This window comes from Erigeron canadensis, chromosome 6 (assembly GCF_010389155.1).
Source record: "Erigeron canadensis isolate Cc75 chromosome 6, C_canadensis_v1, whole genome shotgun sequence".
Lineage (NCBI taxonomy): Eukaryota > Viridiplantae > Streptophyta > Magnoliopsida > Asterales > Asteraceae > Erigeron > Erigeron canadensis.
The window spans coordinates 9,349,414-9,421,502 of record NC_057766.1 but is presented as its reverse complement, the minus strand read 5'-3'; the positions used below and the strand labels follow the sequence as shown (position 1 = coordinate 9,421,502).

Here is a 72,089-nt window from a genome sequence, read left to right as displayed (position 1 = left end):
TCATCGGGTGGAATTTGTGAATTTAATCGGTGCTCGGTGATCAGACCAACAAGCCATCTATCGCTTTGGTTATGGAGTCAAAACATGCCACGGCGATTGGTCAATGCAACTTATATAAGTTGAAAACTACACTCATCTGACAAAAGCTATAGGAAATAAGCTTTATCTATTGGTTCTATTTACCTATCTGAAAAGAAGTATAATAGAAGCTTTTGTTGTCGTGCTTTTGAACGAATTATTAAGGGGTTTTCTTCCTATTAGATATTTGGTGAGGAGGTTCTTCAGCATGAACCCGGTTAAGACAACGTTCCTTAGTTAAGACAACATATTGTAGTATTGTGATATTCGATCCGCACCTTAAAATAAAAAAAGCTTTTGTGTAGGATTCAATTACATAAAATAACTCATTCGTTGTAACACCCCAAAATTTTTAAGGTAAAGAAATTAACCTATTTTTATAGTTTTGACATTAAAATAAGTTGCTAGTATTTTATTTTTGGATATGGGGTTAATTTAGTTGAAACTTTAGCGGATAGCGGGTATTATACCCTCTAATTTTGGAAAAGGGGCGTGGCAACCCAAGGATGTGCCAGCCATCCTTTTCTTTTCAGTCATCTTCCACTCCTCACTTCTTTCTTTCTCTAATTCTTCTTCATAGCAACCTAACTCTAAAGACAATCCTTCATGCAATACAAACAATCTATTCAAGAATCATAATAATCATCTCCAATAATCTTTATCAAGCAAAATTTGAAAAGTTAGGGTTTGTGGTGTTAGTGGTGGTGGCCGAAAATCCAAGAGAAAAAGGGGGAAGAAGAAATTGTAACCTAAAGTCTTGAATTAGTTCTTTGAATTTTGAGGTATTGATTCCCTAACCTAGTTTTATCTTTTCTTTTGAAATTAAGGTTCTTGGAGTAACCCAAAATTGGGGATTTTGCTAGAAATTGAATTATGTATAATTTTTCCCAAAATTATTATATAACCTAGTTTGTCATTGACTTGTATGATAAGTTTGATTAAGAAACATATGTGTTAACTTGATAATGTTGATTTGTGAGAAAAGTTGATTTTATTAGTTGATGAATTGATGATGAAAATGGTAGATTGAACTACCTAGTGAAATTATAGAAAATGAAAGCAACTCAATGACAAATAGGATGAGTTTGGATTTAGAAAGGCTAGTGAACGATAAAAATGACTAAGTTGAGTTAGTCAAGTTTGTGAATGAAAGCTTATGCAAATTATGTTATAATTATAGGTTGAAGCTTGTATTTGTGCATTGACATATTATCGAGTTATTGTTCATGTCGCAAAGGAGGTGAGTATATTTGCATACTTTTGTGTATACGTTGGGTCGATTTCCATATGATGATGGACTTCATGTATGGAAATCGATTTGGCGTTAAAGCCTATGTGGGGGCATTGTGATAGTGAGGCCTAAGAACCTCCGGGACCTAAGAATCCCAATATGTGATTTAGTAGGGCCTAAGAACCCCTTGTGTATGATCCCTAAGAACCTCCAGGACCTAAGAATCCTGATAGTTGATATTGTTTGTGTTGATTAGCTAATATGGATCCATGTATAGCTTTAAAGTGCAAAGGTGAGCATGTAGGTATGGCACGACTGTGTCATAGGTTACATGTAATAGTCCCTTGTGCGTTGCCCTCCTTCGTGTTCATAAATGTATGCAAGTATATTCACTAAGCCTTTGCTTATAATTTTAGTTGTTTCATCTTTCTTATAGGCAGTTCTGGAAGAAGGAACTATGGTTGTTGTTTAAAGCTTGAAGTAGTCAAAGTTGCTTTTGAAAGTTTGAAGGCATTGCCATCAAGAATTGGGAAGTTGTAGATACCTAGTTATCCCACCTCTTTATGGCTCTGGACACACTTGGAATTTTGGTAATTTATTCTTCGTATATGTTTCAGCAAAGGTGAATATACGTGGGTCATTTGGAATGACAAAACTTGTATTTTGACTTAAAAAGTGTCAATATGGGTAAATGACCCAATTGATTGTGTTCATGAATGTAGATTAATGGATATTGTAATTATGTTTGAAAATATGTCAAATACTTGTTTGTAACTCAGAAATGTTGATTATGAAGTTTGGTTTTGAAGTTGGAAAGTTGTAGGTTTGATCAAGTGTTAAAATGAAGTATGGCTTTCTAATCTGTGTACCCACTGCGGCGCAATGGGGACTAATCCTCCCACTGCGGCACAGTGGGGAATGCAACCTCCCACTGTGGCGCAGTGGGGTATTTTAAAAAAAATTCTTAATTCTTTTAAATCGGGTCGTGTCGTTTCAAGTTGGTATCAGAGCCGAGGTTTAAGGGATAGACTTAAACCTTAGACATGACTTGATCTTAGGGTTCGAAATTTTATATGGGACCCGAAAGAGTGTTTGATGATGCTAGCTTATGAACTTGCTAGTATTAAAGCACAATAAAAAGCCGGCCTTATTGTGGTTGAAGTACTAACCTTTTTATAAACTAACCGCATCAAACTTTGGAACGGTCTAGTATAAAGTTATAGGTTATGGCTTATAGTTCGTAGAGTGGAGGTAGGTTATGGGTTTGAATCAGTTTATTTCTTATTATAGTATGGCTGAGCAACATAACGAAGAAGAAGAACCTATTTTTGCCGAGAATTGTATGGACATCTTGGATCAAACTGAGAGAGCATTAGAGAAATATACCCCCATTTTACTCAAAAGGTTGAACGCTACTATGGAAAGAGCTATGAACGACCATATAGCTCAAATGATTCGAGAAGAGGTGGAGGTAAATGTGTAAAGGGAATTCGAAAAGCGGGACGGCAAAGTTAAGGGTAAAAAGACCGATGACGAAAGAGAGGTGGAAGTGACAGGCGATAAGGTTTACAAAAAGAAGTTCACTTTTAGGGATTATCAAGTATGTCACCCACCCGAGTATCACGGTGATCGTGATCCCATAGTTTGCACAAGGTGGATATCGGAGATTGAGGGAGCCTTCCGTACTAGACAATGTCCTTCACATCTTAAGGTAGTATTTGCAATGGGCATGCTCCGTAACAGTGGGAAAAAGGTGGTGGGATGGTTTGTTGGCTATAAAGAAAGAAGCTTTGGATCACGTGGAGTGGCCCGAATTCAAAACCATGTTTTTCAAGGAGTTTAGGTCGGAGGCTGAAGTAACTAAATTGAGAAGTGAATTTCTCAATGATTATCAAGGTAATTTGAGCTCGAATGAATTTCACGCTCAATTCTTGGATAAAGCCCAATTTTGTCCGGAATTTCTCAAAAACGACCAATTGTTAAAAGAGCAATTCTATTTGAAGTTGAAGAAGAGCTTGAGGGAGAAGATTAGCCTACGTCAAATGGAGTCCTTCTCCATGTTGGCGGATGTGGCTAGAGATCATGAGATTCAACAATCAATAGTTGATGAAGGTGAACTAAAGAGGAAGCATGAGGACACTAATTCTCCGAATAAGCAGTTCAAACAAGTGGGTGGTTCCGGTAATAACTCCACTAGAAGGAACATCCCCTTTTGTCTTCAATGCAAGAGGAATCATTCTGGAGTGTGTAGGGCAACGAAGAAGGGTTCCTATAATTGCGAGAAACCGGGACACACGAGCCGGGAATGCGAGTCAAAACCCCATAAACCTGTCATATGCTTCAAGTGTTAGGAAGAGGGTCATATGAAGAGTTCCTCTCCTAAGTTGACCGAAGAGGAAAGACTTGAAGAAAGGAGGAGGGAAGCGGAAAGGAAAAATGTTCAAACTCAAGGGAACCAACGGGGAAGATATTTCCAACTCACGATGGAGTAGGCTAGGAATACAGATGTTGTTGTTACAGGTACATTTCTTGTGTATAATGTCCCTATGCGAATTCTTTTTGATTCAGGGGCAAATAGATCTTTTGTTGCAACTAGGATGATTCATGTTATTCCAATGTCTAAGTCGAGTTTAGATTATATATTACAAGTTGAAGTCGGAAATGGTAGAACGGAGTTAGTAAAAGATGTGTATAAAAATTGTGAAATCAAGATCACTATGGAACTCTTTCAAGCTAACTTAATTCCTTTCCCAATGGGAGAGTTTTATATAATCTTGGGGATGGATTGGTTGAGCTCTTGTAATGCTAAAATCACGTGTGATGAAAAGGCAATATACTTGAAGACTTCTAAGGGTGAAGATTTGGTGGTTTATGGTGATAGGAAAGAGCGTTCTACATCTATTTGTACTTTTGGTGCTAAACATTATTTGTCTCATGGATGTCCAGCCTATCTAGCTCACATCGTCGATATTGAGAAGAAACCTCTACCTATTGAAGACATTCCGATCGTTTGTGAATTTGCCGATGTCTTTCCCGAAGACTTGTCGGGTATTCCTCCCGAATGGCAAGTTGAGTTTTCTATTGATCTTATTCCGGGGGCTAACCCCATTGCTAAAGCTCCTTACCGTTTGGCTCCAACGGAAATGCAAGAAATGATGAAGCAACTCCAAGAATTGCTTGAAAAAGGGTTCATTCACCCTAGTAATTCTCCTTGGGGTGCACCGGCACTTTTTGTCAAGAAGAAGGATGGAAGCATGGGTATGTATATTGATTATCGTGAGCTCAACAAAGTGACCATAAAGAACAAGTACCCTTTACCTATAATTGATGATTTGTTTGATCAACTTCAAGGACATATTTTTCCAAGATAGATCTTGGTTCGGGTTATCATCAATTCAAAGTACGTGATGAAGAAATTCCTAAAACCGCTTTTCGTACTCGCTATGGTCATTTTGAATTTGTTATCATGCCTTTTGGTCTCACAAATGCTCTCGCGGCTTCCATGGACCTCATGAACCGTGTATGTCGTCCCATGCTTGATAAATCCGTGATCGTTTTCATTAACGATATTCTCATCTATTCTAAAAGCTCCTCCAATCATGAAGTTCATTTACGTGAAGTATTAGAGACGTTGCGCAAAGAGAAGCTTTATGCCAAATTTACGAAATGTGAATTTTGGCTAAGAGAAGTACAATTCCTTGGTCACGTTGTTAATAGTGAGGGAATTAAGGTAGACCCGACTAAGATAAGCGCGATGATGAAGTGGAAACAACCTAAGAATCCGTCGGAGATTAGAAGTTTCCTTGGTCTAGTGGGCTATTACCGTCGTTTTATCCAAGATTTCTCAAAAATAGCTTCCCCATTGACCAAGTTGACTAGAAAGAATATCAAGTTTGAATGGAAAGGCGAACAAGAATTGGCTTTTCAACAACTTCGAGAAAAATTAAGTCAAGCACCGGTCCTTGTTTTGCCTGACGGTTTAGAAGATATGGTGGTGTATTGCGATGCATCATCTAATGGTCTTGGTTGCGTTCTTATGCAACGAGGTAAGGTCATTGCTTATGCTTCAAGGCAATTGAAAGAGCATGAAAAACGGTATCCTACACATGATTTAGAGCTAGCGGCAGTGGTCTTTGCTTTAAAAATTTAGCGCCATTACCTTTATGGAGTCAAGTTTACCATTTATTCTGATCATAAAAGCCTCAAGTACTTCTTTGAGCAAAGAGATCTTAACAATCGCCAACAAAGATGGTTATATCTTTTGAAAGATTACGATTGTGAGATCTTGTACCATCCCAGGAAGGCTAATGTTGTAGCGGACGCCTTAAGTCGGAAGAGTTCTCATCATACCTTAGTCGTTTCTCCCCTATGGGTTTTGATCACTAATGATTTCCTTGATCAAATTAAAGAAGCTCAAGAAAAGGCCTTACAACGAGATCCTAAGAGAGAAAGAATTCAAGGTCAAATTCAATATTTTACCAAGGATTCTTGAGGCCTTACCTTACGTTTTGGGAGGATTTGGATTCCATTCTCTTGTGAGTTGAAGCAAGTTCTACTTGATGAGGCTCACAAATCCAAGTACTCCATTCACCCTGGCGCTACCAAGATGTATCATGACTTAAAGGTAGAATATTGGTGGCCCGGAATGAAGCGTGATGTAGTGAAGTAGAGAAATGTTTGACTTGTGCACAAGTGAAGGCGGAGCACTAAAAGCCATATGTTAAAATTAAAGCTTTGGAAATCCCCAAGTGGAAATGGGAGGATATCACCATGGATTTTGTCACCAAATTGCCCAAAACACCTAGAAATCAATTTGATACGATTTGGGTAATAGTTGATAGGTTGACTAAAAGTTCCTTCTTCCTTCCTATTCGTGAAGCATCTTCATCCGAGGTATTGGCGAAGATTTATGTAAAAGAGGTGGTGGCAAGACATGGAGTTCCCATCTCCATCGTTTCAGATAGAGACACTCGTTTTACTTCACATTTTTGGCAAAAATTCCATGATGAAATGGATACCAAACTCAACTTTAACACCGCTTATCATCCCCAAACGGATGGTCAAAGTTAGAGAACCATCCAAACACTCGAAGACATGCTACGGGCATGTATAATCGATTTTGGAGGCACTTGGGATATTCACTTACCTTTAGTAGAATTCTCTTACAACAATAGCTACCATTCGAGTATCCAAATGCCACAATATGAAATGTTGTATGGGAGGAAGTGTCGATCTCCTATTTGTTGGGGAGAATTGGGCCAACGTGAAATAGGAGGCACGGAAGTGGTGTTAAGAACCATCGAGAAAATTGATGTGATTAAAGAAAGACTTAAAGCGGCTCAAGATCGACAAAAGTCATATGCGGATAAACGGAGAAGGCCAATCGAATTCAATGCTGGTGATCGTGTCTTGTTGAAAGTCTCCCCATGGAAAGGTGTTTTACGATTTCGAAAACGTGGAAAGTTAAGTCCTCGTTTTATTAGTCTTTTTAAAATTTTAGCCAAGGTTGGCAAAGTTGCTTATCGTTTGGAGTTGCCCGATGAACTTTCTGGAATTCATCCTACTTTTCATGTGTCATACCTTAGAAAATGCCTTGCCGATAAATCTACTTATGTGCCCATGAACGAAATTGAGGTCAACAATAAGTTAAATTATGTTGAGGAGCCCGTTGCCATAGTAGAAGAAGAACTTAGGAGAGTTCAAAATAAAACGGTGAGGACTTATAAAATTTTGTGGAAACATGAAAGATTGTCCGATTGCAATCGGGAGTCTGAACATGACGTTCTTGTTTACTATCCGTCTTTACATATGGCTTGGATCACGAGGTCGTGATCCGTTCCAAGTGAGGGAGAGTTGTAACACCCCAAAGTTTTTAAGGTAAAGAAATTAACCCCTTTTTATAGTTTTGACATTAAAATAAGTTGCTAGTATTTTATTTTTGGATATGGGGTTAATTTAGTTGGAACTTTAGCGGATAGCGGGTATTATACCCTCTAATTTTGGAAAAGGGGCGTGGCAACCCAAGGATGTGCCAGCCATCCTTTTCTTTTGAGTCATCTTCCACTCCTCACTTCTTCCTTTCTCTAATTCTTCTTCATAGCAACCTAACTTTAAAGATAATCCATCATGCAATACAAACAGTGTATTCAAGAATCATAATAATCATCTCCAATAATCTTTATCAAGTAAAATTTGAAAAGTTAGGGTTTGTGGTGTTAGTGGTGGTGGCCGAAAATCCAAGAGAAAAAGGGGGAAGAAGAAATTGTAACCTAAAGTCTTGAATTAGTTCTTTGAATTTTGAGGTCTTGATTCTCTAACCTAGTTTTATCTTTTCTTTTGAAATTAAGGTTCTTGGAGTAATCCAAAATTGGGGATTTTGCTAAAATTGAATTATGTATAGTTTTCCCCAAAATTATTATATAACCTAGTTTGTCATTGACTTGTATGATAAGTTTGATTAAGAAACATATGTGTTAACTTGATAATGTTGATTTGTGAGAAAAGTTGATTTTATTAGTTGATGAATTGATGATGAAAATGGTAGATTGAACTACCTAGTGAAATTATTGAAAATGAAAGCAACTCAATGATAAATAGGAAGAGTTTGGATTTAGAAAGGCTAGTGAACGATAAAAATGACTAAGTTGAGTTAGTCAAGTTTGTGAATGAAAGCTTATGTATATTATGATATGATTATAGGTTGAAGCTTGTATTTGTGCATTGACATATTATCGAGTTTTGTTCAAGTCGCGGAGGAGGTGAGTATATTTGCATACTTTTGTGTATACGTTGGGTCGATTTCCATATGATGATGGACTTCATGTGTGGAAATTAATTTGGCATTAAAGCCCATGTGGGGCATTGTGATAGTGAGGCCTAAGAACCTCCGGGACCTAAGAATCCCAATATGTGATTTAATGGGGCCTAAGAACCCCTTGTGTTTGAGGCCTAAGAACCTTCGGGACCTAAGAATCCCGATAGTTGATATTGTTTGTGTTGATTAGCTAATATGGATCCATGCATAGCGTTAAAGTGCAAAGGTGAGCATGTAGGTATGGCACGACGGTGTCATAGGTTACATGTAATACTCCTTTGTGTGTTGCCCTCCTTCGTGTTCATAAATGTATGCAAGTATATCACTAAGCCTTTGCTTATAATTTTAGTTGTTTCATCTTTCTTATAGGCGGTTCCGGAAGAAGGAACTAAGGTTGTTGTTTAGAGCTTGAAGTAGTCAAAGTTGCTTTTGAAAGTTTGAAGGTATTGCCATCAAGAATTGGGAAGTTGTAGATGCCTAGTTATCCCACCTTTTTATGGCTCTTGACACACTTGGAATTTTGGTAATTTATTCTTGGTATATGTTTCAGCAAAAGTGAACATATGTGGGTCATTTGGAATGACAAAACTTGTATTTTGACTTAAAAAGTTTCAATATGGGTGAATGACCCAATTGATTGTGTTCATGAATGTAGATCAAATGGATGTTGTAATTATGTTTGAAAACGTGTCAAATACTTGTTTGTAACTCAGAATTGTTGATTATGAAATTTGGTTTTAAAGTTGGAAAGTTGTAGGTTTGATCAAGTGTTAAAATGAAGTATGGTTTCTGGATGCCCATTGCGGCGCAATGGGGACTAATCCTCCCATTGCGGCGCAGTGAGGATCCTCGAAAATGTTTAGTGTTTTGTTCCCACTGTGGCGCAGTGGGGAATGCAACCTTGCACTGCGGCGCAGTGGAGCATTTTTGAAAAAAAAATTTCTTAATTCTTTTAAATCGGGTCGTGTTGTTTCATTCATACTAATTGTATTTCACAAACACACATTAAATTTCTTTTTTTAGTCAATGTAAGACATTCACATGAAATTTGTTATTCCATGATCTAATGAGTGTAGAAGCCAATGTTTTCATGACCGGACCGACCGGTTGGACCGGTCGAGCCGGGAACCGGTAAAGATAACGGTCCGGTTATGATGTAAAAACGGTCCTGCGCTCGAACCAGTGGTCGAATTGGGAACCGCCGGTCGAACCAGAAAACTAGTCGAACCTGTCGTTGACTTGGAATTGTACAACGTTACTCGTAACCTTTGACGGAGATGGAACACGTTGCAGGTGATGTATTTATATTTATATATTATAATTTTTTATATGTAGTATAGCTTTATTACACTTAGAATGTTATCCGGTTCTCTAATCCGGTCCAACCAATCCGACCAGTGACCAGTAAGGAGACCGGTTCACATTCCGGTCCGATTCTAAAAACATTGGTAGAAGCTGTAATACAGAAGTACCTTTTTGAGCATAAATGTTAATACTATATGTTAACATTTCTTAATTTTGACTTAGGGCTAGCAATAGTAGCCCATAAGCCTTTTATTGGGCGATTTGGGTCCATTTTGCTTAAGTTTATGAATATGCACAATTTTGAGATAACAGAATTGACCTCTTGAATATGTTTCATTGGCTACTAATGTATAAGAGTATAAGAGTGTTATATTGCCAACGGGCTCGACCGTAATTTCATATTTCTTCTTGACTTTGATATATAGGAGCTAGCCCTGCAATGAAAATTCCCTTTACTCTATATAATTGCATCAAGGACGCACTTGCGGCTAGAAAGGTTTGGGAGACCAAGAGGGATCAGCATTCTGAATTAGAGTTGCAACGTGCTGAGAGAGTTGTTACCAGTATGACGTATTACTACACGCATACCGACCCCGTTTTTCCGCTTAACGGGAAATAGTGAGTTCTGTTCCATGCATTTAAACTTCATCTATGAAACGAAAGATTCTAGTGTAGAAGCTCTTGATTACTAAGAACCACCTTATTTTAACTTAATTTGTACTTATACCATTAAACGTATTTTGTGTTTTACATACCCCATTTTCTTGCAGCAACCCGGATACTGCAGGCACTCTTGAGCCAATTGATACTATTCATGTACTGTATTTTGTGGAGAAACCAGGGAAGAAGAAAACAAAAACAAAAAGTATGAAATTCTTTTGGCCTAATACAAATCTTTAGTTTAATATGAATGAATGCAAAGACATGGTACTAAAATATTATCAGAAGTTTGTTGCTAAAATCATCAGGGATAGTGTTTGTAAACAACACTGATGTTATGCTGGAGAATATTTTGTATGCAATATAGGGGATTTAGTAGTATTTGGTGTATATCCAAATTCTTAATTAACACATGGATGTTAACGCTAAGTTTTCCTTTTCAGGTTTTGAAGATGGTGATGATGATTCTGATTCTTCGTCTGATATTTCGTCTCATCATTCGTCTGATTGTGGTCCTGTTGTTTCACCCATATTATTACGTGAACTCATGGATGTTCCATTAAAAAAAGATGACTTTGAAAGTTGGCTCGAGTTTAAGAAATTTGATGAGGATTATGTGCGTATATGATACATCTCTCCTTTTAACATATGCATCTGCGTTTCCATGTACAAGTCTGTGGGACATGGTACTTATTACGTGACATATATTGCATATTTCCAAGTTAATCTTCAGCATCCATTTATTAATGTCATTGGTAACTTTGCGGTCAATTGCTTCAACAAAGCATATGTGGAGGTATAGTTTTTCCTTGTTCATTTGAGACTACTCTCTTTTATTTTACTTCATTTATCATTTACTGTTTTTTCTTACACACGCCAATCTATGTGGCTAGTTTGTTGACGAGGTTGAGCACAACCACATCCGTGATCCTGCATTTACGGATTGCATGTACTACAAATCGGACGTGTCATACTGGTTCGACATCAACATATTGGCCTACGAATTGAATATGGGTTCCGTGGCATCTACACGGCCAGAGTTGAATGCATCATCAATAGTGGCGAGAGCACATTGCACCGTTTTGTTCTTACAGATATAAAATGTGGCATGTGATTAGTTTGAGCACATTTGGTCCCAATGTGTGTACACTTATGATAACCTGATGCCTTGTTTTTCATGCAGGTAAGAAGGGACATCCGCGCAAATCAAAAAGCTCGAAAGGTTAGTCTTTCATGCATGCCCATGCCCTTAAGTGATCAGGCAATATTACTAGAATTTGAAGCAATCTATATGCAACTAACAAAATAAAAGAAAAATATTTTCGTACTTATTGACATATGAGAATCTGCACTTTTTGGAAATGATCCCTATATATATATATCTGAATATTATGATTTTCAATTTGGATACAAACGTGAAACACCTTACCTTTATGTTTATTTAATTTGCAAATACAAATCACATTTTATATATTTTTTTATGTGTATTTGTGCTTCTATTTTTAGGTCTCAACTAGATGACATATTTGGTTTAAATTGTCCATCACTAACGACTAGTCATTGGTTTAACCTAATAGCTTATCGTGAATTTAGTTTGTGGGTGATCACTGATCAATAGATCAGCTAATATGTCCAAAGTGTTACCAAAATTTGTAAAGCATATAACATACTAACGGCCGTTTTCTATCTTTATTACTATAATTTAAGGATTGTAAACAAGAAATTGCTAGTTAACCCAACGCTAACTAAAAATTACATGCTTTTAATTACTAGTATCGAACCCTTTGTATTTTCTATAATTCGTTTTGAGAGTCTATAATTGTAATTAAATTCTACATGTAGATGTATATATGCGGCCTCAGTATACTGGGATGTGGGTTAGGAAGAGCAGCGGCTATAGAAAGTGTCCAATCGATTATGGCTATGACTACCATAAACCAACTGAGTTTATAGACTTTATACGCCCTTGACAGGTTAGTTGTTTATATAATATGTTTATGTTTATTTGAATTTTGATGCAGTTTCTGTGCTATCACTTTTTAGAATCTGAAAACACATTGTTGTGGTGTGTTAGGTTAAGCGTTTGATAGGCAGGGGATGTTTGTAGTTCTTTATATTTGATGATTGGGCATGATATGATGATCCTATTATTTATGGTTTAAGAACTTAAAAGTCATCACATACTCATTGATCAATCATTCGGGCTGATCCTTTTTTTTTCCTTTTCGAATGGCATTCATGGTGATCAGTTGCCTACTAATTTCATCGCAATCGGTGTTTTGATTCATGGTAAAAGTATACATGCCTTCCAGAGTTCTAGTCATTCAATTATCTTAAGTGTGTGGTTTTATAACATATTCAAAGTATTTTATACGAGTAGTTGAGTATCAAATTTCAATCTAACACATTAAATATTTTAATTTGTTAAAAATGTAGAATTGTCAAAGATATAGTTGTTTTGTTGATGGGTCACAATGGAATATAAGATCAAAATGGGTAAAGGGTTCAATGGGCTGGTTTATTAGATTAACCCTTCAGACCCGAGCCATTATTCTACAGCTATATTATGATCATAAGAATGAAATTAAGCATAAACCTGTTAGCATTATGTCAACCATAGGGAATGCAAGTAAGCTGAACTTTTATTATATTTCTAGGTCCAAGTTTGGTCAAATTACTATTATAGGCAACCAACCTTTTTTAGCTCAGAGAGATTCTTCTAATAAATTTAAGTCAAGGTAATCCGACTTAGTTACCCCGGAAACATAATGAAGTGGTAGCTAACGTATCAATAAGTTTGACTTTGTTTTCCTTTTATCTTTTGTGGTACTCAGTCTAATGACATGAAACCTGAATACAAATTAACTCGGAAAATCACTTTCAATATTAACTTTTGAAACTTTTATGGTTTTTCTCGCGGTGAGAGTAACTTATAAATTGGGAACTATATATATTTGATAAAAGTTGGTTCCATTTTATGCATCCTTTCTAAGTACTAATAATGCAATTTATGTAATTGGAACTCTATTTTTCAATGTCCTGCAGCAGGGCTTTTGCAGAGTTAGTGCTCCGTTATGTGGATGAAAAATAGAGGTTAAAAGATAGAAATTTGCATCTTTTTGGATAGCTCTTTTACTTTCTTCACGTCTGCATTAATTAGTTTGGATTGTATTTTTTCTTCTTCTTATTATTACAGTCGTTACAAGTACTTTGTTACTCATTAATTTGGCAAAACAAACATATATGATATTTAATAAATAGTTCAACAAAATTGACGCAAAAAGGTACAAATCACTTAATATAAAGTATTTTGCTATGAATCAAATGTCTATTAAACATTGCCATTTTATTGTTAGCATTTGTTTTGCCGCTTTCGAGGAGGGAAAGATCATCACATTTTGCTACTATGTTGATCTATTATCACATTTTGCAACTATGTTGATCTATTATCACATTTTGCTACTATGTTGATCTATTATCACATTTTGCTACTATGTTGATCTATTATCACATTTTGCAACTATGTTGATCTATTATCACATTTTGCTACTATATTGATCTATTATCACATTTTGCAACTATTTTGGTCTTTTTTTTTTGGTGATAGCCTACGCTCACAATGTCACAATGGTTAAAGCTAGGTCCAAATTCATACATCATATGGTAGTTGTGGTTTTTCCGTACTACACATTTAACAACGATATTATTGCTAAACGGTAGGTGGTCATAAGTAATAAATTCTAGGATTAAAATGTCCGCTTGCCTATAATTTTTGTATCATTATTATTGGGCTTACATCTAAAGATACCAATATGATAAAGTTATAGATTATACTATTGATATTGTATTTTTAAAGTAATATAAAAGTAGCACCAATTATTTTAATTATTATTATGGTAGTACCATTTTTAATTTCTTATTTAATATAACTTCGAATATTATTATTTATATATATAAAAATTTTCACCGGAATATTTTCGCGAGTTACCAAAAACTTCCGACACTCTATTTTGTCGAGCAGTGCGTTTCTTATATTGCTTAAATGTCATATAGAATTTAAAAATACTTAGACGGATACCATGCGATGCGGCGACAAGAGTGGTGGCGGCGACGACGAGAGGTATAGGTTATTGTTGTAAAAGGGGATAATGCACTTATTATTAGAGTTAAAGAATAAATGTTGTAAGTTAATTAATTAAGATTATTTTTTATAGACCATGTGTTTTAGTTCCTAGACGGCTACCCGCGCGATGCGGCAATACCTTTGAAAAAGTGATGGTTAAATGTATCTTGGAGAGCTCGTAAGGAATGATGATTTGTGGTGGCGGTGGTGGTTTAGTTAAACAACGATGGAGAGATGAAACCAATCTTTTTGTAGGTTGATGGTGGTTGCCGTCGAGATGAAACTAATTTTCATATTAGGCTTCCGGCGAGAGCAGGAGAGGAGGGGATTAGGATTAGGAATAGACATTGGGAAATAGACGGAAGGATAGTACAGGAAAATCACTTAGGGGGTGTTTGGTTCAAGGAATTTGAAGGAATTCAATAGAATTGGAATGTTGAATTCCATTTATGAGCTTGTTTGGTTGGAGAAATAATGGAATTGTAATTTAAAACTTTCCTACAAATTCCTTAAAACAAAGAATTTGCAATTCCTTTACTAAACCCATGGAAAGTTTCCAATTACAATGGATATCAATCTATTTGACAAAAAAACCCACAAAATATACAAACCTATTTCTTCTTCAACCTCATAATTTTGACGACGTTAGCTTCCTTGCCGCCATGGCAGCCACCGCCACCAACCACAGCCGCAGATTAAAACCGGAATCTGACCATTATCTATGCTGGAGTAGACACACCACCCAACGTACTAACCATCACTGTTTATTGACTAAATAGTCGCCAGCGACCACCGTCGACCACTGTTACCAACCACCCAACCCGGTGCCGTTGTGTGTTTTTTTCTTTTCTCATTTTAATCTGATTGAAAGGACATGTTTCGTTTCATAAACATTAGATGATTTTGGATAATTAATTGGAAAATGATTCTAATTTGAGATTGAGGCAAAAAAAAAAAAAATAAGGAGAGAGGGAGATGCAAAAGAAAGAAGAAAAAAGAAGTCAGTGAAACAGACAGATGAGAGTGAAAGGTGATTTATTGCCATGAGTAGTTGGTAATCTTGTAAGGGTTATTTTGTCATTTAAACATGATATTTTTTAATTTATTTACATTCCATTTAATTCTATCAACCAAATACATCAGATATTTTAAAACTTTCCAATTACAATTCCTATAAATTCCAATTCCTATAACAGATTCCAATTCCTTCAAAAACATTATGTGAACCAAACGCGTCCTTAAAAGAGTGGAAGAGATAGTTGTTTGTAGGAGAGTATAATAAGTATTTCAAAGGTAGATTAGTTAAAAAAAAAATATGCAGTATGCTTTAATATGGAGTATAGATTAGATATATTGATATATAAAAGGCATTTTGGACATTTTATATACATATAAATTAACCTAGAACCCGCATGTTACAACTGGATTGTTAGGGGCAAGGGTGTTGTGCCAATTTTTGGCAAATTGGCAAGTTTTCGACCAATGAGAAGTTGACACGTGTCCTTTCCACAAACTACCCTAAACTTGCCAAATTAGATGGTGCAGCAAACAAAATTAGCCAAAACTTGTCAATTTACCAATGCCGAAAAACATATAAAAGGTACCCGGAAATTTGAAAAAGTTGTTGGAAAACATAAAAAGTGGCCTTTTTTTTTTTTTATAAAATAGAAGCTTGGGCTCAGAATTTGAGGGTCGGGAATTTCAGAAGTCGGAGACGCCATGGCTGCTAACCCAATGGTTTACCCACCCAAGATACGCCTCGGATCACCCGAGTCCCATTTTTACAAACATTTGTATCATCATCGCCCATTTAACGTGACATCGGCAACCTAACTGTTCAACGATACCATCATTAGCTAAAACTACTTTTTCCGACTACCTATTGATTTAATGGAACAAAATCCGGCAACGCTACCAAGGAAAAATCCGGCAAAGCTACCGCTAATTTAACACTACTAAGCTAATCATAAACATGCAATTAAAAAAAAGGTAATTGGATGGGAACCCCCTGATCGCATGTACCATTTGGTACCCACTAATCCTCTAGCCAAGCTAGTGTCCAGGTGAATTACAACCACTTAGTAATTCTCTGATCATCTCAAGTTTGCCTTTGGCAAGACTCGAACCCAGGTTCCCCCTGGAAAGTGGCGGCTGGTAGCCACTGGGCTATTACCCAATGGTTACAAACATGCAAGTAACGGCAATGTAAAAAGATAAATATACATACATATATATAAGCAGCAGCAGTTCACCGTAAACCCAAGAAAGGGCTCGCCCGAAAACCACATCCGCCGTAAGCAGCAGCAGTTAACCATAAACCCAAGAAAGGGCTCGCCGGAAAATCACAACCGCCGTAAGCAGCAGATGCAACAGCAGTTAACCGGAAAACCCAAGAAAGGGCTCGTTTAATGACGTGCGTACATTTCATGTGTTCCCGTTAGAAAGTGTGTGTGTTGTCGACGTAATTAATGGGCCCAACTAAAGTATTCAAAACCAAAATCACACGTTAAACCAATTTCAAAGTTTTAACAAAAAACCGAACCAAATACAAAGTAATCAAATCCAGAATAGCAGTAAACAAATGAATTGAATCGTCTATTCGGTTAATCCAATAATAATAAGGCTTCATTCTCAAGTTTTTTTTAAAGGAAAGAAAAAGAAAGGATAAGAAAACTCTTCTATTTTGCATTCTTGAGTTTTTTTTAAAAAAGAAAAGAAAGGGAAAGAAAAGGAAACTAAGGCTTTTTTTATGTGAAAACTTTCCTCCCATTTTTGGGAGGAATTGGATGGAAAGTTTATAACTTATGTGTACAATTACCAATTTAACCTTATCAACTAATAACAACGCTATAAAGAAAAGTATATAATTGTAAAGTTATAACTTTTTTTCCTTTCTTTTCTTTTCTATTTAACTCAATAACACTATTAACTTTGTATTTTCTTTTTTTCCATTAATTTTCCATTTAACTCGAGAATGCCTTTTTGATATATAACTTTTTTTTCTTTTTTTCCCATCCAATCTTCTCCTTTCTCCTTCTTTAAAAAAAAAATACAGTGTAACCCCTCACCAAAAAGGATAAAGCGGGGGATAAAGAGCAAATAAAGGTACAAATGATGCATGTACGTACACACCGACCGACCTATCGAGGAATAAGAGATTATTAATTAAGGTTTCACAGCAGACCAGAGCATCGCCATGGTTAATGATACAAAACGGTTACGTATTTTTTATCTTCATTGATCCTACAAAAGTCTCTTTTGTGTGTGTGTGCGCGTTTGATATTAAATTGTGATTGTGATTTTTATTTTTTTATTGAATAGTAAGGATGGTTTTGATCATTCCAACGATACTAATAGTTGTAAGAAGCACCAGAAGAATTATATTGTAAGAATCAATGACTTATTATTAATTTCATTAGTTGTTGGTTAATAATAATGTTGGTTAATAATAATAATACTAATCATTATTATTATTTGAAAATGTTATGATCTCATATTGGGCATGTATAAGATTGGTTAGTGGTTTATAAGTACAAGTGTCCACTCCTTTGAGATAACTTTTTGGAGTCAGTTTTACACCTAGCTTTATGACTTGTGAGCATATTGTGAAATAGGTTCGTATCAATTGGTATGTCTACGTTTCGAGATTCTAACACTCGGAGGGGTAGCCTATGGAGTGGTGGCTTCAACCCAAAAAAGGAGGGTGTCAACAGTAACCAACATAGCCATAACCAACAAGGACGTCGACTCTTTAAAGGGGTGGGGTACTGTTATGATCTCACATTAGCCAAGTATGTACTGGTAGCGGTTTATAAGTCTAGGTGTCCCCTCTTCCTTTGAGTTAACTTTTTGGAGTGAGTACATTTCACGCCTAGCTTATGGCTTGATGGGAGCATATTATGGGATGCGTTCATATCGGAAAATTGAATTGAATTAAATGGCCTTCTTATTATTATACATATGCTTCACGGCAACAGCCAAAGGATACTACTAAAAGAAGTTGTAACAATGACAACAAGAGTCCTCATGTAGACATCATCAATGTCTGATTATTATTATTATACTTAGCATACAGATAATATATGTGTTTTACTTGTCCTAGATACATAGCTTTGCTTAATTATTATTATTATTATAATTAATGTGTCTTATTGGGCTTAGTATGTGCTTAGTTTCTAAGCACCTTGAAGGGAATTCCCATTGCGAAGGATTCAATTCAGCCACAGGTTCCCAGACGGCTAATTATTATTATCATTATTATCATTTAAGCATTGAACTGAATCGAATGTACTTATTATTATTATATGCTTCATGGCAGCAGCTGAAAGACAATAGTAGCAGTCTACCTGGAAGCAGCAATAGCGACAAGGGTGAACCAGCTGCGGGTACATACTTCGCATGCTAAAATATGTACATTTATATATATACACATTCTATATCACCAAAACACAAAGAGGATCGGAATTACATATACCTTTACTTTGATATATAGGAACTAGCCCTGTAAAGAAAGTTCCCTTTCTTTTACATAAATGGATTAAGGCAGCACTTGTGGCAAGAAAGTTTTGGGAGGCCAAGAGGGATCAGCATTCTGAGTTTAAGTTGCAACATTATGAGAGTTTGGTTACCAGTACAACTTATTATTACACGCATATCTACCCTGTTTTGCCACCTAACTGGAAATAGTGAGTTCCATTCGATGCCTTTAAACTTCTATAAGAATTAAACGATTTTACTGCAGAAGTTGTTAATTACTGAGTACCGCACAATCTTGTCGTAATTTGTACTCCTACCGGCCAATATATATTGTATTTCACATACCCGTTTTTCTTGCAGCGACCTAGCTACTGCTGGCACTCTTGAGCCAATGGATAATGTGGTGACCTTGGAACCAGAGATAAAGATGAAAAATAAAAGTATGAACTTCTTTTGGCCTAATACAAATTTTTGCATCATTGTCTACATTTGTGTTATCATATATATTGTGTTATTCTGTAGAATATTGTGTTTATACAAGTCCTATTTATCTCTGTGCAAATTATCTCTTGCGGGTACTTTGCATAGTTAGTAACTGGATCTTCTTAGTTTGATTATTCCAAATCAACCAACAAAACGCTCGAATGTAGTTTTTTACCCATGTCCAGCCTTAATAATTTTTGCTTGAAGATACTGGACATGAAAGTCTTTGGGTTGCTAGATTTCGAGACCACGTTTTTGGGGATTCAATCTTTGGTGTAGATCCAAGTTATAGGCTAATATATGGATGCTAGCGCTAAGTTTTCTTTTTTCTGGTTTTGAAGATGGTGATGATGATTCTCGATCTGATTCCTCGTCTGATTCTGATTGTGGGTCCGATGTTCCATCCTTAATATCACGCAAACTCATAAATGTTCCACTAAAAGAAGATGACATTGAAAGTTGGCGGCAATTTAAGAAGCATGATGAGGGTTATGTGTGTATATGATACATATCTCTTTTTGTTTTAACATTCATCCCTGTTTCCATGTACAACTCTGAGACATGGTACTTATTTCATGACATATTTCATGTGTACAGCAGCCTACATCGGTACCAGCAGGTTTGCAACATCATGAAATGAAGTTTCCAGTTAATATTGAGCATCCATTTGTTAGTGCCATTGGTCACTTTGCCGTCAATTGCTTCAACGAAGTATTTGAGGTGGTATAGTTCCTTCCTGCTTTCTTTCTTCATTTGTGACTACTCTTTTATTTTACTTCATTTATCATTTACTGTTTTTTACTTACACGCACAAGTTTATGTGGTTAGTTTGTTGACTATGGCGAGCCCAACCAGCTCCATGATCCTGCATTTACGGAGCCCAATCACTTAGACTACCATAACCCAGCTGAGTTTGTATTCTTTATTTGACAGGTTAGTTGTTAATGATGATAAACACATGTGAAGTAGGGATGGTTTAATTGAATTTTGATGTATTTTCTGTGCTATAACTTTTCAGGATCTGGAGACATAGATTCTTGTTAATGATGATAAACCGATATATAGCACGTAGGCTAGCAGGTGGTCTTTTCTTTTTTGGTGCTTTATGACTTAATACCATGTATTTCCATGCAAATAAGTGTTAGAATATGAACACTTAAACAAACATAATCATGAGTATGTGTAACGGAAGAAATCGAAACATATATGCAATCAAATTAATTAACAAAGACTAAAATTTAGTCATGTACCTTATGCAAGCTCCAATAAAGATAATAATAATAAGATTATTATTAATGCTTAGGCTTTAAAGCAAAACCCCTCTACGATCGCACACTAGACACTCCGAATAACGTATGCTAGTACTCGATCACAAACCAAACAAACCTTTTGCTTGAACCTTAAACTTCAAAGTCGAAACCCCTCAAGGAGAAGGAATTTCGGCCACTTCAAAGAGAAAGGAAGAAAAAGGAGAGAATTGCTTATGTGAAAAAGTGTGTGAAAAACCAAGAATTAAGCCTTTACTAATAGGGCTTAATTAGGTTAATCTTAGCTTGGAAAATAAGCAACATAAAGGCTTAAACAAGCCTCTAAGTGGCCGTCCCCCATCATGGACTTTAGGTCCAAGTCCATTTTTCGATTTTCACATTTTAATCCTCATTTTTAATCAATTAAATATAACTAATCCTTTAATTATGTTTAATTAATCATTTCGTGATCAAACTAATCAATATATTACTTTAATATATCAATTAATATTATCGAGTTACCGTGTCATTTCGTGTAACCCCGTAGGCTTAAATTATTCCCAGACATGCGATTTGTATTAAAATGATCACACTCCAACAGCTCTCACTTGAGCATGTTATTATAAAGGCAATAACATTTGTTGGCGTCTAGCAACACTCCAATGCTCCCGGAAATATTTAAGAATAGATTCTTAAATTGCCAAGTTGAAATGATTTAGTCTTTAATATCCCTTTGCGCAGATACCCTTGTTAATTATGAATATGGATCAATGTCATTTCATAATTTAACGATTATGTTTCTCATTTCTACAATTAATTAAGATTACCAAATTAGTCAAGAAAACTTTTTGAGTTCATTTGGGTGTGGCCACACAAACATCTTCAATTAATTAATGAGGGCGCCAAATGGTATCATACTTCAGTTGCAAATTGAAGGAACAAATCCTGTATTGACTACAAGTGTCTGGCCATGTCGTTTCTTAACATTTCTGAAAATAGCCCTTTATTACTGCCTTGTTCAGGACAGTTAGGAACTATATCAAGAAATTCAATCCACACATGCATAACTCACTTGTGTCTCAAGTCAAAGGATAAATAAAGTAACCATTTCACGAATTTCATTTAATGACGCCAATCCATAAAATGATAATTCGTTCTGTAGGGAAAGTCCAATATTCACCTTTTGAATATCATGTGAGTTTGGTACGATCCATCATCTTCAAAATATTCCCTTAAATATTTTCATCAATCGTTCACAATTGTCTTACTTTAATTATATTCTCATATAATTAATCGACAATAGACATTTAGAATATTCAACTAATATTCATGGATTTAAACATGCAAATATAGGACACAATTATTATAAAAATGAAACCACTTATACTGCGTATAAAAATTCATTTATTGAAAATAACAATTGTTTAACATCCCATTATCCAAATATATGATATAACTTAGCAATATCTATGACCTAAGCCTTCTGCATGCTTGTTGAGCTTTCCCTTTAACAATGCCTTTGTAAAAGGATCCGTCAAGTTATAATCTGTGTGAACTTTGAGTAAATTGATTTCACGTGATTCGATTTGCTCTCGAACATAGTGATATCTCCTTTGGTAATGTCTGGCACCTTTTTGAACCCCAGGTTCATTGGCAATGACAATTGCTCCAGAATTGTCACAGTACAAATCCATGGGTGTGTTATTTGATGGCATCACATCAAGCCCAGAAATAAACTTTCTGATCCAGACAGCTTCCATTGCTGCATTCGAAGCAGCTATATATTTAGACTCTGTAGCAGACATAGCAACAGTAGATTGCTTCTTGCTCTTCCAATCTACTGCTCCTCCATTCAAAATGAAGACATACCCTGACTGAGACTTGGTATCATCCTTATCAGTCTGAAATCCAGCATCACAGTATCCAGTGACTTTAAGCTCTTGATCTGGATTTCCTCCATACACCAAAAACAATTCTTTAGTAGCACGCATGTACTTAAGAATGTTTTCATAGCAGTCCAATAATCCTCTCCGGGATTTTGCTGATATCGGCTTACTATATTTTGCGCGAACGCAACACCAGGTCTAGTGCATCTAACCGCATACATGATAGATCCCACCGTCGAAGCATAAGGGACTCTCTTCATACGCTCCACCTCTTCAGGTGTAGAAGCACCATTCTTGTTGGATAAATTAAGTCCTTCTTGCATAAGCAAATTCCCGCGCTTAGAATTTTCCATCTTGAATCTCTTCAAGATCTTATCTATATACGCACTTTGAATTAATCCGATCAACCGTTTACTTCTATCTCTATAGATTTTGATTCCAAGTATGAATGCTTCTTCACCCAAGTCTTTCATAGCGAAACACTTTCCATGATAAGATTTAACGTCTTTCAACATTGGAATGTGATTTCCTATCATCAATATGTCATCGACACCACAAGACAAAGAAACTAACATTACTCCCACTAGCTTTGCGATATACACATGGCTCATCAGGATTCTGAACAAAATCAAACTTTTTGATCTCTTCATCAAACCTTTTATTCCAACTCCTTGATACTTGCTTTAGCCCATAAATGGACCTTTGAAGTTTGCATACTTTGTTGGGATATTTAGGATCAACAAAACCTTCTGGTTGTACCATATAGACTTCCTCGTCTAAAAAACCATTCAAGAAAGCGGTTTTGACATCCATTTGCCATATCTCAAAGTCATAGTACGCTGCTATGGCTAAGATGATCCTAATAGCTCTAATGTCCGCACCGGAGAAAAGGTTTCCTCATAACAACTCCAAAGAGTTGAGTATAACCTTTCGCCACAAGACAAGCTTTATAGGTGTGTATATTTCCATCCATGTCGGTCTTCTTCTTGAAGATCCATTTGCACCCAACGGTTCTACCATTTGGTGGAAGATCAACCAAGCTCCAGACTTGATTGTCTTTCATGGATTTTATTTCCACATTCGCAGATTCAAGCCATTTGTCAGATTCCGAATCTGATAATGCAGCATTGAAATTAGGAGGTTCATTCAAATCTCCTACTACGTGTTCTTCAGACTCAATCATACGATTTAATCTATCACGAGCACGTATTGTCCTTGAGGACCTACGAAGTGGAATCGCTTTATCTTCAACTTGAAGTTCATCTTGAGATTCATCTCTTTGAACATCCCCCCCCCCCTAAGTTGAAGATTGCTAGTATCTTTAGAAGTTGACACATCTTCTTGATGCTCATCAAGTTCAACAATCCTCCCACTGTCTTTTTGAGATATGAGTTTCTCCTCAAAGAACTTAGCATATCGATGGACCTTGACAGTGTTTTCCATAGGAAAGTAGAAGTAGTAACCCATCGTTTCCTTTGGGTATCCTACAAAGATGCACTTTATAGATCTAGGTCCAAGCTTGTCAGGCGTATCTCATTTCACGAGTGCCTCACATCCCCAGACTTTTAAGTAAGACAAATGAGGAACACTTCCATGCCACAATTCATGCGGTGTCTTGTCAACTTTCTTAGTTGGAACCATATTGAGAATGCGAACAGCAGTCTCAAGGGCATAATCCCAAAACGAAAAAGGAAGAGTCGTATGATTCATCATTAATCGAACCATTTCCAACAAGGTTCGATTCCTCTTCTCCGAAACACCATTGTGTTGAGGAGTATATGGAGGAGTAAGCTGTTGAACTATTCCACAAGCTTTGAGATAATCTTTAAACTCTTGATTTAAGTATTCACCACCTTGATCCGAACGAAGGATCTTGATGGTTTTACCGAGTTGATTCTCCACTTCACTTTTAAATTTCTTGAATGTTACAAAGACTTCATGTTTATGCTTAATCAAGTAAACATAACCATAACGACTGAAATCATCCGTAAAAGTGACGAAATAGCTAGCACCTCTCCTTGACACATGTCTAAATGGGTCACATACATCTGAATGTATTAGTCCAAGTAGCTCTTTAGCCCTTTCCGGTTTATTTTGAAAAGGTCTCCTTGTCATTTTGCCAGAAACACAAGATACGCATTTTTCAAATGATTCATCATTTGTTTGCAAGACACCATCCCTTTGAAGTCTTTCAATGTGTTTCTTGCCAACATGAGCAAGTCGACAATGCCAAAGATAAGTCGAGTCCGAATTGGGCTTGACTCGTTTGCTAACATTATACATTGAATTATCCTTTGAATCACAACCACGCATATCAATTTCATAAATACCATCACAAGCAATAGCATCAAAATAATGAACATTATTCCGAGAAACTGAAATACCAATATCATTAAAGACATTAACGAATTCGTTGTTTTTCAACAAAGAAACTGAAATAACACCTCTAGTAATAGAAGGTGCATAATGACAATCGTTCAAAACAATTATTAAACCACTAGGTAAAACCAAATGATAATCTCCGATTTCTTCTACAGCTGCTGGTAGGCCATTTCCCACGAACAGTTGCAAAGATCCCGGTTTCAGTTTCTTTCCCCTTCTAAGCCGCTGTAATAAATTACAGATATGAGTACCAAACCCAGTGTCGTAAACCCATGAATTCCGCTTAGAAAATGAATATAATTCAATGGTGAAGAATATACCTGAAGTCCCGGACGTACCGGGCTGCTTCTTCTTCAACTCAGCAAGATACTTGGGACAATTCCGCTTCCAATGACCCACTTCATTACAATGGTAACAAGGTAGGTTCTTAGCGGGATGTTCGTTCTTCGCCGGAGGGGTCTTCTTAGGTTTAGGAGCAGCAGCAATTTGCTTTCCTTTACCTTCAGCCTTACCCTTTCCCTTCGGTTGTTTGCCTTTTTAGACCTTTCTCCCCTTGATCATGAGAACATTGGGAGTAGCAGTTTTCTTTGGCAACTTCTTTTCAAACTCATTAGCCATGGCAAGAAGTTCCATAACGGTTTTATCCATGCTATGCATAGTATAATTGCGTCCAAACTCTTCAAAATCCTTAGACAAGGACTTGAGAATCATACCAATTTGTACTGGCTTTGCATAAGCATAATTCAACCTATCCAACTGCTCAAAATATCCTTTCATCTTAAGGATATGAGCGCTCACCGGTGTTCCTTGTTCATGTCGCAAGTCATGAAGTACATCGATAAGATCGAATAACTCCACGCCAGCTTGCTTCTCGAACATAGACTTGAGTTCAGTAAGCATATCACGTGGAAATGAATGCTCAAATTGCTTTTGTAGGTCAGCATTCATGCTTCCCAACATCAGACAAGCGACCTAATTATGTCTATTATATGCAGCAGCATAATCTGCTAATGCTTCAATAGAAGCATTGGCAGCAGGAGCAACGGGTCTTGGCTCTTCAAGGACTTGGTATTTCCTCTCAGCTCTCAAAATGATCCTGAGCTAACAATACCAATCATTGAAATTCGGCCCAGAAAGCTTTTCCCTTTCCAACATCGACCTAAATGCCGATTGATGTATGTTTTGAGTGGTATTATTTGTTTTCATCTACAAAACAGACAAAAGTTCAATTATCAGTATTCCGATAATTATCCTTAAGAAATGTAATTCACCCTTGTTAAATTCATCTAACAAATTACTTTCACTAAGGCTAGGATCCAACTTGACATACAATCATTTCATCAGTTAATCTGCTAGAAATGACGGTATTCAAAATAGAAATGACGGTATTCAAAAGGTAATCGAGACTCGATAATTGCATTCATGCAACTCCTAGAATTATGGGACTTACAACAACACTGTAAAAGGGTATTAAGTGTTTTGTAAACATGTTTTGTCCCATCTTATGCCGCGAGTTAAGGTCTCACCTCTTAACTCGTTTTAAGTCTCTCAATTAAGAACATGTAGATAGTCCACCGCTGTCTCACAACGAGTGGTAATCCACCTTGAAGAGATACAATTCACCTACGTCTCACGTAGAGCAAAAAGCACTGGCAAGTGTTCTTAGCAAAGTGGGTGGCATTGACTTAACTTTAAATGGGTAATGCATTTGATGTGAATCAAAAGTTTATGTTTGAAGACTCATGCATAATCTTCGAAACATAATATTTAATAAAATCATTTATATAGTCTTACAGCACAAGAGAGCTTGGTAGCTCCATTTGAACGCACAAAGAAGCGCAAGGGCAAAGGTTTGCGATGAACGCAATTAAAAACCCGCCCTTTTAGAAGGCTAGCGCACTCCGACTTATACCTCTCTTAGAGTTTGTTCAAATGGGTGAGCCGATGTATCTCAAGGTTGCAAGACTCCAATTTTATTAATGAAATCTCTATTTCGATAGTTCTTAGTCAAGTTTATTTCAAAAACCAATTTTTGCATAACCTTTATACAACTTATAAACAATACAAAAATTAATAAACTTACTAATTTCCGAACTACTTAATCAAGTAACAAGTTAAGGTAGGCCACCTAAACATGGTCACTATGGTTCATGCATATGTTTGAACCCGGCTCCCCCCTTCCGGAAAAGAGGACCACATGCATCAAGTTACCTTGATTGCATAAGCCTTTGAACAAAATAACTAACAATTTAGCACATAAACACATAAAACATGCTGACTGGAAATTTCCAGTAGCTTCACGACCAGTTTGAGCCTGTTTCTGGTCAGATTCAGCTTTCGACAAGAACTACAAAGTTGTAGCCCTATGAGTCGACAATCTACAATCCGAATTTGGGCTTCTAACTCATTACCTATTAAAAGATATGAAGTTTTTAGTAAACTGTCGCAAACCAGAAAATTTACACGAAAAATTCACATTGTCACATAATTATCTAATAATCAACCCTAATTATTGGATCATCATGCTTTGCAAATATATCTCTATATATCCAGTAAAATCACAATAAATTTTGCATGAATTTCTTGTATTTTAATATTATTTAACAACTTTAAATAATCAAGATACACATAATCATGCAATTCATCACATAAATCATGTCAATTCATAATTCAAAACTTGCTTGAGGGTTTCAATCTCCATTGAATGAGGTTGAAAATTTAATTAAACAAAAACCCTAATTTTTATTTAATCAAGATCCGATTTAATTAATTAAAAATAAGAAAAACAACCTTTTAATTATTTAACAATTAATTAAAATCAACCAACCCTTAAACTCCCCTTCAAGTTTTGATCTTTGTAATTAATAGATCACATATGTGGCTCGTGATACCACTGTTAGAATATGAACACTTAAACAAACATAATCACGAGTATGCGCAACAGAAGAAATCGAAACATATATGCAATCAAATTAATTAACAAAGACTAAAATTTAGTCGTGTACCTTATGCAAGCTCCAATAAAGATAATAATAATAAGATTATTATTAATGCTTAGGGTTTAAAGCAAAACCCATCTACGATCGCACACTAGACACCCCGAATAACGTATGCTAGTACTCAATCACAAACCAAATAAACCTTTTGCTTGAACCTTAAACTTCAAATTCGAAACCCCTCAAGGAGAAGGAATTTCGGCCACTTCAAAGAGAAAGGAAGAAAAAGGAGAGAATTGCTTATGTTAAAAAGTGTGTGAAAAACCAAGAATTAAGCCTCTATTTATAGGGCTTAATTAGGTTAACCTTAGCTTGGAAAATAAGCAACATAAAGGCTTAAACAAGCCTCTAAGTGGCCGTCCCCCATCATGGACTTTAGGTCCAAGTCCATTTTTTGATTTTCACATTTTAATCCTCCTTTTTAATCAATTAAATATAACTAACCCTTTAATTATGTTTAATTAATCATTTCGTGATCAGACTAATCAATATATTACTTTAATATATCAATTAATATTATCGAGTTACCGTGTCATTTCATGTGACCTCGTAGGCTTAAATTATTCCCGAACATGCGATTTATAATAAAATGATCACACTCCAACAATAAGATGGGACATGCATCCAAATCAAAAAGCTCGAAAGGTTAGTCTGTCGTGTATAGTTTTGAAGGTTAATGGAAGATTTTTTATTCATCACATGCCTTAAATGATCTATAGTTGGTGTTTGTTGCTTGTTGCTTGTTGAAAGTAGGTTCTTGTTGAATTAGTCATTAACAAGGGGTTTTGTGAGCATGCTTGACCTGGTAATCCACTTTGAAGCGACACCAAACATATGAGACACGTACCCTTCCTCCCTCTTTGTGATGGTAGAAACATATAGCCAATAGAATTTAACAAATGATCTAAGATGTTCTTTTTTCTATATACATTCATTCTTTCGACAACTTTTAACTGAATTCACTTGCAAGTGTTTGTTAAATAGTTGGTGACCAACTTTATCATTCTTCATTAGCAATTCACTAAATAATCACTATCACTATTTGGGTTTTTATGGATCCTTGATTAGAATTAGGCAATATTACCAGAGACAGAGTTTAAAGCAATATATATGCAAATAACAAAATAGAAAGAAAACATTTGGACTTTTTTGACATCTGAGAATATGAGGGTGCATTTAGTTCAAGAAAACTCCTTTGTTTTCCATTTTCATTTTTCAAGAAAACATAGAAAACAGAAAACGCGTTCAAATTGTAATTTTTTAAAAGTTTTCCTAGAAAATGAAAATTCTCTTTTCCAACTTTTGCACTAAAATTAGAAAACTGTTTTTTTCAGTTTTTGTTTTCACTTTTCTATTTTCTAAACCTTTTATAAACCTAAAATTAGAAAACAAGTGAATTTAAACATGTTTTCTAGTTTTCTAAAATGAAAAAATGAAAACTCCATCTTTTATTTTGAATGCGTTTTCAAAATTTTTAAGGGTTTTTTAGAAATGAAAACCTTTTCATTTTCTAGAAAACTAAAAATGAAAAACTTAAAAACATTTTCTTCAACTAAACGCGCTCTGAACTTTTTGAAAAATGACATCCCTATATCCGAATATTCTGATTTCCAATTTGTGCTTCTATTTTTAGGCCTCAAGTAGGTGACACATTTGGTCTATATAGTCCATTTCTAACCTAATACCTTATCCTGAATTTAGTTTGTACGAAAAAATTGTCAACCATGTAAAGATTTTTGTCATGTCTAACGTAGATACTAACGGTTTTCTATTTTATTTTTATTTTTATAATTGACGGATCGAAAACAAGAACTTGCTAGTTAATACAATGCTAACTAAATATTACATGTTTCTACTTGTATCGACCACTTGTTTCTTCTATAATTTGCTTTCAGAGTCTATAATTGCCTAACTATACTGTGATGTGGCGTAGGAGTTGTAAGACCGGTATCAAATTTGGTTTTTATGGCTACGACTACCATAATCCAACTGAGTTTGTATTCTTTTGACATGTTAGTTTTTTATGATGGTAAATGTATGTGAAGTGGACATGGTTTATTTGAATTTTGATGTAGTTTCCGTGCTATTGATCACTTTTCAGGATGTGAAGACACAGGTTCTTGTGGTGTGATAAGTACGTCATGTGTGTAGTTCTTTATTTATGATAAATGGACATGATATGACGACCCTATTAATTATGCTGTACTATAAAAACTTAAAGCCATCCATCAAATATAGATCGATTATTCAGGGTGACTTGAATAGAGATGCAAATTAAGGTTAATGATTTTTGAGTTGGAGATTAGCTACCAAAATGGTGCTCTATTATTTATTCTGTGTCATCTAATTTTCGAAGTTTTTTCTATTTAACTTTGAGCGTAAATATTTTAAGTCTATAATATATATATGATAGTTAGATAAACTTTATATCATTGAAAATTATATTAAAAACAGAACCGTCCATATGTTTTATATCAACTCTTATATAACACAACTCAAAATAATTACGGTCAAAATAGGATAAAAAAAAAGTCAAACTATGATACTTAAATGAGACTTAGGGCCTATTTATTTTTTTAGTTATTAAGTGTTGAGTGTGTATTAAGTGGCTGAATGCATAAAGAATGTCTGTATATATTAAGTAAAATAAAGGTAATTGACGGTTATTTTTATTTATTAAGTCAAAAAAGAAACATAAAATTTGACTGAATGATTAAGTTCTTACCTATTAAGTTAATTAAGTAAAAAAGAAACATGACGTTAGACAATATATAATTTAGGCCCTATTTATATGTTGGATTATTTACACTGTTGGTCCTTATGGTTTGTATGTATTTCATTAAAGGTCTCTATCTTTTAAAGATCACATCGATATGACGATATTCCTCGTGGTTATTGTTAATTCCGAATACCTAAAAGATTCCCAAGTTTTGGATTAAGAAAATTAATTTCAATTGTAAATTTCGGAAAAGAAAACTTGTGGAAGTTTACCTGAGACTCAATTCGCTTTTGAAGACCCATTTTAACTGATTATGATCCAAGGAGGATGGAACTTTATGGTGCGGTTCAATTATATGTTGAAGACGTGACCACCTTTCTATTTTGGGATAAAGGCATGGGAATGTACCTAATTATGGCAAAAAGGCTATGTAATGTACCCAACTACTCGACTTGCTATTCAGTGTAACCAACTACGTTTTTTGGGTTATTCAACGCAGGCAACCTGCTACACAAGGTAATTCATCCGGTTATATATATTTTATTTATAAAAAAATGAAAAACACGCAGAAAAGGAAAAAAAAATAAACAACATATTTTCTATCACTTCTCTCTTCTAATTCAATCTTGTTCATCATCAATTCGACCTGGAAAATCATAAGGTTTAAATCGCGATCAAATTTTGATCATCTTCGTTCTTTCAGTTTTCCGATTAGTTGAGTTTGGTGACGGTTACATTTTCCGGTGACACTTTGAATTTTCCGGCAATCTCGTAACCAAAAGTTTGTTGGCTAGGGTTTGTGCGGAGTTGTTTTTAGAGTGTTTTGGTGTTGGTTTCGAGTCGTAACTCGAAGGAATAACAAAATAATCGTGTTTTTAAAGTTTTCCGGCGAGATTACCATTTTTCCGGCGAAGGTGTTTGAAAGTTTTCCTAGCAAAGATTTGTTCGGAATTTGATCAAGAGTTTTTTGGTGTTAATCTTAATTCAAAGTAATGAGCAAGATAGGGTTTATTCAAATCGTTTCCGTTTTCCGGCGAGATTACCATTTTTTCCGGCGAAGGTGTTTGAAAAGTTTTCCTGGCAAGGATTTGTTCAGAATTTGATTTAGAGTATTACGATGACGCCGTCAATCTTTCACCTCCCCCGCCACCGCCGCCGTCCTTATTGCCGGTGGACAAAACCCCTTCCCCGGCCACTCAAGTTGTAAGCTCTTCAAGTAATGGCGGTTTCTTGATACACTTTCTTGTTACTACATTCTTGTATCTTTTTAGTTTTGGAATTTACTGAATTTTTTTAATAAAAAAGAATAACTCAAAGTATAATTACATAGCAGGTTGCCTGCGTTTTTTTAATAAAAAATAAAAAATAAAAAAAGCAAGTGGTAACCGGCTACTTGTTGTGTAGCAGGTTTCCTGCGTTGAATAACCCAAAAAACGTAGTTGGTTACACTGAATAGCAAATTGAGTAGTAGAGTACATTACATAGCATTTTTGCCATAATTGGGTATATTCTCATGCCTTTGTCCCTTCTATTTTTATATCTTCTTCATGTAATTCGTTTTGTTTGTTTTGTTGTGCTTGATAGTTTGATAGCTTGACTCCCTGGTTAGTTTTGATGACACACACCCACCATGTTGGTGTGTGAATCAATGTAACACTCGGTAACATTACTAGCTGCTTTTTCATTTTTTAATTATGACAAATCTACTCGACTTGCATATTTCTATTCAAAAATGGTCCTCAAGAAAGTGTTTTCTAAAACCTTTTTCTCTCGGTTAAAATATGTCAATGTTGAGCAATTGTAATTTCTTTTTTCTTTGTTTTGAAAAAATGTACACACTATTGTAATAGGGGAATGATAAATCCTCCTAAAACATAAACTAATTATCTTTTTAAAAATTTGATTATGACATGTGAATAAATCAATGGATAAAATTAAGTGAAAGAATAAATGGATAACATATTTAAGGTTATTAGAGGGATTATTAGAATAATTTTTAAGAGGATTTATCATAATCCTTCTAATAGTACAATTCTTTCCTAGGTGTCCCATTTTCCTATAATGACAAACCTACCTTGAATACATCTTTTCATAAATGTTCCTCAAGAAAGTGTTTTTTAAATCGTTTTTCTTTCTCGATTATATAGTATACGGTTAAAATATATCAATGTTGAGGAATTAGTTTTAAAATGGTGGTGAATGCTAGTAGTTTAGGTAGTAACTCACAATATTTTTCAAAAGGATTTACTTCAGTAAAATTATGAAATTTAGAAAAGCATAATTTTTCTAAATTAACGTAACAAACTGCTTAAAATTAAATAATTATATCAATTTTAAGATGAAAAAGGCAATAAAAAAACTTGATACGTATCAACTTATAAGTGTGCTTTCAACCAATTGTTGTACTAAAGAAATGTAATTTATATAAGCTTTCAAAAAAAATTTCTCAAAAGTTTATTTCAAAAAAACATCTTATATACTCTTATACGTTTTCACAAAAGACCTTCTCACGACTTGACATTGAGTCGAGGTATCAAATAATCAACGGTTGGACAAGTGATTAATAATCTTGCTTATGAAAACAGAAATCAAAAGTTCTATCCTCATATTTTGCAAGCCTGAAAGTAATTTTAGTATACATTTTAACCTTTTTCATATATCATCAAGATATTACAACCTAAAACTTATAAAAGATGACATTAGATGCTTACTTATAATTTGACATTGGGAATGCTCTTAAAACAAGAGTGTTTTAGTATAGGGAAAATATAAAATGCTGTTAACATCATTCCTGCTACTTTCACAAACACTTCCCCTGAATTTCCCACATGATAAATAAATAATCATCCTCCCTGAATGTGAGGGCAACAACAGCCAACTAAATGCTGTTAACAGCATATTAGCTAACCCCTTTAGTATATTGAAAAAGACAACTTTGTTTAAAACTTATGGGAAACGATCATCACTTTAAAATTATAGATAGATCAGTCACTATGTGGTTGTAAGGATTACTATTCATGACTTTAACTTTTTAATTTTTTTTTTTAATATTTGGGATATGACATCAAGAAAACATCACCGTATAATGATGAAGTTTTACACGTACCCTAGACAACAAGATATTGACTATAGGCCGTTATAAGTATTCGGAGGAAAAAGAAAACATCACCGTATAATGATGAAGTTTTACACGTATCCTAGACAACAAGATATTGACTATAGGTCGTTATAAGTATTCGGAGGAAAAACTCCAAGACTTATCATCCGTAAAAATCGAACTCAAGACCTTGGATAAAACCTAAGAATACACCAGTTGAACTAACTTTTTAATAATTATGGATAAAGATAGTAAAGTTATTATCTTTAATCTTTTAAGAGTATCATTTTTCTGATTGATTAGTTACCAAGTATTTTTTTTTTTTTAACATAGTTACAAGTATTATTTACAACATAATAATCAACTACTTAGCCATTAAGTAATGAGATTATAGTTATCTACTGATTTAATTCAGGGACATATTCTGATAACTTCTACCCACAGAAACGGAATAACTGATGCCCACTTTCAATAATTCAACAAATAACAACAATAATAATTGAAGAAGAATACGTACGTTTTCGATTCTGACTTTATTTTAATTTTAATATAAAACAAAACCCTATATATATTTTGAAGATTTTTGTTATAGTTGTATAATACTGAAATATCTGCTTTCATAATAAGCTTTAGTTTTCATCAGGTAATAAAAAATGGGGAGTAAACTTGGGGGAATTAGTGAGTCTAAAGGAGTTGCCAACAGCCTTGAGTTGGACAGTCTTGCTCAGTTCGCTGTCGATGAGCATAACAAAAAACAGGTACTCCCTTATTTTATTTATTTATAAGTTTTTTTTAAGGTGAATAATAGTATGAACGTTTTAAAATAAAAACAGTTAGATCACTTAAATCTGATGCTTTTACATCTTAAATAAGCAGTAAGATATGAATAGATTGATGCAAATTTTCTTAATTTGTTCACAAAAATTGAAGATTAATGATGTATAAAACAAAAATGTGATTTTCTCCGTTTTGATGGATGAATGTGTTGTTAAACACGATATTTAAGTATAAACTATGGTAATATAATGGACTTATAATATGATATGATCTAACATCGGCCAAGTATGGGATTGATTGGCGGTTACTTAGCTTATGGCATGATGCGAGCCTATTATGGGATGGGTTCGTATCATAATACTTCAAAATGAAATTTTTGAAATATTCTCACATTTTTTTTATATTATAAGGATGGATGTATTTGATTGAAACTTTTTTATGTTTTATGTTGATTTTTCAATATATGTGCCTATCTGAGAATGGATATTTGGTTTGAACATTTGTAAACTATGATGTCTATTGGGTTATGTACTTTTGTATCTTTAATTTCAAATCGAAACTGGACCTTTTCACTTTGTGATTACTACACCGGGATCCCAGGCATAATTTTGACCACCAAGCTGTGGATTGAGCACGGGTAAGGATGATCTAACCAGTTTTGTGTAGAAGAAAAACCTTTTTAGATAACTAAAAAGAGCTGCTTTACGCCAGAAACTTGTCTAAGTAAAGCCAATGCGATTTCTTGTCTTCTTACGGTCCGTGACCACCTAGAAGTCGAAACAAATTATCGGCATAAACTCAGCTGTAATCTCAATTTCTCTATTGAAAGCGTGTGCATTATTTTTAAAGTATGGTGGATTGCCTATTCTTATCATATCCATGGTTGATGCTTTCTAAGAAGTTTTTTTTAAATGGAAAGAGAAAATGTATGGGGAACATAAGATGTAGACAGCCTTACCCCTACCCAAAGGTAGAGAGGCGGTTCCAAAAGGACCTCCGGCCTGCAGGGATGAGCATCAAACCCTTGACCTTTGTCTCTAGAGGCAAGGGTTTTCCACTTGATCCAACCCGGCTTGTTTAGAAGTTAATACATGTATATATATAGTGTTTTTTACATATATGAATTTTACAAAATTAAGATCCATGCATCATAACTCTTAATCAGAAATTAGGATTAGCCGGTTAGGATGATCAGAGGCATACTAAACTTACCCTTTCTTTATTGTGTTATGCAGAACTCACTTTTGCAGTTTGGAAAGGTAGTAAGTAGCAAGGAACAGGTGGTAGCAGGCACTGTGCACTACATCACGCTTGAAGCACTTGATGGCGGTCAGAAGAAAACCTATGAAGCCAAGGTGTGGGTTAAGCCATGGTTGAACTTCAAGGAGCTTCAGGCTTTTGAGGTTGTTGATGCTGCCGCTTCAGCTTAACTTTCCTCTGGTATATCCATTACCCTTCAATGTTTTGTACTTAATTTCTTAACAATAATGTTTCCTCGTGTTATGAAGCAAAGATAATTTTTCAAAATGTGTTCTAATTAAAAAAAATTTGACAGTTCGTCAATATCTTAAGTACTTTACACAAAAGATACGGTTGCATATCTAAGGCAAATATGTTATCATGTTTGTATTGATGAATACAAACTAGAAGATAATCTACGTTGATATAAAATACTTGGAAGCTCCTTGTGAATTTTGCTTTGATTAAAATTCGTTTTCTTAAATGCAGGTGAGTGCTGAAAGCTTGAATACATGCTGTCGTTATATTCAAGCAAACACTAATATTTCTATTGTGATTGTGAGTTTTTGTTACGTATGATATGTATGTTAGGACGTGGATGATGTTGGAAAATGATCTATTACCTATTATTTAACATGTATGTTTCTAAACTTTAAGTAGTCCGTTCTGAAAAATTGGTTCTTTATGTTCATATATGCAGTTTTTACTGTTTCTGTTTGGTATGTCATGTTAATTGGGTGAAGTATTTGTGTTTTTTGATGCTACAAAGGTCTATAGTACATGAGTAGATCCATGTTGTATCGATTATTAATGAGTTGTGTGGCTAAATTTAGAATTTGAACTAAGCACCACTGACAAAAATGTACGTCACATATGTTGACACATAAGTGATGATATACTGTCACATCTTCAGCTTCAGTGTGTTCAAAATTAGATGTGTACTTGAGTATGTCACACATAGGGTTTTTCGAGCTGAAACACTAAATCTGTCCACTGACCCATGAGTCATCCATAGACAACTAACCTGCTAAAATAGTAAATCATTGTGAACGATTTTTAGATGACAATTACAGATGTTGATTTGTACAATGCATTAACTGACGTACCTTGATAGTCTATATCACAAGGTTTGCAGTTTGGTTATAACCTGCCATGATACCCTCGAAAGAGCATTAAAGTCTGACAAAACACAACAAATTCCAAGACTCCGGCACGTTGCATCTCCCCTAATATATCTAAAACTCAAACTGATGACTGTCTTGATTAAAATTTGTAAGGCATTCATGTCATAAAAGGATAATGACATCAAATACACTATTCAACCCCAGCACTCCATTAATTTATAGGTGCAGTATCTGGACATTCGTATGACTGCATAGTGAAGCAAAAAAGAAGTGAAATATGCAAAAGGGTGAACATTGTATATACAAAGCAACAGAACAAACAAAATAGAATTTTCTAGGCAATATCTACACCTGCAATGCAAGGTACAACGTCAAGCATTACTTCATAAACAAAAGAAACGAGTCATTCTTTAACGTTATCCTACCGTCTACTTGGTTGGCTACACTAACTTAAGATCTACCCCATTTTGCTAATTAACTAACCAAAAAGTGTCCAACTAACCAACCTATATGATCATTCTTCTTCATCATAATCTTCTTCCTCTTCATCTACTACTGTGCTGTTTAAATGACCAAGCCTGATTGAACCAATTGCCATTTTCTCCATATCTGCCATAGACCACCCTGGATATTCTTCAGGTTTCATTTCAAAATTAGGCTTTGTTGATGAGCCACCAGGAGTTACAGGTGCTAATGATATTGGTGGGGTGTCTCCATTCTCATCCAAGTCTAGATTGAGGTCAAAGTTCCTGGCTGGAGCCGGGTCAACTGCAAGATGGGTTTCTTTATAATCAAGCCCTAGATTTTCTTGCATTATAATGTTATCATTGTCACGAGATACAACAGGATCAAGTTCATTTTTTTCAGAAGTAAATGCTGCCATCATTGCAGCCTCTTTATCTACTTTTCTTGGTCTGCCACGACCTCTGCCGGTACCCCTCCCTCTTCCTCTGCCACCACTCTCATTGATATGGACAGTCTGTGGCTGGAACTAAAGACAAAGAAAATCTTTAATCATGAAGATTGTTCGTTTCACATCATAAAATAAAATGTTTTTAGGGAAGCAAACAGTGTAGAGATGCAATATTGACAATGAAAATAGATAAAATGGGTCTAAAGTCAATCAAAGTCTTTTTTTTAAGCAATAAACCTTCTAAATTGTTCTTTCAAAAACAAAAGATATTTTCATTAATGTAATCTGCAGTTCTATAATGTACCCAAACTAATTATTATTCGAAGGAACAATAAAATAAAGAAAAAAGAAAAAGTCGACGGATAAATATATAATCAGCTCAACACATTCACTAGCACAATTTGTTTCGAAAGTCCAATGCTCAACTTGCCCCAATTTGCCACCACTATAGTAACTACATTACTCAAAAACTAACAGGATAGCACATTATACAAATTGAGATATAATACGGCATCCTAAAGCAATATGCAGGCGGGGTAAAGGTTTTTGGATTTGGGATTACAGAACAATGCAGAAAGCTTGCACAGCCAGTGAACCTCAATCTCACAACTCTAATAAAGTTCTTTAATCACACAAGTATATATGTATATCAATATTATCTATGATATCAAAATAAATATGATCGCTTACCGGCCTGCCTCTGTTTGCCTCGTCACTATCATGGTTGTCATCGTCAGCAACTTTCCTGGAACGCCAACGTATTAAATCAATATTAGCAAATGTTGAACCTCAAATCTATTTCCGTTACATTAAAGTGTGAATAAAAAACGTCAAAACCTTCTCTTAGTTGCAGATCTGTCTTCCCCTGGAGCATCAGAGCCACCTAGATTAGGGACCTTACCAACAATCTCTCTCAGAAAATCAAATACATTAAAACTCTGGACACACTCCTTTCTACAAAATGGATGCAAAATAAAAAGAAAACAAAAAATCAGCAAGGAAATTTATCGTGACTACTGAAGTAATGAACCACATAGTGAGATTTAAAATATAAAGAGTACAGGATTGAATGATAATTTACTTACAAGTGCATAGAATTTAAAGTCTTTGCACCCTTCTGAAGGGTTATCTCATATGTCCGGTCGCAGAGATCTTGCAGAAATAATTCTAACGCTTTAGCTGTGCATTTGTAAGGTAAAACTCATTTAGTTCAATTGTTAATTTTTCCTTCAAATGAGTAACTTGGTGGTTACCACCATTAGCACTTATATTTATACAACTTTGCTTTAAATGGTAACAAAAACATTAACGGTCTCTCTTCCACAGAGAAATAAACGTGGAAAGATAAAGAGGTTAATATATGAAGCAACAACAATACACTATATGACTCGGGTGCGGTGTATGAGTGAGGTATGATGCAGTCATATCCCTACCCAATGGAAGAGAGAGAGTTTCCAATACGACCTTGGGCTTATAAAAGTTTCCATATATTGTTCTAAGAGAAGCTATCCCCCAAATCAAATCCCCTTTTTTGAGTGACAAGTGGACCCAACATTTCACTTGTGGTTACAACTTCACAAGAATCATTCGTGAAACAGGATCCAGAAGATAGATACTACATACTCATTTTTATTTTTACATGTTTCTTATATAGATATGCCTAACTATTTGGAATCTAACATGACAAATACTGATTTGATAAGCTTTTCTCCCACTAACGATTTCTTATAGGCGTACTGCGTACAAAATGGAGTTATTCGCATAGTTTCCACAAGCAGAAATTTCGTTACCAAGCTATATAGAAAGGGAGGATCTTGTACTCTAAATAATATACCTAGTATACCAAATATCGTAAAGAATCTATATGGAAAGGGAGGAATCTTGTACACCACCTAATATACCTAGTATAGCAATAAGTACAGCTTACATAGGACATGGTATAATGCAAATAAAGAATATTTGGTAGTTTGCCAAGCAAATTTAGTGGTGTATAGATCATGGGTTTAGTGGTGCATAATATTTAATGCTCATCGCATAAAAGCTGTGTTCAAAATAAACATCACTCGCCTGGCATAGAAACAAGTGTGGTTTCCTTTAAATCAACCCAAAATGAATAGCCAAACACATGAAACAGCATTTTGGATTTCAATTTAGAAAACGATAAGGTACACACACCCAAACGCTCTCTTTAGTTACAAGAAAAATCAAAGTACCGAAAGCTATGAGCCATGAAAGTTACAACACGACATTCTTTGGTCATGCTACATTATTAAATTACGTAGGCGGCATTTCTAAAATCCAGGAAAGAAATACATCAATACAGTTCAAGTAACTCGGAATTATTCGTTACTTACAAACTAAAAGAGGAACAGCCAAAGCAATCTTGCCAACATCTTCATCAGCCTGCATTATCTTTTTTATTCGAGCCTGTTTAATCAAACCAAATAAATGATACACATGTTACCACATACAACTATTATCGAAAACAACCCATTGGCTGACCGGTCCCAAACGGACCGGTTAAGGGGGACATCAAAACATAAAACCGGACTCTCAAACCTCCGAATTTATGTTGTATGTCCCCCACCGCCATGGGGTCCACTAAAATACAGTTATTCAAATTTTGCATGTCTTCCGTATTATATAGAGTAGAGTAATTATCAGAAATTTAAAAAAATGGATACACAATTAAATTAAAAAATAATAAGAGTACGTAATGGATAAAAATAATAAAAATAGGGGAAATATATACTCTACTTACCGCTGGAAAACGAGAATCGAGTTTTTTCTTCATGGTGAATGAATCTCCAACACGATAGTATATAAAATAAATAAAAACTACAGAAATTATAATTGTTGTATGGAAAATGAAACCCTAAAAACTACACTAATTAAAGTTAAAATGATATTAGTACTGTATTTTTTTTATTATGAATTAGCAATCCTGGAAAAGGGAAGGGGAATAATGTAGAAGAAGAAGATGATGAATTGAAGAAATTTTGTATTTATATTTTATTTGGATATTTCCTTTTTTATTTATTAGGCTCTTTCTTCGGTTTTTAACTGAATTTTATTTTATTTTATTAATTTAACTAACTACTCTTTTCAGATCGGTCAAACTTCAAAATACATCATCTCTCATTTTATTTAGTTTGTTTTTAACTTTTAGAGACAAAAGGTGTAGTCGGCTTATTTTATCGGCAAATTGGTTTGATAAGCATTAGCTCTTTGACAACATTATAATATGTGTATTGGCAAACATTCATAAGGTGAATTAGCAAGATGGATCGACTATATTTGGCCAAATGTGGCAAGAATTGGCACCAACATTTATAACATTTGTTTTTTATTGTTTTTATTTTTGTAAGAATTAGCTTCTTTTGGCCATTACACCATCAAATTTGGCTTTTTTTCGGCAAAAGTTTGCAAATTTTTTCAATGCGACGTGGCGTGATTTTATTGGCTTAATTTCTTGCCAAAGTGTCAATTTATAACACTACACCTTTACCCCTTATGAGCTTAAATAATCTCATCCAATAATGGTTTTATTGCAAAAAAAAAACATATTTCCTTACGAAAAATTTCAAGTTCAACTTATTCCTTAAACATATTTGGAATAACCACAAATGTTTAACTTTCACTTATAACTAGTATTATACCCGGTTGTTGGCCGGGAATAACAATTGGACACAGACTTGAATGCGGTTCATTAGTTTTAATATGTCAACTGTTACCATTAGAAAAAAAAACATATCTTTAAATAATATGTAAATCTTAAAATACAAAACTTTGATGGCGAAATAAAAATTTGTAAATTATCTTGAAAGATAAAGATTAGAACGAATTGCATTTTTGGTTCCTGTGTTATCACACACTTTGCAAGTTTGATACAAAAATGTCAAAAGTCGTGAAACATATCCCTGTCATATCACACCTGTTACATTCTTGGTCAACAATAATGTGCCGTTTGAAATTAGCCGTTAATACACCCATGTGTGTCTCACGTGTGGGGTAGTTCAGTCATTTACACCCTCCTACCCATATATATACCAGAATTTTGTAACACCCCGACTAAGGCGGAAACACGAGATGCCACAGAACGACATGGTACAAAAGATTTAAATATAAAACATCAACACAAGTTTTCAAATGACATTCAAATCCAAAAGATTACAAGTTCAAGATGACGTCTAAATCCATTAGATAACCAAATTCATAATCAAAAGATCAAATGTTTGCGTTACTTGTCCAACCATATAACAAACACACAACATTCAAGAAGCGGTCCATGAAGCTAACTTACTGCTCTAAACCTGAAAAGCATGAAGAAAAAGTGTCAACTACGAGAGTTGAGTGAGTTTATAGGTTTTAACTAACAACACATATATATATACCAACCATATTCAAGGATAATGAGTCCTAAAATTTCCATGTATTCTTTCAAATAATCAATTCTAAAGCGTATGTTCAACTTATAATAACCAACATATTAATATCAATATCATTTAGCCACATGGGCATAATTCAAGTAAACTTTGATGAGTAAATGCTTGAGCCATTACTACTACCATTTTATCAAGTCCAATAATATATATAATTCATTTCATAGCACAAGCTGTCAATCAAGTGCCGTATTAATAATAATAGGGTCGTGCCATGGAGACGACCATTCAAATTTAAGGTAGCTAGAGCACCACTATGGTCGGACTGGAAATGAAGGTTGTCACGAAGGCAACCAACCTTCCACCGTTACACTTATGGGTGGGTGGACGAAACCTAGTTGCACAACTCTCTAACTACAGGCCTCCACTTTCGGAGTAAATAGTAGTGTACCGAAAGAAAACAGGTTGACAGAACTCAAGCTCATCATAAAACATTTATCACATTGAACATACTAAACCATTTCATCTCATAGTCATATTATCAAAAATCATTTTATATTTATATATATATAAAAGCAATTTCATTTATATATCATGCTTTTCATCCCGATAGTTAAACACATAAAATAATTTGAAAGGGGGCTATGACTCACTTGATTGGAGTATGAAAAGGGGCTGATCAGATGCGTGAAGTACGTCTAGTGGTGTCGTCCCTCGAGCAAGCCTAAACCATGGTATTTAAAATATACACAACGTAAGTGTGTGTTGCATGACTAGTAAACTAGATCATGAGATGTATGCTAGTAGACTTGCCCATCTTTGGTTGTTGTTTAATTATGGAATTCAAGTACATTATGTTGTTCACCTCATTTGGTTTGAAGACATTTGGTAGTGAAAGCCATTTATACGATTTTGTTCGGTTATTGGAATTTCAGTAGTTTAACTTTGTTTTATATATATTTTCCATTGCATACTTTGTTTGATAACCATATTTGACATTTGTGTTCTTATAATATTAATGTTGATATATTTTACTGATTTATAATTATTTATTTAATTTAATATTATTTAATTAAGTATTTATTTATTTTATTGATTTATTAATTAAATATATCCTTATAATTATTTTTAAGTCCTTAAATTATCTCTATATAATTATAGATGGATTATTTACTGATTTCTAAGCCTTTTTATTTGTAATATTATGATTTTTATATTTATTTGTGCATTATTTCTATCTATTTAGTAATAATGATTAATTAGTGACTTTTACTTAATAATTTACTTTTAAATTGCATAGTTCTAGTTCCCTTGCTTGTAATTATTTTTTTTTCCAGTAGGTTTTGGTCACTTTTATCATTGGTTAAGTAGTTTTGATCAGATTCATGATTTATATAATTTATTAATTAATTTATATATCTTTTAATTATCATTTTAATTCATTAAATCATAGAATTTCTTACAAATCACCACAAGAGCTTTAGTCCGAAAATTCCAGGCCTTTTTGGCAACCCATATCAATGAAAATTCATATCAATTCAACCTCTCTTGTGTCTTGCTTAAATTGAGGACTTTATAATTAGAAATCATTTACCGAAATAGTGATTTTAGCCTCATTTCTTAGGCTATAAAGGTACTTCAAAATGGATTTTCATTCTTAACTCAAATATTACAGTAAGTTCATCATATTTTGGTGGTTCAAGTCGTGATGGTGGTGGTGGTGTGATATGTGTAATTTTGTGCTTTCGGTTAGTGATTATTTGACCCGAAAAGGTGATTTTTGAGCTAATTCTTGCCATGCATCAAGTGACTTGAATTTTATACATTTGATATGAAATATTTCCAGTAGGTTCATCATAATTTCATTCTCAAAAGATTATGGTGCATGTGTGTGCTCAAAATGCATTTTTGCATGTTTTCGGTTTGCGATTTCAAGCATATTTTACCTTGTTTTGATTCAAACTTGCATACTTGATATTTTTATAAATTTTTCCAGATTATATTCACTAAGATTAACATATTTTCCAGTTAATACAAGTCTCTAACCATCTCATAATCCAAATAACAATCCAACCTTCTTAAATCTAACATATATGCACTTAAATCAATACCTTTTTAACATAAATCTTCATCCATCTCAAATCCATCAACATGAAAACATATTTTTATGAAATATTCCAGAAATATATGTACAAATATTATATAAAATGTGTTCATCTTTTTATATAAAAAGTTACTTTACAAACTATTAACACATCAACACTTTTTGATACAAACTTTTATGGATCTAACAATATAACATCAAATACATATTTTTATCAAATTTTCCAGAAAATATTTCTTCATAATATATATTAATATGACCATCTTTCACAAGAAAAAACCATATCAAAAGCTATATAATCTATAACTACACTTTTGGGTCTTAAACTAGTTGAATCCTTGGATCTTTCTTCATGGATTCAATATGCATGAGCATGGAAAGAAAAATCCTATCAACTTTGCCCTCATCAAGTGTATTTTCAAAAGAAAACATGAAGAAAACATGAACTTTTGATAAAACCTTTTTAATAAACACAAGAACAAGATTAACCTAGTAAAGAGATGAAGATATATACCCTTGTTGCACACGTTTTTGTTGATGAGAAATGGTAGAAATTTCGTGGCCTAATGATGCTCCAACAACCCTTATTTCAACCTTAATATAACCCTTAAACCTTGCTTACTATAACTCTTTAATAATCTAGCCTAAAATCCTTATTATTAATATGTTTTAATTGATTTTTGGTTATGTTTTTCTCCTTGATCTGATGTTGGCCGAAAATCTTGAGAAGAAAAGAGAAAAGAAGAGTTTCTTGAGTGGAGAGAAAATTGTGTGTGAAGTGTGTGTGAAAAATGGGGGTTTCAAGAATGATTAAATGAAAAGTAAATTTTTGAAATGAGAAAGTGTGAGGGTGTGTGTGTGGCCGGTCCTAGAGGGGGGGGGGGAAGAGTCTCTACATTTTTTTTGTATAAAAATGTTGTGTAAGTGCATATATGTGTACGCATTTGTTTTATATGAGTCATATGTACTAAGTTGTACATATAGGTTAGTTAGTTGTGTCCTAGTATATACAAATATGCATGTGTCGTGTATGTGTGTATGTGTACATACATTTGCATTCCAAAATTGTTACTTTATCCCTTTAGTTGTATTCTTGTATTCATTTTAGATATTTATATGTACACTTATTTATATTCAAGTATTTTTTTGTACATAGGAATTCATAATTATAATTTTAGGATGGTTGTTATATTTTTGTGCCTTACATACACTATAATTTATTTGATGATTAAATTGTTGGATATTTATAAGGATTTTAGATTGTTATCTCAACTTGTGAGACTTATATTATTATTTACTATTCAATTAGTTATTAATAAAAATTTTTGTTCAATTGTATTTTATTAAATTGTGCTTAACACTAATAATAGCTTTAGATTGCTAATTTAGGGGCATTATCTACTAGCTTCAAGTATAACTATGGCTTGCGGGATCATAGACAACCTATCTAGCACATATATTATATTTAAAAAGTAGGGGTTTTACAAATTTACACCAAATTCATTCCAATCGGGTTACAAAAAAAACCCTAATTTTCTAAAATCCCCAAATTACAATAAAACTAATAAAAACTTCCAAATTAATTGATGGTTCTTGTGAAGTCCCTCACTTGATGGTTTAACCCACAAGTGTAGAATAACAAGATCAAGTATGCACTAAATTGTACTAGTATTGCTTATAATATAAATGCAAGAATATAGATAAAGCAATAAAGACTTAAGCAATAAATAAGTAAACAAGTAAGTAAATGGTGGAACACAAATGTAATTTTTAAGTGTATTTTATTTATTGATGTTAAATAAAATACAAGATTGTTGCGGAACTAAGATATTACAAATAATGTATATATCCTAACAATCTATGAATTACAAGTGATTCTTGCCAAATAAACTTAAGATCGAAATACTTAAAGTTGTGAAGTATTCCTTGTAGGGATCGAGAGTATTTGTGCAAGTTCACCAAATTGCAAAAGTGATTTGGACGAGGGAAATGACTTGGTATTTATAGGCAAAAAGAATTAGTATTTAATTCTTTTTGCCATACAAATAAGGTTTCATGCATTTAAAGAATATAATATTTATTCCTTAAAAGCATTGGTTAAAGTATAAAGTCAATTTGATGTGACTTGTGATACTTTAACCAACCATCTTTACACGCGTGTAGGAACATTTAACAAAGGACAAATGGATTGTCCGGATAAAAGCGTGCAAAGGCAAATAAGTCAATTCCTCGTAATCAGTGTTTAGACTTGTAAGGTCTAGAACGCTAACAAGGACTCCAGTCAGGAGATCTAGTAAAACTGCCAGTGGGCTTCGCCATTTGCCAGTCTTCCTTCTTCAGACTTCAATCTTCGACTTCAGTGAGAATGTTTTTCAGTGGAGAGATCTTGACTGGAGTGAAGTCCAGTGAACCAATTTGGTGGAATCCAGATTCCTATACAAGTAAAAGGTTCACTGGCCTTCTCATAATTTCTGGACAAATCTTCAGAGGGGTCTAGTCTTCAAGTCTGGAGCGAGTCCAGTAGATCTGGACCTAACAATTCTTTGTAGATGCGGCCATCCTTCTATGATTCGCACCTCATGGACTGAGAATAACACAGGAAGACGCTTCTATTGCTGTTAAAGACATGAATTTATTAGTTGGCACGATCCACCTATGTGTAGAAGCTCAGTGGAAATCATCCCCGGGAATGAATAGGTTTGAGGAGTCTTCCTGAGATTTTGAAATTCAAGCAAGACGATACAAGAACTTTTTAGTAATAAGTTGCATATTATTTGTTGTTTATTTGTATTTTAGATGAAATTAGATTTTGTTTCTTTTTTTTTTTTTTTTTTGGAAGCAAAAATTGTAATGTATGTACACATTCAATTTTCAATATATGAAATTTGGTAGTTTTGTTCAATTTTATACATTTGTTTGTAAATTGGTAGTTTTATTCCATCTTTAATTAAAAGATAGCTGGGAAAGTATATGTTGACTAATTAAAGTCAAACATACAAACATTCAGTGGCAACTTCAAAAATCATTTAGTAGCACTCATTCAGCTTCAAAAATTACAATAATTACCAAATTGATAATGATGTGCTACATCAAGTGGCACTCATACATTCATTTAAAGCAGTGTTTAGTACACACAAACATTAGTCTAAACAGGAAATAGGAAATAACAAACAAGATCAGTTGGCAAAAGCATGAAACATTTGAACCAAAAGCATGAAAATACTAAATCACTTGGCAGTTTTCTTCACTGCAGTCTTCTTCATTGCAGTCTTTCTTCCAACATTTGAACCAGTAGATTATGAAGTTGAACCACCACCAGCCTTTGAACTTGTACCTTGTTGACTTGGTCCCTTTGTACATGTTCTTTTGTTGTGTCCATCTCGCTTGTAGTTCCCACATTTAGTCAAAGCAGTAGCCCTGGTCAGTTTACTTTCCTTCACCAATTGTATCTCAACTTGACTTCTTCTTCTCTTCATCTTAGGTCTCCCAATTGAAACCTTCTGCTTTGGTGGAAGAATTGTAATGGGACTATCAAACTTTGGCCAGTGTGCCCTTGCCTTTGTAGGTCCAATTGTGAAACTGTACATAGTTCTCCAAGTAGCAGATAGTAAACAGGATGTACATAAGACTCAGGAATGCTACATTGCATGCCATTAGCCCCCATGTCATTGAATGTAGCCACAACATGTTTACATGGCATGCCAGATAACCTTCATTTTCTACATGTTGATCTTGCCATGGACCAGCAACCTGAAACTTTGTACCACCATTAAAGAGGATCCTGTATCTTTCAGCATCCTTCTTTATCAGCTCAAACATGGTACCTTAGCATGTCTCTTCATCAAGTACTCCCTTACATACTAGTTTACCATTCACAGTCTCACACATATTGTTCACAAGTACATCACAAGGAGATCTCCCTATTACAAAAGATGAAAAGATATGCTAAGGTACAAAAACCTAGATTCTTTACTTTGGGGATTCATCATGGTGAGGCTTTTTCACAATTGCCAAATAGAAGCTTTATGGGAGGGAAGATTAGTTATTTTGACTGTTTAGATAGGGACCAGTTTTCGGTGATAGGGTTAAATGCCATGCTTCAAGAGTTAGGATACAACGCCAATATTCCAATGTTGTATCACTTTAAAGCACCAGATAGGGACTTGGATGATGGCCTATATCCCCTAAGTAGTGATGAAGATGTTACATCTTTAGTGAAGTATGTTGATAGCTTTAAGTTATTAGAAGTTTATGTTGAAAAGAAGGAAAAAGGTTAGGAATCAAATAGCATTAAAGATATACAGTCCTAGGAAAAAAATGCTTAGGGTACAAACACCATGTAAAAAGACTTTGTTCACTGATGAAGCATATGTACCCATTCCCGTGGAAAGAGAAGATTGCATGGTATTGGGCAACTGAATGAATTGGGTACCAATGCAGACAACATGAATGATGAATTTTTCAGTGAGGCATTTATAAATGATACCATACCAATCCAAACAGATTGTGGGCAGGGTAGTGGCACTGGTGTTGATGGTAATGAGAGTGAAGAACATGGACATGGTAGTGGTATTGGTGTTGATGCTAAAGAGGCTGAAGAACATGGGCATGATAGTGGGGAAGACAGTGAATTTGTGGACAATGAACACATTATTCAGGAGATGGAGGTGGATATGACACATTTCAGAGACAATGTAGATGCTGATGTAGATGGGTTGCATGTGGGGATAAGCCAATTGGAAGCATGGTCAATGATGTGGAGGTTGAGAGGGTGAACTATGATAATATTGATAGTAAACTAGAGTCAGGGGATGATGCTAGAACAAAAACTTTGAAGCAATTAAGAAGTGGGCAGAATACTAACCCAGGAAACAAGGATCATTCTTATCTTAGGCAAGCATTTGGAACTAAGAAAGAAGTTAATGAGTTGGTTACCATGCTTTCAATTGAAACCAGAAGATTGTTAAAAGTATGCAAGAATGATGAGGAAAGATTTACTATAATATGTGAGATATCAATACCTGTGTTTAATGCAGATGTGGGTTGTACTCAAAAGGAAAAAAAGCTGGGTAAAGATGTTGGGTCAAGTAATGTTGGGCCTACAGTTTTGAATAGTCCAGCCTAGTCACCCAGCAGGATTAGGTTTACTAAGAAAGTTATAAAGGAAATGGTCAATGAAAAAGTCAAGGAAAGAAAAAAGGAAAAAGAAAAAGAATCTGAGAAAGAAACAAAAAGGTTAAATGCCCTTGGAGATTGCATGTGTCTATCACAAAACCAGATAACACATGGGTTGTCAAAACATTTAAGGATAATCATAAATGTATCCACAATATTAGGGATTTCATTTGCAAAGGGATAAACGATTGAAGTGAAATTTGGGGTGAAATTAGGTATATATATATGGATGGGAGGGTGTAAATGACTGAACTACCCCGCACGTGAGACGCACATGGGGGCATTAACGGCTGATTTAAAACGACACGTTACTGTTGGACCAAGAATGCAACGGTGTGATATGACAAGGATACGTTTCGCGACTTTTCACATTTTTGTATTAAACTTGCAAAAGGTGTGATAACACAGGGACCAAAAATGCAATTCATTCTAAAGATTATAAGCTTAAAACTTTCATGGTGCAAATAAAAAAGACTAAAGCGAAGTACCATGAATTATCAAACATAAAACTTTAATTGTAAAAATTAAAAGTTACAAAAGATTTAATAGTTAAAGTGTGAGACACTAAGACGTTATCACCCTAAAAATAATAATATAAATCAAATATAATATATAAAACATAAGAAGACAAATGATATCTACACAACACGTTAACTAACAAATGAAAATAATAAAATGAAAACTAAGTTGCCAAGCAGCTTACTAGCATGCTTCACTAATTACACAAAAATAGTTTAAATAGTATATATTATATAGTATAATGACTTTTGGGTGAAAAAAAATCCCTATGTAATTTATACCTTTTAAAAAAGAGAAAAAATCTCATCCATATCACAAACAGAGTAAAAGGAGATGTTAAATATTTAGTTTCATCCGGTACATAAACTAAAAAGATTAAAACTGAACAAAACCAAATTAATTTTATTTACGGTTTTCAATCAATCAATCCTAATTATTCATGGGAAAATAGTTTAAATAGTATAGAATATAATGAGTTTGGGTGAAAAAAAATTCCTAAGTAACTTATACCTTTCAAAAAGGGAAGAAATCACATCCATATTACAAACACATTAAAAGAAGATGTTTAAAAATAAAAAATTGATTTTGTTTTGATTTTGGGCACAAGATTTTATTCTTAAATGTCTATAAATTTATCTAATGTTAGTCGTTTCGTAAGTCCTAGTCTTGTCTTTGAAGATTGGATACATTGAAAGTTAAAGATTGAAAGATTTTGAATATTGATGACAGCCAAGACTAGTATATTTATTTTAGTTTACTTTATAAGACGAAATATATATATATATATATATATAGAGAGAGAGAGAGAAAGAGTTTCCTTATTTTGAGAACCATTTTTTTTGTAAAAACCATGAGAACTCTTCAATTAAATATGTGTTCACATGTTTATTTTGTTCATTCACATGTGAAATGATTCAAAAATGTATGTTGTAGAAGAAACTTTTTTTCAAACCTTATATATAGCCCTTTGTGAACTTGTGAATGACTTTGTTTATTTTTTTTTGTTCACATGTTACAAACGACTATATATGAGGTTTTGAAAAAAAATTTCTTCTACAACATATATTTTTATAACGTTTCACATGTAAATGAATAAAAAAAACATGTGATCCAATATGAAATCTAGGAGTTCTCATGGTTTTTACAAAAAAATGGGTTCTCAAAATAAGAATCCTATATATATATATATATATATAGAGAGAGAGAGAGAGAGAGAGTTAAGTACTTTTTTCGTCCATGTGGTTTATCGTTTTATCACTTTTCGTCCTCACCGTTAACTTTTGGCTAAAATCATCCTCGTGGTTTGCATTTCATCCTTGGATCCGTTAACCCCTCACGTGCCTTGCACGTGAGGGGCATTTATGTTTTTTCACCGGTTTATCCCTATGGTTAAGTGCAAAATTCGTCCTTGTGGTTTTTCGTTTTTGCATTTTTCATTCTTGTCTTTAAGAAACCTCCAAACAATAATTTAATCAAAAACAAATTCAAATTCAAATCAAAAACCTATATATACCTACATATGAAGATCTAATTTAGTACCGGCCGATACTGCTAATTTAGTTTACTTTATTTAAAAAACAAAATTATAAAACTTACTATAATTTAACGTAAATAATCAAAATATAATTATTGTTCACTCAAAAATAATACTAAATAAGTATTTTATAACAAAATATAAGTTTTTAAAGTTCACAAATTACAAAAATATTTACATTAAAATATTATAGAAATAACTTTTTAAAAAATTCAGAAAATAAAAAATGAAAATACCGGAACAATAATACTGAAAAATATCGAAAATGTCGGAAATAGTTATACTGGAGTACCCCTGATACCAGTATTATTGGTAACACCGACCGGTATATACCTGTATTTAAAACAATGTATGTACATGTTTGAATTTCGACTATCCTCAAATATAGGTATATATAGGTTTTTCCGGTAATTTTTGTTTGTAACGTCAAGGATGAAAAATGCAAAAACGACAAACCACGGGGACGATTTTTGCACTTAAATGGGTGAAAAGACAAAAATGCGTCTCACGTGACTTGCATGTGAGGGGGTTAACGGCAAAGTTATAACGGCAGGGACGAAATGCAAACCACGGGAATGATTTTAGCTAAAAGTTAACGGCGAGGACGAAAAGTGATAAAGCGGTAAACCACATGGATGAAAAAAGTACTTAACTATATATATATATATATATATATATATATAAGTTTTAGGTAAAATAAAATAAGTATTAAAGTAAAACAAATAAAACAGTTGGTTTCTTTTCACTGCTGATCACCGTGCATCATGAAAATCATCGTGCATCAATTGTTTCGTGAATCTTCATGCATCAATTTAACCATGATCTAAAGGTCAAGATCTTGTCTTATATGTTTTACTTTAATATTTGTTTTACAATACCCAACCTATATATATATAGTACCTAAGTTTAGGCATATAACCTCTCATATATACTATTTTTTTTAATATTCATTGTATAATATATATAAATGATTGCACGTCATCAGTGTTTTATGCCCAAACTTAGGTATAACAATTAACCATATATTCTCATTTTTTTATATGACTAGTTTATACCTGTGATGGACTATGTTTTGATTTATTTTAGTACATTTAATTATTACATTATCTCTTATTATAAAAATTCTGTATTATAATTGACAATAATGTGTATTTTTAAATTTATTTATATATTTTAGGTTTAAGTTTTAACCGAATTTCAAAAAAGATGAAAATCTATAAATCAAAGTTATAAGAGAAACACTCATATGGATATAAATTTTTGTTTGTTTTTTATCAATGAAATTCGATAAAACTTTATTTCAATGATCATAACCCTTCAGCAAACTAATTTATCAATGAAACCAAAAGTCAAAGCTAGACAGTGACTGAAGGCTTAAGTTTTTGGCACTCGTGGTTCAAAGCTATTAGACAATCCTATGCTTTTAAGTTACTTTTGATCGACTAATATTATAACCATATAAAAACAATAAATAACATAATATTAAATCATGATATGTCAATTAACATATACTAGAATGAAGACCCGTGCGATGCACGGCTTGAATTGTTTCTTTGTCAAACGTTATAGGAACCAATGTGTACAACGCTTTTAGATTTCAACTTACAAACACACATATAAAACATAAATGAACAATACTATTAAATCAAAATTTGAAAGAAACTTTTGATCCAATCATCTGACAATGCTTCAACCAACACATTGTAACTTCTTTTGCTATGAAAGAAACTTTTGCTGTGAAAGAACAAATAAACATCTTTAGAGAAAGTAGTACACTTTTACAAATAAAAGTAAAAACCATGATTTGAATGTATCTACTCCGCAAAAATCACTTTAATGGATAAATAATTAAGAAAAACCTATAAATAAGTTAGAAGGTTATCAAGAATCTTTGTCATGACTTTCCAATTCCGACTACCCATAGCTCCTATTAATCTAATATAAGGCATACAATAAAAATAAGAAATGAATGAATTGTAGGGATCCTAACGTCAGCAAAAGTTGCAGTCACAATAGTTGGTGTGACAACAGGCAAAATTAGCATTGTAGGGGCCGATAAAGGCTGGAGTTGTGGTGAGAGAAGTACTCAGAGGAAACATGGATGGAATAGCAGTGACAAAAGCTTGTTGCTGCAATCTACGATGATAAAACTTAAAGTATTTAGGTTAGTTTACTATCATTTACTAAATATGAGTTTGAATTATACATTATGAATTTATGATGAGCATGAATACTCTTTATACTTAAAAAGATTGTATACATCCAAATTGAAAAATTTACTATTCAATTTAAAGACACACATAAAAGCAAACTGAGTTGTGAGTTGTTATCAGGGTGGCTCTGGTATTGATGGCTCAGGCCTCATGCCCTTTAGTTGTTCTAGCAGTGGCTCTAGATAAGATTGATGAATTCAGAAGTATGAAGGATCAAACTTTTAAGCAATGCTCTTTTTGCAAACTTATCAAGTGAAGCACATGAACAGTCTTTACATTTGGAAGCATTGCAGAGTCAAACCTCTCCAAGAAGACTTATTTTGACCTCTTCAATGATATAACAAAAAGAAATGTGAAACTACTAAAAAAGAACATTTTGATGTATGATGAGAGTAACTTGCCTGCAAAACTATGTGAATGAAATATGACCACGATAACCGGCTAGGAAATCAAAGCTGCGGTAGCTTCATCGTTGATGTCAGCTTGAATTCTAAACCTGGTTAGCTAGGGGTTTACGGAAAATATATAAGACTCCAAACAACATTGAAATAAAGTTATAGTCTATAGTCTATACAATGTGCACTATGTGCCTAGAGCCAAATAAAATGAACACTTATATATTGAGAAACATAGAACATAGAGAGTGGAACCCCATGATATATATATATATATATATATATATATATATATACTATAGCCTTGGAACAAATGAGATCTAACCTGTATGATATTCTGTAAGTCGTATTTTTCTCTTATTTCATGGCACATTTTGCGTCTACTTTCACACAAACACCGTCATTCCTTAATTACTTTTGCATATTGTATTTTGTATCACGTACCTTGGTAATGGAAATGCAACACCTGTTTCACAGGCTTCGCACCAAAAGTTCCCATCTATTCGTGACATGACACTCCTAATGTGAGCTTTCCACTGGTGCATGTGAAGTCCAGACATCTGTAATATCCGTTAACCTGAATGCTACTGGCTCTAGAATATCATTAGCTCATGAAGTCTATTTCATGTTGCACTTAATTAACAATTTGATCAAGGCTAAAGTAGTAGGTACAATATTTGTTCACTTGTGTTCTCAGTGCAAGAGTTTGCCACTTGTATCCAGCTTTGTTTTAGTCATTGCTTAACTGGCATGAATGCATGATTGTGTCATCCGGATAGCCATCACTACAACTAATGAGGAGTATGAGAGTAAGTAAAGTACATTCCAAATACACACCTAATGAAACACAAAAGGGGGTATCTACTTCGATTCGTTATTTCTTCTAATAGTCCTTATAAACTACCCGTTCCACTATGTCACTTACTATAGTTGCCCATTTTACATCAATATATTATGTTTTACATTGATAAGTTTATATCTGTTTTCTGTTTGCCAAGAAAAACTCGAATCCTATTTATAAGCAACCTAACGGAGAGTGCATTACAACAATTACCAAATTCCCCAAGATATATTTTCAAACAAACAAAAAGCAGTCCATTAAAAGTTTAAAACATATAGTGACTAAATAATAAATGAATCAGAAGAGTTACTCCTCATTGTACCTAGATTGTGATGCCTAAGTTTAATATCTCGTTTAAGGCGATCACAAAATAATTCTAATCCCTTTCATTCTATGTATCTAAAACGATAGATGTCTGGGTCAATTTCAAATAAATTCACACCTGCAGTTGTGTAGAATTCAAAAAAAACATCCCATTTGCTTTATCCATATTGACTATTTCATGATAGTAAAAATAAGAAAGGAAAGATAACTTCAGATATAGATACCTCACTTATAAAACTCATAGTCAAATAGCCCTATAGAATAATGCATTAAAAAAGGCCCTGGTAAAAAATGATAGTTTTCTTTATTCGAACTAACCGTGATTTGTAGTTAATAGTTTCTTCCTTTCCTGCTATTTCACCTATAAAAAGGATTATGAAAGAATTGACCGGCATGGTAATTCAATCCTGCAGTTGTGTCAAACTCAAATAATCAGATCCCGTTTACCATATCCATATTGACTATTTCATGATAGTAAAAAAAGAAAAGAAAGAAAACTTGAGATATGGATACCTCACATTCAAAACTCATCCAAATAACCCTAAAGAAAAATACATTTAAATGGACCTTGGTAATAAGCAATAGTTTTCTTAATTCCAACTAACTGGGTTGCAGTTAATAGTCTGTTCCCTTCCTGTTGTTTTCACCTATAGAAAGGATTATAAAAGAGGTGGCTGATGATAATTGTTACCTATGGTCCCGGTAATATAATTTCAAAGTTTGCATCATAGAGAATGTGAAGTTACGATCAAGACTTTAGCCTAATGGTACAATCCAGTCCCTAAATCTTAAGAAATGCATACAATTATAAACGTTTAACTAAAAAATCTATCTTACGACTCATATATGGACACAAAAATTATGTCTGTATATTCTAAAGTTTTAGACTAAAAGTGTTCGGGTCACCCCAATCCAAACTAAGTCGATGTGCATCAAAAGTTATCTTCATGCCCCGAACTTGTGTTGAATTGTTACCCGAACTTTATCGACCAACCATTTTTCCACCTTTAATCGTTATTTTTCTATTAAGCTAGAAATATCTACATGAGGTAATCATATATATCATTGTTATCTTACATTGAATTCACTTAGCAAACCAGTGGAGCCTGATGGGCTGTATGAGTGCCTTCTTAGTTTGCTAAAGCCTTCATCTGGATCACCTGATGCAAGTAATAAGAATCCTTACTGCATAAAATGTTATTCATATTCCTCAAGTCCTTAAACCACCCTGGGTACTGCCCTTGCTTCATAGTTTACCTCAACAGGTAACACTACTATCTTTATTGGTATCCTTTAGAATGGCTAGGTTAGTGGTCATTAAGTGATCTGTAGCGACAAAAGTTATAATAATAAGCTTCGGAAAAAATGTTTTTCGTGTTAACACGACCCTACCTGACCCGTTTTGCGTACAACCAATAAATTGTCCATTTTGATCTTATCCCAACCAACCAACTCATCCACATATACAGACTCGAAAACATGCTTACCATTGTACATCCACCGGCACCTATGTTTTCTAATCCCGAAAGTTATTTGTTTACTTGGGAGAAAAAGCTTTTATTCCATTCAATTAAGGGACAACACTACTTCGCTTTACTAAATGAAACGTGTAAATAAGTGCTGGAATTCCTTTGGGGCTACATTAGACTATAGCCAAAATGAAATGGAAAAAAAAAGCTAAACTACACTTTTCATTCCTTATGAAGGGCCTCCTTCCTTTTTGAAGTTTAAAGATTATCATGCTATTTAAGCAATGAAAACATTTAAAAACAGGATTTACCATGAATACAAAGTGTTTCCCGAGCATAGTTGCAACTATTTGAACGGCTTTTTCCTCATTAAGAGCGAAAATCGCGGAGGTGCAACAACACAACAACAGGACTCAATCCCTGCATGACTATATATTCGTGTTTACAACTTTTTTTTGAACTGATGATTAAGCTGTATTTTGAAAAACAACAGGTATCTAAAAAACAAAATATTAAGACTACTCTATCAACCAATATATGTACCTGGTTTCATTGAAGGCCTCAGGTGTGTCAGCGACTAAAAAAAACAAAAAACAAACATTCTTACACACATTAATAGGCTATTAAACAAAATAGCTAAAACAGAAGTACCTTGAACTTGAGATTTAATCCTAGAAGAAAAACATTAAATAGAACACCCATTCAAAATATCTATTTAAAGCCAACAAATAAAAAATTCTTGAATCTACACTAATAAAATAATTCAGAAACCACATCAAATTTCAATTACAAAGGTTGTCAATTATTTAAAGAATGATGGAGAAAAAGCCGTACCCGTTCAAAACTTTTACATCAAAGAATATGACAAATATATAATACTAAAAATTCAAAAACTAAACAAAACAGAAGGCAAATAAAACTAACCATGTTACCCAGCTTTGATAACCATATTTGGACATAAAGTGGCATCACCCCTACTACAAATTGTGCAAGGACTACTTATATGTGAATATAGTAAAATATATATATATATATATATATATATATATATATATATATATAAGCATTCACAATATACAACGATTGACAATAGATAACTTTAAAACAAAATTGATAAAATAAGTAAAGGAAAAGAATACGTTCCTACTCTAATGAGTTAGTAATGAGTCAGAAATTAAACTCGAAAAAGGAGTATATTTAGTGAAAGATATGAATCATTAGAAACCTGCTTTTGTAGTATAATAAGCTTCGAGAATAACCCTTCAAGCGGTTGGATAATTGAGTTGTGTAAGATGTAAAATCCTTACCATTTTATAATGGTTGGCCGGAGGGATTGAGGCAGTGGGCTGTTGGTTGTGGGGGTGTGGTGAGGTGTTGAGTGTTTCATCATACATGAGACATGAACCGGCTTGAAGAAGATGAACTGAATTAGGATTTAGAAAGTCCAAAATCCCAAATAAACTTCTTTTGATTGAATACTAACTGCATGTCTGGTGGGAATATGAATGGTTGGGTTCTATAAATAAAGCCCATTATACATAATATTGCATTAACACACAAATATTTAAATTATCGGGTAAACAAAGCCAACTACGTCATTTATTTATTAACTAATATCAACCCAATATAAATGCAAAATACATAATGTAATACACAAAACCACAAATATACATAGATTATAGTTAATAATAGTAATTAACCCCATTTAGTACTCTAATTATTGAAGTGCTAAAGAACCAACTTTGCTTCTACTTTAGTATATATATATAGATAGATGTTTTACAAGTATACAATATAATATCATTATACAATAAGAAGGGTACATCGGTCCCATGACACTTAGCATGGGAAGATGTGAGAAGAATTAGGATAGTTGGGTGGCGATTCCATACTGATAACTCGTATTATATATACGATTTTACGTCATTTGATCATATGGTGACGATATATGTTTTTGTTATATTTGCTAGATGATGATTAGAGAGTTTTGTTGTCAGAGAGATTTGGAGTATAGAGAGTTTTATGTGAAAACTTATAATGTTCATTCTTCATGATTTGAGTCATTATTTATAGTGATAGGGATGACCCTGGTGACTCGATAGGGTGCCTCTTGGTGATTCGAAAGAGTGTTCCTTGGTGATTTGAAAGGGTGTTCTGTCATGACTCGAAAGGGTGCCTCTTAGTGATTTGAAAGGGTGTCCATTGATGATTTGAAAGGGTGTCCTTTCATAACTCGAAAGGGTGTCTCTTGGTGATTTGAAATAGTGTCATTAATTTATATAGATTTTATTTCCTCGACTACATTATCGTATGTATGTCTTCAAGCCCCCAAATTCAAATGCTTAAAAAATAAAATTTTTGAGTATGTGAATTTTTATTATTATTAGTTATATATATATATATATATATATAACTAGTCTTACTCAAAACTTCCAATAGAATTTTAATACATGACATATGCATTTTATCTTGTATCCTATGGTAATATAATGAATTCCTTATACTACACCTTTATTTTAGAAGTGGTTAATGTCGTTAGTGTTATGTTAAGTATTTATTCATTATATATATAACAATCCGGATTTAAACTACTACAGTACACTATGTTAAGTATTTATTCATTATATATATAACAATCCGGATTTAAACTACTACAGTACACTATGTTAAGTATTTATTCATTATATATATAACAATCCGGATTTAAACTACTACAGTACACGGCTTGGTCGGCTCTTAATTCACTTGGTCGGCGTGTACTCAACTTGGTTGGCTACATTAGACTTTCATCCAATAAAAGATTGTCTGCTCACTCTTTTAATAAAATTGTTTTTACCCCTCTCATGCTTCTCATTTCATTTCATTTCATCATACACCTATCACCAAAACTTGCAACCACAACCACCGCCATCAGGGGTGGTACTAAAGTGGGCAAGGGGGTCCAATGCCCCTCCAAATTTTAATTTTGTCATGTATTTTTAAATTTTTCATAAATTTTTAAAAAATTTCTATAGGTTTTTAACATTTTGACCCCTTTTAGATTTATTTTTCATAAGTTTTTTAAGTTTGCCTCCTTTGAAATTTTTTCCTGGTACCGCCTCTGTCCGCCATCAGCCTATCACTATTAATCTAAATCTATCTATTCTATATACTGAAAATTAATACAAATACATAAAATGTATAAATAAAAAAACAATAAAATAACTTTTCCATCTACAAAACAACTCGATTTTTGAGAAGACACTTTTTCATACACCTAAGAACTTGATTTTTGAACACTTTATGGGCGGAAGGAAATGGATTCATGAGGTAATTTTGAGGGAAGAAAGTAGGGGGGATTAATATGTTGGTGCTGACGGTGGCGGGCGGCTAGAGAATGTCGTTGTTCTTTGTCTCTTCTTCACTCATTAATCATTATATATGTAGATCTATATATCAATAGTTTCGACATCCCCACTTCTATTACTGGCCAAGCACCATCCCATATCATGCCGGTTCCAAGTGATGAGCAAAAGTAGATTATGTATAGATAGATGATTGTATAAGTGAATTATGAAATGTGTGTATTGCTTTATGAGTTTAATCATTAACAATGTAAGTTGGATTGATATAAAGAGAGAAGACACAATGATAGCATGTGCAAATGAACATCCAGCCATCCAGGTGTCTAAGAAATACAGTAAATAAACTGAAAAGTAAATACATGTTGTCAGATGTATATATTCACTCCACGTATATGCTAATATGCATATACACATATATTGAAATTAAAAAAATTCTTCTTTTGATTTAGTGGAATACAACCTATTATTATAATAATAATAATAATAATAATAATAATAATAATAATAATAATAATAATAATATTTATAATTATACAATTATTATAAGGGGATATAATATATACGTATAAAATATTTCTTATAAGTATAATTGTATAAATACATTAAAAAAAACTTGTTTACGGACATATATAACTATCTTTTTTTAACGCAAAAGTCTAATTAACTTCTGATTTTTTTATACTGTAATAATAATACCCTTTTCTATTTTATTCTTAGGCTTTAATTTTATTAGTTTTGCATATAGGAAAGCAAGATTTGAAAGATGAAGCTAACAAAACGAGTTTATCACACTTAATATTTAAAACAATCCGTGCAACGCACGGAGTTCTTAACTAGTTTCCATGATTTCAGTTACAAGGACCATATATACTAGCCTTGTGGAAACATCCTGAGCAACCAATATGGTGAATCATAATTTTGTGGTCGTTTTTAACTTGTCACGTGGACACTGTAAATGCCATGTTACAAAGCTAGTTATAGAGCAATCATTATTTTTACTCCCTTTAGATAAATATATATTACTTGTTTTTCATTTTTATTTTAACATGTACTACTCAATGGATTCTCACCGAGAGCAAAGTCGGGTAATTCTTTACCTTATTGTGTCTCTTTTTAAAAGTTTACTTTAGTACTTTCATTGAGCATGTAAGACTAGGAGGAGTAGCCCATTAAAGGAATGCCCATTAAGGGAATGCCCTTCCTCCATCCAAATCTTGACACATGGTACTCTCCAATCATTTGGGGCATTCCCCCCTTCCCTTGGGGTGGAGGAATGCCCTTTGAGGCATTTTTTTTTTATTTAAAACTAAATTACATAAAACATACTACATTTTATTTAAAAAAACATCACACTAAAAAACATTACATAAAAAAAATATATAAAACTAATGAGAGTCGTCATCGTCGGTGCTAACATAATCTCGAAGATCGACGAAGGGATCGGCTGGAGGCTCGAAGTGGTGTGTTCGCCCAAAGATGGTCAACCAAATCTGCCGTTAGCATGTTGTGGGTTTCTCAGTTTTTGACGGTATGCAGATTTTGGATCCGAACTTCCATTGGAGTTTGGTGACTCCAATAACCGGGATTTAGGCTCGGTTCTTGAGCGTTGTAGTCTTGGCACACAGCTTTGCTTTCGTCTTCCAGAATCATATTATGTAATATGATACAAGCATAACAAACATCTTGAATGGATTTTTTGTCCCAATATAGCGCCGGATGTTTTAGAACCTTCCATCGTTTTTTAAGCACACCGAAAGCCCGCTAAATACCCATTAGTGCCGACTCTTGTTTTTTCTTAAAAAGCCTTCTTTTTTCATCAATCGGGTCGGAAAACGTCTTCACAAATGTAGCATATTCAGGATAGATGTCGTCGCCCAAATAGTAGCCCTTCTCGTAATGGTTTCCATTTGCAGAAAACGAAACTGCAAATACAAATAAAACATACAAAAATTGACTCAATAATAAATTAATATTTACAATTACACATTAATAATTAAACTTTTATCATTAAACTTTTACCACTAGGTGCCAAGTCGTTAATAATTTCCTCAAGAATCGGTGATGCTTCAAACACATTGATATCATTGTGCGAACCTTGTTGTCCAAAATAAGCATTCCAAATCCATAGATCGTTGGATGCTACAGCCTGCAGTATCAATGACGGTCTACCCACATGACCGCTTGTGTAAGTACCTCGCCAAGCCGTCAGACACATCTCCCATGGTCAATGCATACAATCAATACTACCAATCATATCGGGAAAACCAAGAAGTTATTCATGGACATAGTACATACGATGCAGATGGGTCGGAGTTGGTCTCTGTAGGTATGTTGGCCCATGAATTTCCCGTATACCTTTGAATATATATATATATATAAAAGTATAAATACTCTGTAAAAAATATATATATAGTATAAATATATACACTGTAAAAAATATTACCGATACAAAATTTTAGACACGCTTCCCTTGAAGTTCGCTCAGGCATCTGCAAATACTCGTCAAGGAAATCACTATTCATGCTGTATGCCAATTGGCGAATTGCAGATGTACATTTCTGTACGCCGGCGAACCCTCTTCTCCCAGCCCGGTCATATCTCGTCTGAAAATATGGGTACCTAGCCTCCAAATCACCAACTATCCGCATAAATAAAGGTTTTGTCATACGAAACTTTTTTCTGAAAAGTCTCGCGTTGTATCGCGGTTGATCATCAAAGTAGTCATGCATCAAACGCGCTTGTGCTTCAATACGATTACGGTCAACTGGTACCCTTTGGTGAATGATTGGGGCAGGTTGGTCAGCAAGCCGCCTTTGAACTAGTTGGGCAACTCGAAGAATGACATTATGGACACGATCTTCGTAATCGTCGTGACCGTTAGAAGATCCAGATGAATCACCGAAATCCATATATTGGTTTATAAGAGAATATGTGTATGTAATTTTTTGAAAGAAAAGTTGAAGATACATAGATAGATATTTATTTAATTATGTAAATATGTGTATGTGTGTATATATATATAGCAGTTCCAGCACCGATGACTTTTAAACCCTCCATAACATCTTTAAATTCATTTCAGTCTATCAATTGGAAGCAGAATTTTTATTCTTGAAAGCGACTTAAGTGGCTCTGAGGGGCACGAACGGTATAACAATAAGTACTGATTCGACTAGCTCGAACGTGGGGAACGAATGCTTGAATGTGAGCAAATAGCTGACTCTTGCAAGTTTGTGGCCAGCGATCACCCTCTAAGCTATACCCTTGATAACTATATATATATATATATATAAAGTGAAATGTAGAAAGAAAAAAAAACAATTTTTTTTGCTTTATTCCAAGCTCCAACGGCCATATGGCCACAAGAAGACAAGCAATTCCGACGCGTTAGAAAAGGAAAGGGGCATGATTTTTCTAGGCGTGGAACGCCCCCCGGGGCCGAAGTGAGGCGTTCCGGGGGCGTTCCACACGAAAATTAAGAGTGAGAACGAGCTACTCCCTTCAGTCTAATATGTTTTATTTATTTCTTTTTTATGCAGACTAACACTCATCTTGTGAAAGGACCCTTTACTCCTTCGCAAGTCGTCCCTGAAGTTCCTGTTCACACTAATGGGACCTCCGCAACCGGGGGTCACTACTTTGTTCCTTCTGCAGCCGTTAAGTGCGAGTCTTTAAACCATAACCTTGGTTCTGGTCAAATCTCATGGATGGAACAACGTTATCATGACTTAATCAAGGTTAATCAAAAACTCATGGCTCGTCTTGAGGAGGTGATATAGCAGAGAAACCAGTTGGAGTATTACAATAATGATCTCAAAGCACTCACGGCTTCACGAGGGGATGACATCAGTGTGTGCATCCTAGAGAACCAACGCCTAGCTTTTGAAAAGGAAAGCTTCATGGCGCAAGTTTACACTATGGATGCAGAAATCGTGTACCTCCGCCAACTCATTGGCGAGGGTCGTGTCTAAAGTAAACTTTTAAAAAGGGACAAATATATATATACCATTACTAGTAAACTAGCATCACATATACTATCAATTCTTGGCTCGACCTGTGAGATCTAAAATAACTTGTCCCCTTCTTTTTCTTATTCTAGTTTTCCTCTTCTTTTTTTGGGTGCAGATCTACTATAAGCAATTCGATCATTAGTCATTACTCCTCACAACCTTAAATCGAACTTTTAGATACTAGAAGTGAACCCATTTACCGGCCAACCTGACAAACCATACATTTATCAAGTCACACAAGTCCAGTCCGCCTTGGCAGGTTGTGACTTTTAGGTTGATTGATGATAAAATTTATCCAAAACCATTAGACACCATTTGTGCGATGTTTATTATAATAGAAAAGTGTCGCATATTTTGAAACTAAAAATCACCATTGCAATTCTAAAGTATTAGAGTGAAGAAAGTTTTAACCCAACCACAAAGGAATATATATGAAGTTTAAGTAATTTAAATTTATTTGAACAAATTTTATAAGAGAGTATAGAATATAGATTATGTCTGTTTAGACATATTAATCTTAGCTGCAAAATTCAAAAATAAATTAAAAAAATTTATAAGTACACAAATGGCACACCCCTATAAAACTGCACAAACCCTGTATAAAAACAAGATTTTTATGTGAATTTAGATGAACATGTGTTAATTAAAAGGAGGCAATTTAGTTGCACCTGAAAACAAAGAAAACTAGGAAGACCATCAGTAGGAGGGGGTAAAATAGATGCACAAGGTAAGAATCATATAAACTAGCGATGTGCAAGAGAAAGAGCGTACGTTTAGCTCTGTTCGTTTAGCTCGATGGTTGAAAATTGTTTGTTACCATCATTACAACACCAATATGAACACATTAAGCCGATGTTTATAAAGGTTAAAATGTATTTCAAAAAAACATGGACGAATACTGGACTCAAAGGATTATTAATCTTACAACAACCGCAACACTAATCCGACTAAGCAGCACAACTGAATTGGTCTCCTAGTGAAGTAGCACTTGAGGAAGATGGTTCTGTGTACCACTGCTGCTCTGTACGTGTGATGAAGGTAGCTTCTGCATTTACAAAATGAAGAGTCAATTTTTGGTTAGCCAAACACCTAAAGTACCCTTTAGCGCCAATTATTTCTAAGATGAGAATGAGCAAATGTGTAATTATGGTATAAAATTTAACAAGACACTAAACGTGAGGAGTCTCTTTAGCTGTTCATAGCGACTCTGTTGATATAGAACTATATTAAGATCTTGTTGGCATCTCCATAGCAGTTGGTACCAACACAATGCAAAACAGAGACACGGTAGGGAAGAAAGAAGGATATTTAAACACATTTAAAAACCTTCACGTACGCCCAGATAGAGAACCGGTTACAGTGATGCAAGGCTTATTTTTTAAGACGGATAGTAGGTCATCACCAATTACAGTAAACAAGAATGACATTTAAGGGCATTAAATGAATGTCCAAATAAGAACTGCATAGATAATTATAGATACATAGATAATAGGCTAATAGCTAAATTGAAAATAAACCCACAACACTCTGCAAGTTAAATCCTACATTCAAAGCTGGAAGGGGAAGTAAATTGGACTTACCGGATAAAAAAACATCCTTATAATCTTCTTCATCGTATATAAACTGCGGGGGATCCGGAGAACCAACCCCCACTATGGTGCTTCCACTGCAAAATCAACATGATGAATGGATGTTATGCTTAATTTTATCTACCAAATTGGCTAATATGTTTAACAATTACAATTTAACACCACACATAAACATGCAGGCAGTTATCAAAATTTCTGCATTTGACACAGCCGGTTATCATCTAATTAGAACATGAATTATGAATAGTTCCTCCACACAGAAATAATTACCCAAATGAAAAATCCAAAACTGTTCGAGCACAAGGCTTCTCATGGGAGCATAATCAGGTAAGTTTCATATTATCCTTTTGGTAACCAGGCTTCTTGTAATCAGTTTTATAAAATACTAATAATTTCAGATTATCCCAAAAAACTGATTTTTAATCAGTAATCAGTTTCGAAAACGCAAATACAAACACCCTTAAAGTTAGCACCTTCCAGACATAAAAACAGCATCATATTTTCCACGACCTGCGGCCAGTATACGTTGTTTTAGTCTTTTCAGAGATGGAAGCACTTCAAATGCAGGCGGTTCTGCAGTGAGATACATGTTAAATGATATTAATCTTGTAACAAAGAAATCGAGCTTGATTCATATGAAATACACAGAAATTTTAGAATGACTTCATACCCAAATCGTTTACACAAACATCTTGTGATATTCCATTCTTTGATATCTTCTCCAGCAAGGTTAAAGGATCAACACTACTGGATACATCCAACCGGAAACGCTGGCATGCAAATTTCATCTTAGAATGATGATCACAATATCTACTTTTTGAATATCACGGCCAAAATTTTAAAGGTGGAACCTTTAATCCATTCATACATGAAATGGGTCGATTTGGGCCATTTAAATCTAAAATCAGAAGAAAAAAAAACCTAAAAAGGAGGACACGTTAGATGGATCAAACAGGTTGAAAATCACGCAATGTCTATAGTTAATGCACAAACTCATAAATCATTTTATTTGACAATGTATGTTACTATTGGAAGAATATGGTCTTTGTAAGCATAGTTGCATATTATTTATCAAATAAAGAAATAAAAAATAGACAGAATTATATTTAAAGGTTTACCCAACCCGACCTCATCCATTTTCACCCGTACTGAAATTTATCCATTTTAACCCAAACCTGTTTGACTTGTTACCCAATGAAGTGCCCATCTTGCCACCTCTATTATAAGAGTAGAATTACCTTGTAAACTTCAGCTGTGGAGCATGCCTCTGGAGGCTTAATCAGGACCATTGGCAAGTCGAAAGGCACAGGTGTGGGTATATCTTGAACAATCTGACATAAGAAATGTAACTTTCAGGTTATAATCTTCATCTGGTTTAAGTTAAAAGAAAACAATAAAGCCAAATAATAGAGAAGTCAAAAAGGACCATTTCAAAGTTTCTAGTAACAAATATTATAAAGTTGGCAAATGAATGACAAAAAAAAAAAGTTCCTTCAACACTTTTGGAATGTGCAAACTCACTATCTCATTTGTTTACTTTCGATGTAACTTAATGTTGTCTAACGAACAATACAGTTACACAAAGTAATACATATATGTGTGATTCCAAAACTTATATGCGTAATCCATGGAGCATATACATTAAATGTAAATGGATTTGATTTTCCCTATTCGTGTTACCAGTGGAGGGATACTTAATTTTTACTCAAATGTACGCAACCTAACCGAGGTTATCTTGTGAATTACTGTTTCTGAACCTTTCCCTGGTCATCTCCAAGATTGTACCTAGTGGGATTCGAAACTGAGACCTCTTGTTGAACTCACAGAGTGATTATAATTTCAATTTTGGGCAAAAAACTCCTCAACTATAAGTTTGTACTAAACATCTCATACTACCAACAAATAATTTACTTAAAATTAGCACCCCCTGTCCCTTCTGGCCCAAAATAAGTGCCCACTAAAAGAAGAGTACACGCGTTTTAGAATGTGCAATTAGAACAAATTTAATAGTTTTAAGTACACGGATTTAGGAATGCATTTTTATTAGAAAGTGTAGTAGGGTGAACATATATCATCGGATGGGGGATAAAATACACATCTCATTTTATGAAAGTAGGAAATTGATAATATGGTTCCATAAACTGATTCTCTGAGTCCATATGCTTGTATGAAGACATACCTCACCTCTCCCTGTGCAATAAGCAGCCCCATTGGAAAAGAAAAATGGGACGTCTGAGCCAATCTCACCAGACCATTCTTGAAGTTCCTTTTCAGTGGCCAGGCAACCACTGAACTGGTTTGCTGCCCAAAGAGCGGTTGCAGCATTACTACTTCCACCACCAAGCCCGGCCCCAGTTGGAACTCTTTTATCAACATGGACCTGCCCCAAAAGTTTATTAAAGAGTGAATAATATAGATGGCAATTCAAATTACTCATCAATGCATCAATATGAGTCAAACAGGCCAAAAGTAACATTATATTCCAAAAACAGATTATTAAATTAATATTATATCATTGTTAATCATTTTTCACAGTAGTTACTTATAGAAAAGTTAAACTTTGGAGTTTGGACCAAAGGTGTTTTGTTCAACTTTAGAAAATGTTGTATGTTTTGACCCGTTTCCCAACCCACTTATTTTGCCATGTAGAGTGAGCAATCATAAAGTTATCACTTAAAAAATTAAACGTTGATGTTTTTGGTATGTTACACTCGTATTACACTAACGAAAATAGATAGATGTGATTTTTGCAAAACCAAAACTGGTTGGCATTAAATGACATCAGTTTTATTGTTATAAACAGTAGTTGATCCAGACCAAAAAAAAAATGTATGCAGGTGCATTCACTAAAACGGTTGCAGTTTTTTTTAGTGTAAAGATAATATTGTAAAGTGGTGCATATTCGGGTTTAAAAACCTGGGCTGCTGTTGGTTATAGTTATCGATATCATCTTACCCAAAAGAATTTGTCACTTCCAGTCTTCTTCCGATATAGATTCAATGCCTTTATTATCTAAATACACAAAAGATTTGATAACACGTAAGTACCTCTATAATAGAAGCACAAAAGAATCAAGAAAAGTTGCTTGTTTACCAAGTTTCTGTCGTCGAGTGGAATTCCAGGCACATTAGTTGACAGACGATCTGTAGATTTTGATGGTGACAAGGAGAACTTTATCTTATCTCCTAAGCTGATTACCTGGAGTTAGAAAAATTTTTAGTTTTCAACATAAAAAGGTTTAAGCAAACCTTTGAAATAGAGAAGAAATACCATAAACTATCGCTACTGATTATCCACTTCATATATTAATACACAGAACATAAAAGCTCAAATGCATAATACTTAAACCATAAACATCATTATTGTAGAACTTACATGAAATAGAGATGCCAAGTCATGAAACCCATCCGGCCTCTTATCAGTAATCCTTAGAAAAACATTTATCTGCATTAGTAAAAAGATGTCAACCCCACCTCAACAGGTAGATAAAACATCGATTTTATGATTCGGAAGGTAATTTCAATCCAAAGAATTCATGAGAACATCAACCACCTATGGTAAGTCATAACTTTTTACAAAATATTCCTTTTAAAAAATTGTGTATAAGTTTCTTATTGAGTTAATGTTGAACTCTTATAAGACTTAGACTCATTTTATCATCACTTTTGAAGTAATCAAACAAAAAGAATTTTATGAAAGAGCAACATAATAAGCATAATTCATTTTCAATATCATTTTCATCAATAAACACATGAAAAAGAGGGTTGTAAATCTCAGGTCGAGTAATTACTCGTCACAAAGTCAGTGACCAAGACGAGTTGAGAAAAAATCAGCCAGCAAAATCACTTTGGTCAAAACTTGGACTTAACTCGGTCAAAAATCAGATTGAAAACCTTGAACAATTGTGTAAATGGTGCTAAACATATTTCTAAGGCCCTACAAACAATTATATGGTCCTATGAACATGTCAAACTTCGAAATTAAGATAAACATTTCAAATGGACTACTATGATGAAAATAAAAGTAAATAAGTAATCAAAGAATTAAATCATCTTACCTTACAAGGAGAAAACAAAGAGAGTCTTGACAATCCAGCATTCATATCCACTTCATCAGCCAATTTATTCAGCTTTTCATCAAGATTATACACTAACTAAAAATACCCATTTGTCAAGAGCAAAATATATTAAAAGGGTATTAAAAAAAATTTAAAATTTTAACAAACTACTGAAAAAAAAAAAAGAATTTTTTTGATTTTTTTTTTTCTTACCTCAACTTGTTTCTTGCCATCAGAAGTTGCTTTGACTACATGGGTCCTCAATTTTCTAACAGACAAGAATCCTTTTGGCTTATAAGATGAAAATGATTGTTTAAAACTTCTAGTTTCAAGGGAATTAGTGTTGCAGAAGAGATGAGAAGCAGCCATTGTTGCCATGGGAAGAAAAAGATGATTGTTGTTTGGTGATTTATTTAAACAAGTCAAGAATGGGCCTTTTGTAATGAGAACAATAAAAGAAGTCAAAAATGGGAGTTACACATGTTGAAGTTATTTATAGGACTGCCTTTTGATTGATTAGGTGAATGAGTTGGGATGACAAAACAGAATCCAAATGTGGGATTAAGTATTCGATTCTTGAGCGTATTTGTTTTGACCTTTTTGTTGTTTGATTAATTTACACAAACATACCTTGATAAATCTTGTGATTGTAATTTGTACCGGTATATGTTAGTAGGTGATACCCGTACATTGTACTGGGCTTTTTTATTTTCTTATAAATCATCGTAAATAATATGCAGATAAAAGAATTTTATAGCTTTAATGAATAGTCATATAAGATGTTCATATAGATTCAAACTAGATTATTAACCCGTATAATACACGGGTAAACATATATAATTAATGACACAGATTTAGATAAAATAATTAAAAATAATAATGTTATCATTATTTTAAAAATTATTGTATCCACTATATACAAATGTTTAGTCTTATTTATTAACATATCTTAACATATAAATGGTATAAAACAAAATGCATACAAGAAATATTTATTATGTGATATCATAAATGTTCCATATAAAATCACGATTTTAGTTATAATGCTTTTAACTTTTAATTTGTAACAAAACTAAATTTATATCTTAAACTTGTTTAGTTACATAAACTTATACTTTTTGTAATAAAAATTGTTATAAACTTAAATTTATACACTTATCAATTTAAAACCCAATATATTGAAATTAAATAATGTCTTGTGTAAATTATAAAACAAAAAGACTTTTAGCAGAATATCAATCTTAAAAATAATAATAATAAATATTAAAAAAACTAAAAACTAATCATCATAGTATCACATATCACTATGTATTTCTCAACCAATATTAACGATTTTTTATGACATAATATATGCATCCCAATATATTGTGTGATTATCATGTTAGTTTTAAAAGTTGTAAACTTTCAGATGCGGTAAGAAGATCGAACTTGTGACTATGGCTTTTACTATCTCTTCTTTGGAGGAGCTGATAAATAAAATGTTATATTTGACATTCATGTTAATGAAAATTGTAAACCTAAACGAATACATTAATCAATTTAAAATACAAGATATATTTGAAATTAAATAATGTCTTGTTTAAATTATAAAACAAAATGGTTTTTAGCATAATATCAATCTAAAAAAAAGGCATCATAGTATCACATATCACTATGTATTTCTCAACCAATATTAATGATTTTTAATTTTTTATGACATAATATAACCCATCCCAATATATTGCGTGAGTATCATGCCAAATTTACAAATTGTAAACTATCACATGCGGTAAGAAGTTTCAAACTTGTGACCATGACTTTTACTAACTCTTCTTTGGAGGAGTTGGTAAAAAAAATTTAAATTTAAATTCATGTTGATATAAATTGTAAACTAAATTCATACACTTATCAATCTAAAACCCAAGATATATTTAAAATTAAATAACTAAGAAGAAAATCCGTATTTTTAACAAAAATAAATACAAATAGTAAATTGAAATAAAACTTAACATATAACAAACCATAAATAAAAAGTAATATACGATTGTTTAAACTAACACGAAAAAATGATGTAAAAACTAACCAATTAAGAATGAAAAAAAGGAAATATACCTAAAAATGCAAGTTTAAACCATTTAAACTTTGAAAATATAACAACGCAAAAAAACCAAAATAAAGTTAATAATCAATTAAAACCAATATAATTTGTTATAAATTTAAAAATATAACAATAATAAATTTTGAAAAAGAAAATAAAAGGGGAAATAACATAAATCAACATTTGTCATTATGCACTACTCGTAATTTGGAGCAACTATAGTATTAATTTATTAAAGCTCCACTCGGGCATGCCCCTAAGACAGCTAATCCTAATACGGCTTGAATCCGCCCTTAGAACCCTGTAAAGTGATTGATTTATTTTAATTAATTAATTACAAATTTATTAATGTAGTGAAAATCTAAAAAAGAAAATGAAGTCATCAAAGCAATCCAATGGTTATAACTTAGTCTTGCTTTTCATCAAATATTTGTGGTTTTTCCAAAAATAATAATTTAGGAGGTTATTTTATAATTATTGGAAAATAAAAGATATAAGACTAAAATCTA

At 33.7% G+C, this 72,089-nt stretch overlaps 4 protein-coding genes and 1 long non-coding RNA gene across 5 annotated transcripts; 2 read left to right on the top strand and 3 right to left on the bottom strand.

Moving 5' to 3' along the window:
- Positions 1–11,224: 11,224 nt before the first annotated feature.
- LOC122602766 lies at positions 11,225–13,247 on the top strand. The gene is made up of 3 exons (XR_006324394.1): positions 11,225–11,310; positions 11,931–12,061; positions 13,137–13,247. It is a non-coding gene; the product is annotated as an uncharacterized LOC122602766 (long non-coding RNA).
- Positions 13,248–34,051: 20,804 nt separating this feature from the next.
- LOC122603524 (cysteine proteinase inhibitor A-like) lies at positions 34,052–36,204 on the top strand. Its single transcript, XM_043776249.1, has 3 exons — positions 34,052–34,255; positions 35,510–35,714; positions 36,003–36,204. Exons 1-2 carry the CDS (start codon positions 34,151–34,153, stop codon positions 35,702–35,704), a joined length of 300 nt encoding a protein of 99 aa, XP_043632184.1. The 5' UTR covers positions 34,052–34,150; the 3' UTR covers positions 35,705–35,714; positions 36,003–36,204.
- Positions 36,205–36,938: 734 nt separating this feature from the next.
- Positions 36,939–40,515, bottom strand: LOC122605345 (dr1-associated corepressor-like). The gene is made up of 6 exons (XM_043778272.1): positions 40,312–40,515; positions 39,905–39,977; positions 38,636–38,729; positions 38,388–38,504; positions 38,241–38,295; positions 36,939–37,628 (listed from the first exon to the last, which is right to left on the bottom strand). The coding sequence occupies exons 1-6, from the start codon at positions 40,342–40,344 to the stop codon at positions 37,152–37,154; spliced, it is 849 nt and encodes a 282-aa protein (XP_043634207.1). The 5' UTR covers positions 40,345–40,515; the 3' UTR covers positions 36,939–37,151.
- Positions 40,516–61,611: 21,096 nt separating this feature from the next.
- Positions 61,612–62,759, bottom strand: LOC122604276. Its single transcript, XM_043777163.1, has 2 exons — positions 62,294–62,759; positions 61,612–61,772 (listed from the first exon to the last, which is right to left on the bottom strand). The coding sequence occupies exons 1-2, from the start codon at positions 62,757–62,759 to the stop codon at positions 61,612–61,614; spliced, it is 627 nt and encodes a 208-aa protein (XP_043633098.1).
- Positions 62,760–64,609: 1,850 nt separating this feature from the next.
- LOC122603074 (4-diphosphocytidyl-2-C-methyl-D-erythritol kinase, chloroplastic/chromoplastic) lies at positions 64,610–69,965 on the bottom strand. Its single transcript, XM_043775686.1, has 11 exons — positions 69,717–69,965; positions 69,504–69,599; positions 68,822–68,890; positions 68,540–68,644; positions 68,402–68,458; positions 67,626–67,826; positions 66,685–66,777; positions 66,117–66,216; positions 65,920–66,019; positions 65,438–65,523; positions 64,610–64,902 (listed from the first exon to the last, which is right to left on the bottom strand). The coding sequence occupies exons 1-11, from the start codon at positions 69,879–69,881 to the stop codon at positions 64,805–64,807; spliced, it is 1,170 nt and encodes a 389-aa protein (XP_043631621.1). The 5' UTR covers positions 69,882–69,965; the 3' UTR covers positions 64,610–64,804.
- Between the last annotated feature and the right edge of the window lie 2,124 nt (positions 69,966–72,089).

What these genes read in the sequence shown, in the direction of transcription:
- LOC122603074 (XM_043775686.1), bottom strand. Translation starts at nt 69,881, where the DNA reads ATGGCAACAATGGCTGCTTCTCATCTCTTCTGCAACACTAATTCCCTT. An exon ending in CTTTGTTTTCTCCTTGTAAG is followed by an intron (nt 68,891 to 69,503) that starts GTAAGATGATTT and finishes TTACTAATGCAG; the next exon opens with ATAAATGTTTTTCTAAGGAT. An exon ending in TGTTTGTGTAAACGATTTGG is followed by an intron (nt 66,020 to 66,116) that starts GTATGAAGTCAT and finishes ATCTCACTGCAG; the next exon opens with AACCGCCTGCATTTGAAGTG.
- LOC122603524 (XM_043776249.1), top strand. Translation starts at nt 34,151, where the DNA reads ATGGGGAGTAAACTTGGGGGAATTAGTGAGTCTAAAGGAGTTGCCAAC. An exon ending in ATGAGCATAACAAAAAACAG is followed by an intron (nt 34,256 to 35,509) that starts GTACTCCCTTAT and finishes TGTGTTATGCAG; the next exon opens with AACTCACTTTTGCAGTTTGG.
- LOC122605345 (XM_043778272.1), bottom strand. Translation starts at nt 40,344, where the DNA reads ATGAAGAAAAAACTCGATTCTCGTTTTCCAGCG. An exon ending in ACTTTAAATTCTATGCACTT is followed by an intron (nt 38,505 to 38,635) that starts GTAAGTAAATTA and finishes TCCATTTTGTAG; the next exon opens with AAAGGAGTGTGTCCAGAGTT. An exon ending in AGGCAAACAGAGGCAGGCCG is followed by an intron (nt 37,629 to 38,240) that starts GTAAGCGATCAT and finishes CTTTGTCTTTAG; the next exon opens with TTCCAGCCACAGACTGTCCA.
- LOC122604276 (XM_043777163.1), bottom strand. Translation starts at nt 62,759, where the DNA reads ATGGATTTCGGTGATTCATCTGGATCTTCTAACGGTCACGACGATTAC. An exon ending in GTGTCTAAAATTTTGTATCG is followed by an intron (nt 61,773 to 62,293) that starts GTAATATTTTTT and finishes TTGTATTTGCAG; the next exon opens with TTTCGTTTTCTGCAAATGGA.